Source organism: Diabrotica undecimpunctata, chromosome 2, assembly GCF_040954645.1.
Source record: "Diabrotica undecimpunctata isolate CICGRU chromosome 2, icDiaUnde3, whole genome shotgun sequence".
Classification (NCBI taxonomy): Eukaryota; Metazoa; Arthropoda; class Insecta; order Coleoptera; family Chrysomelidae; genus Diabrotica; species Diabrotica undecimpunctata.
The window spans coordinates 164,597,500-164,669,588 of record NC_092804.1 but is presented as its reverse complement, the minus strand read 5'-3'; the positions used below and the strand labels follow the sequence as shown (position 1 = coordinate 164,669,588).

The 72,089-nt window shown below is 33.4% G+C and overlaps 1 protein-coding gene across 1 annotated transcript; it reads left to right on the top strand.

Moving 5' to 3' along the window:
• Positions 1 to 29,386: 29,386 nt before the first annotated feature.
• Positions 29,387 to 58,488, top strand: Toll-6 (Toll-like receptor 6). The gene is made up of 2 exons (XM_072523914.1): positions 29,387 to 33,581; positions 58,348 to 58,488. The coding sequence occupies exon 1, from the start codon at positions 29,719 to 29,721 to the stop codon at positions 33,562 to 33,564; it is 3,846 nt and encodes a 1,281-aa protein (XP_072380015.1). The 5' UTR covers positions 29,387 to 29,718; the 3' UTR covers positions 33,565 to 33,581; positions 58,348 to 58,488.
• The last annotated feature ends 13,601 nt before the right edge of the window (positions 58,489 to 72,089 follow it).

Genomic DNA, 72,089 nt, shown 5'->3' with positions numbered 1-72,089 from the left:
TCAAAGGGCTGTAACTTTTTTTGTATACAGTTTTATACTAAGGTAAGTTGGATTCAATCAATTTACTTTTGTCCCCAAAATGCGTGATTTAATTTATGACATACCTTTTTGAAACACCCTGTATATATACATTTTACATATCACATTTAGTGATATTTACCGCGTTAACGGTAATATCTTTTACTCACTTAACATTGAACTACAAAAAATAATTACAAATGATGTGAAATTTGTTGACCTATTTCTTTGTATCTTCTTCTTAAGGTGCCTCCTCCATTACTGAAGGTTGGCTATAACTACAGCAAATTGCTCTCTATCTTGAGCTGTTCTTAGTATCGAATGTGTGTCCATGCCTGTCCAGTCTCTTACATTCTTCAACCAGGAGCATTTTCTTCTTCCTGGACCTCTTCTTCCTTCCACTTTCCCTTCCATTATAAGTCGTATTCTTTATATTATAGATTTTTATCAAAGTTTGATATTGATCCGTTTTTTATGGTACTTAGATCCAGAATAAAAACAATGATTTACATTGATTTCGCATTAACTATAAAAAATTATTACTAATAATCACCTTATTCAGTACGTGATAATATTTAGTATTTACAAGAGAAGATGCTCAAGATCTAGATCTTTTGTAATTAATAGAAAAAGTAAACGTAGTTATCACATAAATATTAAAAGAGTATCTAAACGTTACTGAATCCTCTAAATTTGGTATATCCTGAAAATTGCCAAATCTATCCTATCGAAACGGTAACGAACCGTATTCTCTATCGTCATGTAAATATCTCGATTATCTAATCCACATATCTAACGATCAAGAAGTCGCACAAACGTCAAGGCTAAACACTTTTAACTGCTACTACCAGCGCACTAATGGAAAATTGGCTGAAGCTAATACCCTGATGGTTTCGAAATAATGTTTATGGTTGACACTATAATGATTGTAATTTTACTTTACGACAATGATCCTCGTTGGGTTAATCCTCGTTTGCGGTATGTAGTGTCACTGTCAGTTAATCGACGTGAAAGCTTTTAATCTTTCCGAAAAGCCAGCGCGCGGGGGATGAATCCATATCGCTGGGGATGCCACTTGAACGGCTATATACAATAAAAAGGTTTAACGCATTTTTGCATCGGTGACATTTCACTACATTGGCAAAAGTAGTTAATTTATCGCTTATCAAATTATTTTATTTAGTATAGGGTAGATTTTTTGACTTAATGAGGATAGCTTTCTTAGTTCAACTTTTTATTTTTTATTTCTAGGTGATAGCGCTGGACTATCCATATCAATAATTTTGCAAAACTTTATCAGTACGACTTTTCAGATACCTCTAGTTTCTCCATCGAGGCTTGAGAAAGCGTATGAGCCTTTATTTCACAAAACGAAACTGATACAACACAAATGATGCAGCACGTGGCATTTAGAATCTCGACTTTTGTAGATGAACCACTTTTTAACTTTTGCGATTTTATTTATTTTAACTAAATTTATGGTGATCAGTAAAAAGAACATTCAACATATCGACCTGAATATTGAAGCCGAACGTATTGAAAGAGTACACCGATTTAAATATCTGGGATATACAGTAAATGATAAATAGGACTCAGACGTAGATATTAAGATCCGAATTGAAATAGCAAGATCCAAATTTATCAAAATAGGAAAGCTCTTAAGCAACCTAAGCGTTAACCTCCGATGGCGCGCCACGAAATGCTACGTACTCTCTACGCTACTTTACGGAGTTGAAGGGTGGACGTTAACAGCAGCAACTATAAAGAAGTTAGCGGCTCTAGAAATGTGGCTATATCGACGCATACTGAAAATACCTTGGACAGACAGAGTGACCAACACGTCCTTCCAAAGGAGGAAAGCGTCATACCTGGGCCATGTGTTCCGTAATGATAAGTACAGTCTGCTACAGCTTATCGCGGAAGGCAAGATTGAAGGTAGAAGAGGTTTGGGCAGAAAGAAGAAATCCTGGCTGAGAAACTTGAGAGAATGGTTTCAAATACCAGAAGCTGCGAACATAATACATGCGGTACAAAACAGAGAAACCTATCGTTTGATGGTCGCCAACCTTCGGTAGAAGACGGCACATAAAGAAAAAGAAGATTTTATTTATGTACCAGCTGACCCTGTAAACTTTTTACCACCTTAAAATTAATAAATATTTTGGTAAGTTATTATCTGAGTTTTACATATTTTTTATGTATTCTTCGTTCACAAATTGTTGAGAGCACGAAATATGCCTCAAACTCATAAAACGGTCGTAAATCATAGGCGTTCCTAAGGTGTTTATTCATTAAATAATAATATAATGTTTTAATACTGTTATATATAATATTGATAATATTTTAATACTAATATATTTAGCAAAAAAACAATTAAAACTTTCACGACTAATGTTGGTTATTATATTATATTAATAAAAATAAGAATTTAACCATTAACAATTTTGTAAATAAGAATACCTTATTTCTTTGGATATTTCAATACTAATCTTCGCGTTTAATCACTTTACTAGAAAACCTGGAATTCATATCCGAAGGTACTATTCGCGGCAAGATAATTAAGATGAAATTCGCCAGATTTTTAATAATATAATCATATTCGAAACTTAACTTGAAAGGGTGAAGTTATTACGAACGAAAACAATTTTTTTGTTTAGTACGTTTTTGATCGCATGTAATTTACGGCTCGTCGGTGTTTCCGCGTCTAAGGCAGTAATTAGCGTCTCGAATATTTCTTTTGCGAATTATATGCAGTGCGTGAGTGATTTTTTATTCCATATACCTACGAACATATACATACCTTTCGCTCGTGCTCGTTTTGTTGGATTGTTTGTGATGGCTTCATCATCAAGTTTTACACCGGTACTGTTGCGTACAGTCAGTAAGTCTGTCTATTCACCAAGAGAGAAGACTATTGTCCTGAATGTTCACGATGCTCTGGTTTCTCAGAATCCCACAAACACTGTTCGCAACATAGTCGAAAGTTGTGCCAACATGACTGGCGTAGGAGAGTCAACTTTATATAGGTTCCTATCAGAAAGAAAAAAACACGGTATAGCTAACCCAAAGACAAACGAACACTTAAAGAGAGAGAAAAAGCCTATTGAAATTGATGAATTTGCCAAAAATGGTATTCGAAGGAAAATTCATGGATTTTTTTTTCAAAAAAGAAATACCAAACCTAAACAAAATTTTACAAGAAGTTAGAGACGACCCGGATTTGCCTCATATCGGACGAACTAAATTGTGGCAAGTTTTAAAAGAATTAAATTTCCGGTGGGAGAAATCAGACCGAAACTCACTCTTGATTGACTGGGAGGAGAAGATGATGTTGGAGAAGAAATTACCTAAGATTCATACGAAAATTCCGGGCTGAAGAAAGACCCATCTTCTACCAGGATGAAACGTGGATAAACTCAGGTCATACTCTAAAAAAAAATTGGTCAGATAAAAATATATTAAGCTCCAGGCAAGCCTTTATGGAAGGCTGGTCTACTGGTATCTCCCCACCTTCTGGTAAAGGCAGTAGATTAATAATTTCTCACATTGGCAATGAAAAAGGATTTGTTAAGGATGGTTTGTTGGAATTTCATTCCAAAAGCACAAAAGACTATCACGAGGAGATGACAGCTGATGTTTTCGAAGAGTATTTTGAGCAAATGATTGAACATATACCACCAAATTCAATTATAGTATTAGATAATGCACCTTATCATTCACGACTAGTAGAAAGACTTCTAACGAATGCGTGGAAGAAACAGGATATTCTTGACTGGCTGCGGAATAAGTATCTGCCTTACGAAGATGGAATGGTAAAAGCAGAACTTTTAAAAATTGCCCGGCAACACAAATCTAAGTTCAAGACATACGTAGTTGACAAAATGGCGGAAAGGCGAAACATCACAGTCTTTAGACTTCCACTCTACCACTGCGAAATAAATCCAATTGAACTCATTTGAGCACAAATGAAAAGTTATGTGGCTAGAAAAAATACGTCATATAAAATAAAAGTTGTACGTGAATTGTTATACGAGTCTTTATAACATATTACAAAACAAAACTGGAAAGATGCAGTAAGACATGTAATAGAAGAAGAACAAAAAATGTGGGATCTTGATAACATAATTGATGCGACCGTAGATATTATTAACCTAATTATTAACCCTCAAGACGACTCGGATTCCGAAGCTGATCCTATTTATTTTGAATTTGAATAGTTTTCTAATCGTAATTATATAAGGTAAGTAATAGTAGTTGTAATCGTAAGGTATTAAAGGGGAAAGGCGCAAAATGTCGCCTGTCAAAATGTTCAATGTGTTTTAAATGTATCCGTTTTTTTTTCAAATCCTGAGAAAACTAAAAAGCATTTTTGAAAAATTTAAAAGCAGAATGAAATATTTTTTAGAATAAATAAAAAGTTTCTTTTCCATGCAATATTTTCAATTAAAAATTATACTATATTTTCTCTTTTATTTTCACCCCTGTTACATAACATACTAAAATAAACACTGTAGAAGTTTTCAGAGACTTTCTGCCCTGAGTAATAATGTAATCTTTCATTCTGCGTTTAAATTTTTCAAAAATATTTATTAGTTTTTTCCGGATTCGAAAATAATGGATACATTTAAAACACATTGGAAATTTTGCCAGGCGACATTTGGCGCCTTTTTCCTTAATTAAATAAATGTATCTTTTACAAATGGCAAGAAACTTTTTATTTTTGAATAAAATAAATAAGTTTTATTAAAAAATACAATTTACATAAGTACAATTTAAAAAATATATTTATTTAGTTCAAATAAATGTTTCAATCATATACTCTACGACACTGGTCGTTCATATCTAACCATTCAAAATACCCCCGTAATAGGATTATAAGGTATTGTATTCCTTCAGATATAAGGTGGGTTAGTGGAAAACGTCTTAAACCGTCAGTTTTAGGTTGGTTTTTACTATTATATCGTATTACTTATCCTCTCTGTATTTCAGTTTTCTAATTAGGGTTAAACTTGTAGTGAGCTATCAACAAATTGTGAACCGGGTATAGTTAGGATAGCTAAGATAAAATTAGTTGAGTTCAATATAATTTAAAAAGGAGCTAATTCACGTGGCAGCAAAGCAATTATCTGCTGACTCGATTATAGGTTATCTTCATTCAAGGACCTTGTGATATACTATATTTTTCGTTCTGTTGTCAGGTTCGTGAATGAACAAAGTAGATTTTTGCCTACTCATGTGAATATGCTAAGTACAATTATTGACCATGATAGACCATGGCCATGAGACAACAAATATTTTCTATGTTTTGTCCACAAATATTCAAGAATTAACCTTGTCATTTGTTTATCGACATACCAAATGAACGAATCGGATGTTAAATTCGTTTAAATTTGAATGCCATAGTGATTAATATCATCGGAATTCTCAGAATGAGAACTTCCTTAGCCTTAAATTCTTCTTTGAGTATCGTCACGTGTATTATATTTTTTATTGTCCAAGAGTTTGCTCATAACGAAATGTGTTTCGTCACATAGTTTTGGTTGGTTCAGATTTCTGAGTATGATGGCGACCGAGACAAACTTGAATTATACATTATGCAGAGGCAATCCAAGCAAATCAAATTGCAGTTTAAAAATTCAGTAGGGCAGTTAGTCTTTGTTTGTTATACAGTCGATAGATTTGAAGAAATGCAGTAGACAATCGATTTAATTTTAAATTATTAAGCTTAAGTTGTCAACATCCTTGGTTTTTGCTCTTAAAATTGCTCGTTCATTCAATCAATTGTGAATTTTATGATTTTCGATGATGTCCAGGAATTGTTCATCAATGAGTTTTTCCTTTCGTTGACACAAAATTGCAAAAATTTGGCGGAAACGAAATCAATTCGATCGATTCATCATCATCATCATCAATTAGCCCTAAGTTGTCCATTGTTGAACATAGGCCTCCTCTAGATTTTTCCATCTGCTTCTGTTCTGCGCCTCTGCTATCCAATTGGTCACGATTCTTTTGAGCTCGTCGGTCCATCGCGTTGGGGGTCTTCCTCGGCTTCACTTGTCAGCCTGTGGTCTCCACTCAAGCAATTTTTTTGTCCAACTGTCGTCTTTCATTCTTGCAACATGTCCTGCCCATCTCCATTTTTGCCTTGTAATATGTTCGATAATGTCTTCCACTCCGGTTCGTCTACGAACTTCCTCGTTTCTTATTCTATTTCTTAAGCTTATTCCAAGCATTGATCTCTCCATTTTTTCGGCTGATATTTTTGTGAGAGTTAAGGTTTCTGCTCCGGATGTGAGGACTGGTAGAACGCACTGGTTAAAAGCTTTTCTTTTTAAATGGATCGGTATATTTGTTTTAAATACGTCTCTCATTTTTCCGAATGCAGCCCAACCCAGACTTATTCTTCTGAGTAGCTCGCATGTTTGGTTATCTCGCGTTAACCTTATTTCGTGACCCAAATACACATATTTTTTCCACAAGTTCTATGGGCGACTTTTCGATTTCTATTACCTCATTGGGGACGAGATTGGTCATCATTTTTGTTTTTCCATAGTTTATTTTTAAACCGACTTTCTGGGTTACTTGCTGTAGTTGTTGTAGCATAACTCTGGCTTCTCCTAAGTTGTCTGTTATGAACAATATCATCGGCATATCTGATGATTGAATATCTTTCCATCGATGCTAATACCCTTTGATTCCCACTCTAGCCGTTTAAATGCGTACTCCATAACTGTTATAAATAGTTTTGGCGACAAGGTATCTCCCTGTCGCACACCTCTGCCAATTTTTATCTTCTCAGTCAGGCAATGGAGGTTAACGGTTATTGTCGCATTTTCGTATATATTTCGAATAATATTTGCATACCTGTGATCTATTCTGCATTCTTATAGTGCTTTTAAGATAGCAACTGTTTCGACTGTGTCAAATGCTTTGTGGAAGTCGACAAAGATAAGAGCAAGGGGTCTGTTATATTCGATAGACTTTTCAACTAGAGTTTTAAGGCATTGCAAATGGTCGTTTGTTCCCTGTCCCGCTCGAAATCCTGCCTGTTCTTTTGATTGATAGAAATCGAGTTTTGCTTCTAATCTGTTTGTCAGTATTCGAGTAAAGAGCTTGTATAGTTGGTTAAGCAAACTAATTGGCCTATAGTTTTCGAGATCTAATTTATCCCCTTTTTTGTGGAGGAGGATTGTAATTCTTCCATTTACTTGGAATGTTTTCACTATGCAGACATAGATTAAAAAGTGTTTGGATTTGGGACATCAAAAGTGGACCTCTTAGTTTAATTGTCTCAATGACTACACCATCTTCCCCCGGGGCCCGCAGCTCTATTATTTTTCATATTTTTGAGGGCATGTTTAATTTCCTCTCGTGATATATCTGGTATATCCTCCGATCCCACATTATGTACCTTTTGTATTGGTTGTTCGATGAGCTCTGGAATAACTTGACTTTTATATAATGTTTCATAGAAACTTTCCACTATATGTAATATCTGAGTAATATGGTCTATCTGAGATAATATTTCCATTTTTGTCTTTAAGTTGGAAGATTTCTTTTTTGCCATTTTCCATTTTTCTCCTCAATGCTTTTATGCTTTTGCAGTCTTCTATAGTTTTTATAATATTCTCGTTGTTGTATTTTCTAATATCCCGTCTGATGGCTTTAGAGATTTCGTTATTGATGCTGTTTATATCTTGTGAGTCAACATTTCCTTGACTGCTCAGCATTCTACAATCTTCCATTTTTTGTTTCGTACTACTACTACTAAGGATTTCCACAGTTTTCACTGTCTTCCTTCACTCAACCGTTTTCTCCAATTTTCCCTGTCATTCCAGTCTCCATCTCGCAGGGTTCTTTTCTCCATAGCCTCGTCGATTTCATCTCTGAATGACCTTCGGGGTCTTCCTCTCTTTCTTCTTCCAATCGGGCTCCATTCTGTGATTTTGTTTATCCAGCGTCCTCTGTCCGCTCTTCTGACGTGGCCGTACCAGGATAGTCTCTTCTCCTCTATATAGTCGATTATGTCTGATTGCACTCCCATTCTCCGCTTAATCTCTGCGTTTTCAATTCTGTCTCTTTTTGTAAGTCTACAGCTTCTCCTCAGGAACTCCATTTCTACTGCTCTTATTCTACCTCTATTTCTCTTGTTTATTGTCCAGTTTTCGGACCCATATGTCAGGATACTTCTTGTCAGGGTGTTATATATTCTCTTTTTTGTCTTTATCGTAATGTTCTTATCCCACAACACTGAGTTTAGTTGTCTTATACAGTTTCTTGTTTGTCTCAGTCTGTTGTTTATATCTTCTTCTGTTGTTCCCTGGTTCGATATTATGGTTCCTAAATACTTGAATTTATCTGTTCCATTTATTTGTCTTCCCTCGTCTATCTCTAGGTTTCTCATATCCTTGTTTTCTGTTGTTAGGTATTCGGTTTTCTCTAAGTTTATTTCCATTCCGTTGTTTTTATATTCTTCTTCTAGTTTTCTGAGCATAAAGCTGAGATCTTCTTCATCTTGTGCGATGACTACTTGATCGTCGGCAAAACTTAAGGTGTATAGGTATTCGTCTCTTACTGGTATGCCCATTCCTTCGCACTTTCTCCTCCATGGTTTGAGTGTCTTTTCCAAGAATATTTTAAACAGAGTAGGGGACGTAGCACAGCCTTGTAGAAGTCCTTTTGTCGTCTTAAATGGATTGTAGGCTTTATTTCCACATTTAATAGCTAATTTTGTAATGTTGTTTAATACCACATTTTGTTTCGTTTCTTTACTAATTTTTTTTTCTTTTCCATGGTTAAGACCAAATTTTTCCCTAAAAAAAAAAATTCGATCGATTAGTCGATAGGAATACGGTAAGTACCGATAGCTAGTCTTTTCCCGAACAGAACTAGTAACTGCTTGGGAAACTGTTCAACTGAAAGATCGTTTAATAATACAACTCGCGTGTTTCTCATTAGCTCAAGTTTTCTTACATGTCTCCTTATAGAGTCAATAGTTTACAGGAAGTGTTTATTTCATTCAGCAACGATCGATCTGGTTATTATTTGTACTGTTTGGCAGAAATCACAAAACACTACAATCATTGTGCCTTTAAAACATCTTTAGTTATTGCATAAATCTTTCATAGTTTAATTAAGTTCATCTAATGAGCATTTATGTGCCATTGTGAATTTATTCCAGATGCTGACTTTAGTTGCAACCAAAACTTTGAACATTGCTGAGTATTTTGAAATGTTGTGTGTCGGTTCTTTAGTTGCTTGAAGGTTTAGCGACAATTTTAACGCTAAGTGAGTCATTCGGTCTTCTTTCAGCAACGTGGTCGCTTTTAGAGAGAAAATTGCTACAGTGGCTTAACTATGGCCAAAATTAATAAAATGACAAAAAGTATTCTTAGTTCCACCATCACATGTAGAAAGAATAACCCACGATTTGTATCATAAATGCTAGATCCGAAAGCAACACAACTCTTACTGGGAAAATATACCCGTTTAAACACGTGGCACACTATATATTAGACGGACATAATATGCTAAGAGTGCTGAAGTACTGAGGAAAATATGCAGGAATCAGTTCCATGAATCATTTCATAGAATCTTGAGCTGTAGACTATGTAGCAGAGAACCTAATGCAGTAAACCATATTGGTTCCATTTACTTCTTGTTTACTTCTCTCCATTCAACATTGAGGGTTCAACATTGAGGGTTTATCATTGGTACATTCGTTCGAACTAATTGCTTCAATTCATCCAGATTATATTTACTTTCAAGTTCCAATTCTTGATTAAAAGCACAAATGAATTTACGATTTGTCGAAGGCATTCCTAACTTGACTAAAAAACTGCTGCACATAACACGTCTTTAATTAAAAGCAAAACCTGGTTATGTATCTCCTGATTCATCTCTGGATTGGGATAACTTGAAATACTCTCAATTCGTGAGAGTACTATGTTGGGGATATTGATTGCTGTTTACACTCAAATTACTATTTTACGTAGTTTCTACATCACACAACAGACTTTAATTCAAATAATATTATATCACCTAAATGCACATATAAACATAAAAAATTTAATTCCTAATTTTTATGTTCTTTTACACGAAATATTTTATTTACGTTTTTGTAGTGTGTTCCGCTTACTAATATTTCCCATTTTCTTCTTTTGGCATTTAAAATAATAATAAAGAATTCAGGATATACGTTTAACATTTGCCACCCAAAAATATAATTTCTATAACAGAAAGTACTTCTTGCCTAGATTATGTTCCCATTTAGCTGTCAAGGAATCGAATAAAGCCGTAAGGCGATTAACTTAACTATTTAAAATCCTCTTTAAATGTTTCATTGTCTTGTCAAAACGCTCAAATTTTTCAAATGGAATTAGCACCTGTTTACCTCTCACAAAGACGGCAATGGACAGTTTGAATAGGTTCCTCTATTTTAGCAAATAGTTTGTTATAAAAGTACCACCACGTGGGAGGGATAATCTTATCTCTTATAGTTCCTTTAGTACCGTAGTGTTAATTGCCTTGGCTGAAACCTCACCGGAACTTTATGAATGGAGCAATTGTGATTTTTTTTTTTTGGTTTTGTTGATTCTCGGAAAGATAGACTTAGATTATTTGTTAAAAGGATGTGTAAAGATTATGTATTTGATATGAGTTATTATATATATATATATATATATATATATATATATATATATATATATATATATATATATATATATATATATATATATATATATATATATATACACTGAGTACAGTGGGTGATCAAATTATTAGAGTAATCTAGTAAAATTCAATTAGGTGTACAATTATTAGCCTGTATAATATGTTAATGCATTTGTCTCCATTTAATTATCTTGCAACACTTTATGAAAATACATATTATTTTTTTATTCCTGGTGTTATAGTAAATAGTTTGCATTGCTTTCTAGTGATATTCTGACAGTCGTTTACTACTTGTTTGGGAATTTAGCAAACATTGCATGTTCGTTACACGCACATCAGAGTAGTACCAGAACATCATAAGAAAATTCAAAGACATCTCACGAAGAAAAATAACAGAAATAAAAACTTTATTATTGAACACTAATTACTTCAACAGAAAAATAACACCAATTTCTTAAGTTGCAAAGGCAACTGTGAACCGTATAAAGAAAAAACTTTGACCCCGTGATAAAAATGTTGTCGAAAAAAAAATTACAATACCACAAGATGTAAAAAAAATTTGAGATTTTATCTTGGCAAACATAAAACAACCTCAAAGGATTTTAACGAAAATGATGCAGGACATCTGGCAAGATCACAGCAGAACAACCCTCCTAGAAGAATCCTTATGTCACAACCTGTGGGAAGTAGAAGTAGGGGTAGGCCAAAACTCAGATGGAGGGATGGTGTAAATGAGGATGGTAGACAAATAATCGCAGCAGACTGGCAACAGTTGCCAATGGATAGAACTGACTGGCGTAATAGACTTAGGAAGGTCGAAGCTCTTTTATAGGGCTGTAGCACCAATGATGATGATGATGCAGGAGTCTGCCATCAATATTTCACCAATGATAGTTCATCGGCGAATAAAGGATCTGGGATCTTTAGGCAAAAAAGCCGCTAGTCACACCAGCCATACAGACAAAAGGCTTCAATAGGCTAAAGATGATAAAGCTTGGACCAATGATGATTGGAATCAGGTTATTAACGTTACTTAACATTGTTTTTCTTTATGTAGTTTTCAGTTGATCAATTTGTCCACGATTCTAAAATAATAATATTAAATATATGTTTTTCGGAAGAACCTACCATGCAGTTCCTCATAGATGGAGCTACATTTGTAAGGAGAAGACCTGAGGAAAATACAAAGCAGATTCTATTGTAAGGACGGTAAAGTACCCCCTGAGTATTATGGTGTGGTCTATTATAAGCAGTCAAGGAATTGTTAGACTCTACATTGTCAAAGGAAGAATGAGGCAAGACAGCATGAAAGTTGCCAGGCAGATGAAACAATCTAACACTAAAGGCTTGGAGCATTCGAAGTGTGGTGTTACCGACGTATTCTGAAATTATCATGGATGGATCGCAACACAAACGCACAAGTTCTCGAACAACTATAGGAAAACTAGTTTTAAACTCCATAAAAATCAGGAAGTTAGAATACTTGTTGTACATCATCAAAGGTGCAAATACGAATATAATACAGGGCAATAATAAAGGCAAAAGAAGCGTAGGAAGATGTAAAATCTCGTGGATACGCAATCTCCGTAAATGGTTTAGATGCAGTTGAATTGAACAAAATTATAATTGCTAGAATGATTTCCAATATCCGATAGGAGTGAAACTTGAAGAAGAAGAATGATCACCCAATATGAATACCTAATAAGTAAAATCAATTTTTTTAATAACTAGACGGGGAAGTAAAATAAATATTTGTTGTTAAGATAGTTTAACAAGGCAGGTATATGAACGGGTGTTGGTATAATTAAAGTGAGTATGGAACAATATAATAATTATAAAAGATTCCTTCTGATGGTAATAAAAACTAAAAGAATCACATTGATGTCTAATGCTCGAGTTTGTGTAGATCGGATTAAATGGACTCGAATGGTTTTGTTCATTTGCGTCTTCTTTTTATTTCCAGATGTGCCAACCAAGGAGCTAGATTGCCTCAATATTTAAATATCTGCTTGTCACTGGTTACCTTGTTAACCCTTAACTGGTCCGGCGTCGTCTGACAGACGATTCCATATTTTTATTTATATTTTATTGGAAATTGGCACCGCCCACAGGCAAGTCCTTCTATCTAATCCTTAAACTATTGGAGCTTGACAAGTGGGTATATTTGCGACAAGTTTCTCTAAGTTCCTAAAAAGTTATCGCAACAATTAGGTCGAGAGTAGTTCATCAGACGACGCCGGACTGTTGGTGTGACTTTTTTGTGTGTCGTGCATTTTTAGAAATTATGGCCGGGCCATCAAAACGAGTGCGTTTCAGCGATGACGATTATGAGACAACTCTTTTAAAGTGATACAATGAGGAATGTGATAGTGACAGTGATGTAGATGATATTTCGGAAGACCATAACATTGAATCTGAACACGATATATGATCGGAATTTTCTGATTCTGACGAGCCTGCAGATTGTGATGAATTAGCAGTAAATGATAGTGACAAAACCTATGTTTATAGTAAAAATTGACACAGGTGGTGTACGTCAGAAGTTATCCCCTCATCTCGAATACGTAAACACAACATTGTCATAAAAGTGCCAATTCTAAAAACAAAGGCAAAAATGCTCGGAGAGTCTGCGATACCCTTGTCTGTTTGGAATATGTTGTTTAGTGATAACATTCTACAACATATTGAGCAGAATACAAACATAAAATTACGATTAATGTGTGAGAAATATTCTGCTAGTTCTATCCATCATCTTAGAGAAATGGATGTTATTGAGTTAAGAGCATTTTTGGGACTCCTTGTTTACACTGCCATTTTCAACTCCAGTCACGAAAATATAGACCGTTTATTTGCAACATATGGAACTGAGAAATCTTCAAAGTAGTCATGAGCAAAAAAAAGATTTGCTGTTCTTTTACTTGCTATCCGATTCGACAATCCTGAAGACAGGGAGGGACGCAAAAAAGATGATCCAACTGCAGCTATTTCATTTATATTCAACACTTTCATAGAAAATTGTCAAAGTGTATACGGACTTGATCAATCTGCCACAATTAATGAAATGCTTGTAAGTTTTCGAGGTAAATGTCGGTTTAAAATGTACATGCCTAACAAACCGGCTAAATACGGACTCAAAATACAGTGCCTTACGGATGCACGTAATGGTTATTTGTATAATGCTTATATCTAAAGCGGAAAACACTCAGATGGATTTGGTATCAGTGACGAGTAAAAAAGATTCCTAAAGCCTACACAAGCTGCGTTGCGCTTAGGTGAACCGCTCTTTGGTAGCAACCGAAATATCACAGCTGATAATCGGTACTCTTCTATTCAATTAGTGGATATTTTACGAACGAAAAACTTGACTTATGTGGGCATACTAAAAAAAAATAAGGCTGAAATACCTCCATCTTTTCTGCCCAACAGAAACAGACCTGAAGGGTCAACAATTTATGGATTTAGGGAAGAATGTACCTTAATTTCTCATGTAGGAAAAGTGGGAAAGGCTACAGTACTTATATCTTCAATGCATAGTAGACGTTATAGCGATCCCCCTACTGAAAAACCAGAAATTATTTCTTATTATAATGAGAATAAGGGAGGTGTAGATTCCCTAGATGGGAAATGCTCCAAAAGCACCTCAAGCCGTCGAACCCGAAGATGGCCCTTAACAGTTTTTTTTCGCATATTGGACATTTCTATAGCAAATTCATATATTCTACATCAGTGTTACAAAAACAATCAAGTAATAAAAGAAAAAAGTGTTTTTGCTTTGGAGTTGGCTATGCTGTTAGTGCAAGATCACATGAAAAGACGAATGACAATGACGAACATTCCACGTCAATTACGTCTTACAATTAGCCAGATACTTGGAGGTCAAGAAGAACAAGAGGACAATCAGACGGATGTTCTTATTTTAGAAAAACGCAAGATTTGCAGTTTGTGTCCGAGTAGAAATCACAGGATGACAAAATACCTGTGCTTGCTTTGCAAAAAGCCTGTTTGTTTGGGATGTACAAAACCACTATGTAAAAATTGCATATAAAATTGGTAAAGTTTGACTGATGCTGGAAACAAACATTTTTGATCGATTTTTATTTTACTTAATTTTTGGTTTAGTGTGCATTTATCCTAGGAATACATTTATTTTTCATAGTGTTTTTTATATTTTTTTTTTTAATTACTTTACAAAACTGTGTACTTTTTCACAAACATTTGTATGGATGTCAATTTTATTTTAATATTTTTTTCTTAACCCAAATAATGCCAAATCTAATATGTTCACTTTTATATAAATATATCAGGGTATGTTTGTAACATTTTTTCTTAATAAAAAAATTATTTTTGAGCGTTGTTTTGATTTCTTGAAAACAGTAGTTGCGCAGACTACGCCGGACCAGTTACTCTACTGCTACAGTACCGGACCAGTTAACGGTTAAGTAAGAAGAATTATTTTTAATTTCATGTATTTTTACCAACATGTTTAATTTTGTAGATGTGATATGTTAATAAACAATGGAAATGAAAAAAAAATGGAAAATCCGTTAAATCGAAACGTCAAATATAGAACTTGTTTTACAATTTGAGGTTTATTCTCAAAATATTTCAAAAACTCTTTTGTAAATAATTTCTTAGCAACTTCTTTTAATTTGGTTGCAGAATTTTTGCTGTTTATTTTCATTACTTTAACATGCACAGTATAATAGTTTTACTAATAAGAGCTAACTGATATTTTATGAGAACTAATTCAGAAATAATGTTAGGTGTAAAGAAGCTCAACCTTATTTGTAAGTCAGAAAGTCCTCGAGAATACAATGACGAAAAAGGCAAGAAAAATATCAGGCCCTTAACAACAACAAAAGAAATAATAAATATCCTCATTTAGATCTTTTGTGCCAGTTTAACGACTGTCCTAGAAAACCTCTCGAGTCATTTAAAATTCTTTAATTTTCTCCAGTTCTATTCATTCCCGTTTAATGCTTTGTAAATTTTTCGAGATAAACCACTTGAATCGGTTCTAGAATTGGCACTCATTCAAAGACACAAAGCCGGTGGGATCTGCCTACCTAGCTGCTAATTGTGTAAAAATACATATTTTTGAATGCGGCCTTGACACTTTTGTGCCTTAGTAGGTCGTTATTTTAAGATGTATTGGTTTCGGCTTGTATTGGAAATAATGAAGAACAGCTGTTACTTTGGCATGTGTTTCTTTCGGAGTTCGTGTATATGTGTCCGTAATTTGTTTTTAAACGTAAAATTATTAACGGGAATGAATTTTCAAAACGATTGTTTAAAATTTATTTCACACAGTAACATCAAAGTGATATATTGAATCTATGAGAAACCAGATATTTACTAGAAAATTTGTGTCGACAATATGAATATCGGTTCATGCAAAAGAAATTTTTAATTTTTATTTAATATTATGAAAACAGTTTAATGGTGGAAACTTGTATTAGCAGATCCATAGCACATTGACTCTTATATAAAAAGCATTGGTCAGGTCAAAATTATATTATGCTTGTATTGTTTACGATTCAGCAAAACGATATTTGTTAAAACATATTCCTATAATAATATGTAAGTGGTGTTATCTCTGAACACACACATCTCTTCTTTCTTGCTTGTTGTTGCCTCGCTACCGTCACTGTTGAATTCCAAATTTCCTTAGGTCATTCTATAATCTCTCTATTCATCATCAAGTTGGTCATGATTGACTCCTTGTTCTCGGACCACTTAGGAACACTTAATTGATGGTTCTTTTCTTATCTGCTCACTTTACGTGACCAGCCCACCTTTTACGCCCTTTCTTTATGTCAGTTACGAGGTCTTTGTTTTTTTATATTTTATGAGGGAGTGTGGTCCAAATGTTCGAAACATACCTCGATATTAAATGGCGAGCAGAACCGCCTTCCAGCCTCGGTTATGCAGGATTCCTCCAACGTGGCCACGATGATATCCGAGACCGCGTGCAGGGGTTTGAATTGCCGGCCGGATCGCCCTGAATGGGACGCAACAATGACACGGCATTCACCCGACCCACCCATCTACGACTGAATTCTTCTCTTCCTCTGTTTCCCCCTGTTTATATTCAATCTCGCCAGTTCTCATTCTGCCTTATTTACTTACTTGGTCCTGGGCACCCTGCCTCCCTTCGGATCGTCTTTCTTCTTGTTCTTTTCTCTCCAACGTTGTCCTCATATATTTCCGAACTGTGAGAGACAGTATCCGATATTTCACAGTACAAGTTTTTTGTCATTTTTTGCCTTTACAAATCTGTAAAGGTATCTGTAAACGCCGGTGCCCGCAGTCCATCCATTTTTTCAGATTAGGAATCAGCGACTTCGTACACTGCACCACCCTTCTTTTCTTGTCCCATTACTCTTATCACCCCATTATGGACCTCTCCATTTCTTCTTTTTTAAACGTTCTGTTGCTATGTCTTTATTTCTTCTCTCTTATATTCTTCCCCTTTCCTTCCTTAGCACGTGCATCGGAATACACCCGTTGATAACTCCCAACGTCTCGGCAGAGACTGTTCTGTATGCACATGCCACCCTCAATAGACTCTTCCTATCTGCTCGGGTGAGCTGCTTTCTGTACGCTTTTGTTAAAACTGCAGTACTCCAGACAGGTGCAGCGTAGAGGATGATCGATTGCACAACAGAATAAAGGGCACTCCTCCTCTCAGTTTTGGGTCCACCGATGTTTGGCATGACGTTCTCCCCTCACTTTCCGTTTTGACTCACAGTCACCCCTAAATCCCTTACGCATTTCTTTGGAACCATTCTCTTTCCTGCACATTCAAATGTTATTCCGCCCTTTTCCTTGGTCCCTTGAGAAATATAGGCTCGGTCTTACCTGCAGCTTATTCTGGTTCATGCATTTTCATCCATTCCTCGACTTGGTCCAGTTACAAAGTTTGATTTTCCACACAACAGCTGCAGTTTTCCGTTTCTTTTTTATCTCCAGCTTTCACCCTATCTAACTGGCACATAAAATGTTCCCTTTTACCTTCTGTGCACTCCTTCATCCTTGCCGGGTAAAGTTTATGTCTCCCTTCCATATATCATTACCTGAAAGGTCACGCTTATTTAAGTATTTCTGAAGAAACTGTATTAGAAAAATGCGTAGTAGATTGTCACAGAAAATGGTTTCCGAAAAGACAAGAGGACATCTAAGCTTCTGTTAAGTCATTTTTGGATCAGAACCCCCGACCAAATCCATTTAAAAACAATCTTCCTGGGGATCATTGGTATCAATCGTTTTTAAGAAGACAGCCTAATTTAACAAATAGAATTCCTGAAGCTGTAAACAATGTCAGTGGAAACGTGTCAGAAAATAATATCAGAAAGTGGTTTAATAATATACAAGAATATTTAATGGAAAAGAACTATTTTAACATTCTTTCTGATACTAGCAGAGTTTACAACGAAGATGAAACTTATTGTATCCTTTGTCCTAAAGAAGATTGGGTTCTTGCACCAAAAGGTGCCAAAAATGTTTATCAGATAGAGCAAGGCCCAACGAAAACAAACATTACCGTCATGTTCACATTTTCTGCTGCAGAAGGTGTTCCAGATGGGCGGGGTATTGCTACTAGTGAAAAAGGTTGGATGCAAGCAGATGTTTTTCATGATCATATATCTAAGATATTATATCCTTATTTAGTAAAACAACACGTTACATTTCCAATGATAATGTTTATATACGGGCACAAAACACATTTAACATACCAACTAAGTCAAGTGTGTACAGAACTCGAAATAATCTCAGTGGCATTATATCCAAATGCTACTAGAATTCTTCAACCTGCCGACGTATCTAGTTTCAAGCCACTTAAAAATGCGTGGAAAAGAGCTGTGTTGAATTGGAAGAGACAAAATCCATTTAAACAACTAAGTAAGAGTAACTTTGGTCCAATTTTAAAATAAGAGGTAGATCATCGGCTATCTTAAGTGGTTTTAGAGTGTGTGGTATCTATCCTTGGAACGCTGATAGTATTGACTACAGCAGATGTCTAGGTAAAAAATATACCGTAGATAAATTTGGCGAAACCACAACAGAATCAATCATTTTGACCGATTTTTGCAGCATATGCGATGAAGATACTTTACAGCTCTTAAAAGAAGCCAAAAAAGATTAAAACTCTGATAATACTAGCAAATGTTTCCGGGTACTACTTAATCTATTTAACATTTTATATCAAAATCCAAATAATGAAGAAGGCGATAATTCACAAATTGTAATAGATGAAATGTTTTTGGAAGATATGTCTGTAGTAGAAGACAGAGCAACGATGATTTTAATTTACGATATAGAATCTGTAACTGTTGTTCTTTTGGAAAAAGTTCCTGAAGAAAATACAAAAGTCGCACAAAATTTAGAACTTTACTCAGAAAATACTCAAGAAATCACAGGATCCGATGCAATTTCAACATTTAATTCAGTTCCCTCTACTAGTCAAAACTCTATAAATAAGAGCAGTAACATGGAAGATTGTTTGCCTTTTGCCAAAACCCCCGAACATAAGGGAATACGTAATACCCAAAGATCTAATTTTGTAATTACTTCTTCAATTTATAAAAGAGAACTAGAGGAAAAGGAACGCGAAAAAAATGAAAAGGAGCGAACAAAGTTAGAAAATACAGCAAAACAATATCTGAAAAGTGCCTTTAATAGTGGTCTTAACTGCTTACTGAAAACTTTTGTACAAACTTTATATGATTTACTCAAAAAGAAACATTGAAACGTGGCAAAATTGTTCCTATGGAAAAAAAATCTTCAATAGAAAGAGGAAAGCGTCAATAAACTGATAAGTTTATATATTATTAAGTATATATATATATATATATATATATATATATATATATATATATATATATATATATATATATATATATATATATAGGTATATAAATAAAAACAAAATAAACATAAAGTTCTCAAATTTTACGTCATGAGGCCTCCCGTCGCGAAACTCGTATTAGACGGTTGAAGTACATTTATAGAATATTCCATCAAAAGCAATCTGTTGCGTGATATGCCCCTGATACAAACCGGGCCCCAACAGAAATGCAAAATAAGCTTGTTAGTGTCGGTGCTCAGGTGCAGAGATCCGGAAGAGTTTTTAAAAGGCTTTCAGTGGTCGGAACTATTTGTGATTAAAAGTTTGTCAATGCTGCTGGCTGAAGTTGGAAAACATAAGAGGTGTGTACACTGAAAAAAAATGCACTTTTAATACTAATCATAAATAAATAAGATGGCGTGCAGCATAGTAATCATATGGCATACAAAATGATAAAGAAAACATTTATTTCGCAAAAACTTCAATAAAATACAAAATACAATAAAGGGACTGAAATTCTTAAAGAGACTCAAGGCATATGACACGGTCTGAAAGAAGGCACTAATATACAAGATGGCCAAAGCTAGATTGCCCCATTATTTAGTTATTGTTTGTGACATTTTTTTTCTAGTACAAAAATCTAGTACATTTAAATCCTTAATCTAAAATAGACTGCATGCCCATAATAACAACTATAGAAATTATGCCGTTAATTCTTATCGGTACAGGTAAGTCATAGGAAGGATAAAAATACCACTCAAAGGGATGGGGACTTTTTGGCCAAACATATTTGTACAGCATTTATAACTTAGGTAGGTTATGCAAAGATAATGAGCTTCGACCTAATGCCGTACCAAAATATTGGTACCAGGAACAGGAAAAATTGTTTTCCCATTTTCGGCAATTTGACACAATACAGCATTCATACAGAAAGTTTTGGATCGGTATATTATAGATTAATTTTTTTGCTACGTCGTATATTTCGCCTGGAACAGGAGTGAGAAATCTAAGGTGAACCCTTAATTTGAACCCCCATGCTTTGAGTACCGATAAGATTTGGCGGCATAGTTTCTAAAGTTGTTACTAGATATTGTAGTATTAATTTATATGTGATTCATGTTCCATCAAATGACCTCCTAAAAATGTCCCATAGAGCTTGTAGTCTATAATTGATTCACGCCCAATTAAAATATATTATTCTATGAGAATTTTAAATTTTCCTTGGTGAGTTTTTTTAGTGTAGTAGTTTGTAGGTGCTGTTTTCCGAAGTTTGAGATGATCAGAAGGGTTTAGATAGAAAGTTTTGAGAGAACAGCTATTATAGAGAAAACAGGTTGAGTTTTATGACTGAAAATATGTATTGCTCGTTTTTTAAAAAACCAAAAACTTTCAATGGTCTCCAAAAGCAGAAATTGACTAAAAGTTTAGTAAGTTAGGATTTTCAATTTGTAGATATACTGTGGGCAATAAGTAATAAAGTTGACAAAGAACCCTTGAACAAGAGCCGCTGTTGTTGGGTATTTAAGTTAAAGTAGAATTTGGGGAAAGGTTGTAAAATAATATTTTAACGTGATAAAATATTTAAAAAAAAATGGTAAAATTGCTTACAAATTAGGTAATTATACTAAATTGGCATAAAACGTTAGAAGATTTTTAATTCTAGTTATTCTTCCAGTGATTGTTATCTAATACTTCTTTTTAGATGTGACTATTTGTTTTTCCATGTTTCGTTTTATAGAAGCGACATTATTCTCTTGAAGCCGTTTATGTTTAGCAGTTTTTTGGGTTGCTGTGTACGACAAAGAAATTTCATGAGGAACCTGCATCTTAAATTCGTGAATGCTTTCACTTTGAAAATTACGTCATCTTCACTATTTTTTGTAATGTTGTTATCGCTAGATTCTTCTTGAAGTTTTTCTTCTCGTTCCTTATGTTTCTTATTCTCCCATTTGTTTCTTACTCTTCCATGGTTTGATAGTTTCAGCTGCCGCCCCTTTTTTAAGGTATTTTTGTTGTCTTATAGGTGCGTCTCTCAGTGAATGTTTCCTCAATGTTTTGGCTTCTGATCCTAAAACACCAAGGAGGGTAATGAATTACATGAGATAAATAAAAAATCATTTTAAAAAGGAAAAAAACAATTAAAATAACAATTATGTTTTGTTACAAATACTTGGCGTAAGAAAGCAGTATAGGAGTATAGAGGTATATAAACATATGGGTTCAAATATCATACGGGAGATCTTTTAAGCCATATGGAAATTGATGCAGACATTGCATTTGGCGAAACCAACAGAAGAGCAGTGGAAATCAATTGCTTTCTCTGCAAATCTTTCTCTTTCTCTCAAGTCCTCTGCCAAACAGTCCTTCCATCTTTTCTTCAGTTTTTCTCTACCTCTTCTTTCACCAACTTCTAACAGCTCTATTCTTCGTTCCACATAGTTTTCATCTCGATGTCTGACATAACAAATCATTGCAGTCTTTGTTCTTGAATCTTTTTTGAGACTGTAGTCACCCCGGCTTTTTTCCTAATCAAGTCGTTTCTGATTCTGTAACTTCTATTCTTCTCCAACATCTACTGTCACATTTTCATATTATCTACCTCCATCTTCTTCTCCTGGATCACTTCTTTTCCTAAGACTAACGCAGGTCTCACCATACTCTTGTATATCTTTCCTTTTAGTCCTTCCCCGATTTTTCTATCACAAAATACCTCACTCATTCGGTTTCGGTTAAACCAACTAGCCTGTATCCTGTGGGAAATTTCTTTATCTATTGTCTCATATTTCATTATGAAGTTTTACTACTCGTTTTAACCTTTTTCCAAGCAGTTTTAAGTCCCCAGTCATTCCTTTTCCTCCTAATCACATATACTCCATTTTCGACTTGCTAACCTTTAGTCATTTCTCTTCAATAGCCCTTCTCCAACACTCCTACTACTCCTACATTTCCTTGTTCTCCTCTATTAACATAATATTATCAAAGCATTGGCCAAGGACCCCGCACCCTGATTTTCTCTGTCAGTACTTCCATAACAAGATTGGGGCCGTTTACAGTAAACATATAATATTAAAAAAACCAACAAAAAGTGGTTCCTCCTATTTTAATAATAAACATACTTTCCACTAAGAAAAATAATCAACACTGTTATCCTAAATGGATAAAGCCAATTGTAAGTCCATCTTTAATTCGCTTAATGGCCATTTTTATCTCTTAATTTTTTATTTCTGAGCCGTAGGGATTGTCTGTTTCAGTAGATTTTTTTGGTGTATCTTCTACTAATTCTTGCATGCATATTTTTCCATCTTCTTAATTATTTGTCTTCAATTGTAGTCAAAATCAGGCCTTCGATGTCTTTAACTCTACAGGTATTGCGTTATTTTTCGTTGTTATACTTTTTTGTCATTCCACTCGCCAATTGAAGCATTCTCATATCCGCCAGATGCATTCCTCATCCATCTTTCTTTTTTCACCAAACGGAAAGGAATAGTCTGGAAAACTACGGCCACTTATTAATTCCCACGGTGTCTTACAGAGGGACTTCGATCAGTCAGTTTTGTTGGTAAATCTAAAACAAACATGTATAAAATGGGCGAAAGTATACTGCCCTGAGGTGTCCCTTCTTGGATTTCTTGAACTCTGGACGTCTTTTGGCCCTTCTGAAACTTCAAATGTTCTATTAGTTAGATATGTATCACATATATTAACTAAATAATGAGACAATCTAGCTCTGCCCATCTTATAGATTTGTGCCTTCTTCCAGACCGTGTCATATGCCTTCTCGATGTCCAGGATGGCCAATCCTGGTAAATTTTCTCGTGGTCTATCATTTGTAGCATTTTACTGGCTGAGAGTTGAAAATGTTCCATATTTATATGTTTCTATATTGCATTTTCAGATTAGTCGACCAATAGGAAAAATCCAAGATGTTTTAGGCGAGGCGATACGCATTGGGGTGTGTATTAGTTCACGACTAAGGCCTCCGGTGACACTTTTAATTTGCTGTATATCATATGTAGATGGTCTTATGCCAGTTTTATAAATTTTCCTTTAAGTTTCTTTGCAATCTTTGAGTCGCATAACACTTCATCCACTTGCTTCCTTTTACTTCATCCATATCTCCCTAACTATCAATCATACATCTTCATATATTTCTCTAATACTCTATAGTACCAATTTTAGGTAGTACTATTTCTTCGTTACTACTTTTAGTTTGGTGTATTTTTCATTTCGGATTTTCTCTTTGACTCTTTTTATCTGGTCTTTCTAATAATGATTAATGTTTTTAATTATGTAAGTAAAATTAAATAAAGTATTATTAAATTAATTAAATTTAGCAAAAGAAGCGATGTAAATAAAAAATATACTGTAATATTTATGTAATTGTAAAAGCTTGCCAAGTACATCTCTTTGTCACAGTTTCTCTTCGCTGCAAAGTTTCCCACCATTCCCAATATAGAATTAAAATTAATACCTAGTTTTAATTTAGTTAACCAAGAAAAGAAATAATAAACCTCAGAAATCCAAACTTTTGTAAGTTGCGAAAGTTTTGTAGTTAGAGAAGTTGATACTTACTAAAGAAACTTTATTTCTTCGCCTTAAAGATGTAAGCTTGTTAATTTTTCGAAAATCAGAATTTCAAGTTGTGAAACTAAACGGTTTACTTTCGTTTAACTTGCCAGATCAAAAAGTAAGCCAGAGATAAAACAGTTTAAAAGTAAATAATTAAATCCTCGTTTGTTTTAATAAAAATTAAGTATAACTTTATAAATATACTTTATAAAAATACCTAAACTGATATGTACTTATGTATCCTGTTCATAAACTACTGTAGTTAGGTAGTCGACAGTAAACAACAAGTTAAGTGTTTGCAGAGTAGAGATTTTTGTTCCATAAATTGATTTCAATAACTCATCTAGGATAAATATATCAGACCAACCAAACCACTAATAAATCAACTTCTTAATATGCTTAGAAAATGCCTGGACACCTTCTGATGTGTCCTATTTCATAGAAAATAAAAATATCAATTTTCATGATGGGGCCCATTCCTAGACCGAGGGTAAAGTTTCTGGAAATTAAACTAGAGTGCCTTTTTACAGGACATTAAAAATTGAAAAGACTGATATGTTTTTTGTATACACTTATGAGAATAAAAGAATGGAAAAGAAAAGTATTTTTGAAGTTTGTAAACATTTTTTAATTCCTAACTGAGCGCTTTCTGCTTACAAAGTAGTTCTCAGAGCTATGGTCAATATTTAAAAAGCACAATTGTTTTTTTTTATTTATAAAAGTTAAAAAAACACTTCGTAAAAACACATAAAGACAGAACATTGGACTCCATAAAAAAACATATTAAACATTTTTTTATGGTACGGATGTAAAAACCCGACCAGTTGGTTGGAGTTGCAGCGACAGACACTGTTTCACCGTCACTATAGTGGTTGGTGTTGCCCAAAATCGTTTTTGGTCTTGCAGTGTTTATCTTGTTCTTGCGTGTTCGCAAGACCAAGACCAAGACCGCCTTATATTAGCAAGACCAAGACCAAGACTGACCGTGCAAGATATGAGCAAGAACAAGACCAAGCCTGCGAGATTCTTGCGTCTTGCAGTTAGGACTGAGTATTGTTTTAGGCAGTATAGTAGTTCGGGTATATGCTTGGAGACTATATACTGAGAAATCAAATCAAAATATTTATTAAATAAAAGAACATTTGACACATTTGAAACGTACTCAGAGGTCATAATTACAATGTAAAAATAAAATATCGACAATGCAACTGCCAATACCAAATGTATATATGAACTGAGCAAACAGCTGCCACACTTTGATTCAGACAATCAACATTTATGGTGCTTTGCTCACATTTTGAACCTTGGTGTTGAAACTACAAGTGCTATGGAAAAAAGTTAAATAGCAAAGTTGTAGGTAACAAAAAGATCTACAACTTTTGTATTTACACTTTTTCCACATAGCTTTAAAATTTTCGTGAAAAACTCAAAAAACTAAGTTCTTGATTTTTTATTTTTATCTTGTACAAAAAAAAATTTTTTTTTACGAAATTTAGTGAAAACTTGCCTTAGTATGTACCAAACACACTGTAATTTTTTGGAATTGAAAAATGAATTTTTTTACCTGATATTGATTTAATTTGGAAAAAGCACCCTAATTTTCAATCGAAAATTCACGCATCAAAATATCAGCTTTTTTAAAAAAGTCGGTGGGCTTTTTATTTGTTGAAATCTTTACTTTCCGAAAGTGTAAAAAAAATATACATTACTATGGGAAATGTTCTCAAAAAACGCAAAAAACGAAGAAAACTCGAATCGAAAAATCGAAAAAACAAAGTCTTGCCTCTAAAAACTGTTCAATCTTCCGTTAAAGTTAAAGGAGATATTATAGCAATCGATCCGTTATTGCTATTTCAACGAATATCTCTCACAAAGTAATTTGGCAGAAAAATGAAACGGTGGAGGAGATCATGAATGTATATTTACGCTATGTCGAAAAACATTATGCAGCAGGCAGCCATTTCGTTTTTGACGGCTATCCCGAAATTGAAAAATCAGTAACTGTGACACCAGCACTAGCAGCTCATTCAACTAAAAAAGGAGAACGTAGTCGTAGAAAAAACCTCAAACAATATTCCAGAGTTTTATTATCAAAATTATACTAAATTTTTCAGGAAAAATTTTTATCAAACGAGAAAAACAAAGACAAAATAATCAAAACGTTAATGGAAATATTAAAGTCACAAGGATTTTTCTGTAAACAAGCAGAAGAAGATGATAATGCTGATATAATTAAGACTTCGATAGAAGTTGCCAAAGATACAAATAAAACTGTCGTTGTTGTGGGTCAAGATATTGATCTTTTGCCCCTTTTGATTCAATTAAATGAAAATAATAATGACATTTATTTTCTTAAACCAGGTTCTGGAACTGTAAAAGATCAATTTTTCACGTCGAATAGTTTCAAATATGAATCTTGCAAAAATATCATTGCATTTCTGCATTGTTTTTCAGGTTGCGATACAACATCTGGATTTGCCAGGAAAGGAAAAAAACTATCGTAAATTCATTATTAGACGCTAAAAATTTGTCAAGTTTATCTAACATTTTTTATGAAAAATATGCATATAAACAAGATATCGCAAAAAATGGATTACAATTAATTAAATATATTCATAAGTGCAAAAATGATAAGCTAACGCTGAATCAATTACAATTTCAAAAATATCAATTGGCAAAAATCAAATCATCTTTCGTATTGGCAAATCTCCCACCCACAGAAGATGCAGCAGAATAACATTGTTACAGGGCATATTATCAGCTTCAAACATGGCTGGGCAACGAACTGACAGCAACAGATTGGGGCTGGAAACAACATCAACGAGGCAATATGCCCAAATTTACAGAAAAGGAATTGATCCCGGAAATACTGCTCAAAACTATTTGCTGCAGCTGTGAAACTGGATGAAACAATTTAAAATGTGGTTGCCGAAAACATGGTTTGAAATGCACAAATTTATGTTCAAATTGTCACGGCTCTAATGTAGAGGAAAAAGCCTCGAAAAAAATTACGAAGAAATTAATGATAATGATTCTGATGAAATTGTGGATGACGAAGTAACGCAGACAGGAAACAATATTGGAGATGAAGACGGTGATGGTCTTGAAGATTTCGAAGATCTTCTAGAATCCATCATAGCCATCAAAGAGGCAAAAATTAATGCCCTAAATAATATTATGATAAATATATACATCATAAAATATATATATATATATATATATATATATATATATATATATATATATATATATATATATATATATATATATATATATGTATATTGTAAGATTGCCCATGACAAAAATGTAATTAAACATTACTAAACCAGCTTTTTATTTTTAATTGTAAAAGAAATCGTATCGCAGTCACATTTTTTTGATGAAATTCCCTTTAAATCCCACCTTGAATATTTTTAACAGCTATTTTCACACGTCTTTTTGCAATCTTAATATTTTGTGGATTTATAATTTTTTGTTTGTCAATGTATAAATTTTTTCGATTTGAGTTTTTTTTGGTTTTTTGCGTTTTTTGAAAACATTTGCCATAGTAATGTATATTTTTTTACACTATCGGAAAGTAGAGATTTCAACAAACAAAAAGCCCATCGACTTTTTTAAAAAAGCTGATATTTTGACGCGTGAATTTTCGATTGAAAATTAAGGTGCTTTTTCGATATTAAATCAATATCAGGTGAAAAAATAAATTTTTCAATTCCAAAAAATTACAGCGTGTTTGGTACATACTAAGTCAAGTTCTCACCAAATTTCGTAAAAAAAACCAAAAACTTGGTTTTTTGAATTTTCCACAAAAATTTTGAGGTTATGTGAAAAAAGTGGAAATACAAATGTTGTAGATCTTTTTGTTACCTACAACTTTGCCATTTAACTTTTTTCCATAGCACTTGTAGTTTCGCCGAAAATCTCGATAAACCGATTTTTACCCTTAAAAACTCACCCCCTCCCACTTCCCGACCTCGGATGGAGTGGAATTTATTTTTCCTTCCATTTTTAGAATATTCTCTTCCTTTTCCCATAGGTTTCATTCTACTATAATTTTTTTTTTGGTTTCAAAAATTATCGACCCTGGTCTATATTCAAAGTATGGATTTTTGTATTCAAACATTAAAAGTTTTGTATTTTCCAATAATTATTATTATTGATTTAAAAAAGTTTATTATTTTAATTATCATTGTGTAATTTGTCTTAACCCACAATAGTTATGATGCTAACATGACCCATACAAAAATATTGCCACTTACTGCCGCCATTTATTAAAATAAGTAACAAAAATATCCACGTAATGAACAAACATAAGCCATTAAAAAAAAAAATGTTGTTAAAAAACCTAACTTCTATCGAATAGATACTTAAAAAATATACGTTTTTTTCACCTCCTGTAAAATTTTGGATTTGTGGGATACGTCCTATTAGAATATTGGTAACGATGTGTTCGATTTTTAATATTAATATTTAATACACGTATTTGATAATTTTATTTGTATGTTTTCAATAAATATAATTTGCTTCTAAAATTGTTTAATACCTTTTTCGCATATTTTTTATATGTATTTAATTGCGGCTCACGAAAAATTTCAATTTTTGAAAAATGGCTCGGACTATCAAGGAGCTTGGTCACCCCTATATTGGAAGATAAAAGAGACTCTGTGTGGGAACGATACTACATAATCAGCTGATCCGCAATTATTATATTTCGCAAATTCCGAAACAAGTAGCACAAAGAGTTCATACTCGAAAACAATCCGCAGTGTTTCTTCCAGTCAAGGCATTCGTCAAAATATAAACCGAAGAATTTTAAACAATTCTCAAACTACAATAATGTTACCAGATCATGTAAATGCAATAAAAGTAAAATATTCCTAAAGACAAGAGCAGTGATGATTTTTCAACATTTATATTCTTTAATATTTAAAAATCATTCCTGGTTATTTAATTTAAATATTATGATTATATAGAAATCAGAACCTCGCTATCTAATTTATTAAAATAGTAATTTTTCCTCATATTTAGTTCACACAAATTCCTAGTTGTACTTAATGTGTGCTTAATACGCATCGCTAAAATAATTGGATTACATTTTTTCTGTAACAAGTAAAGCCGCCAATTGTTCGCTAGATTAACCATCCTCAATGCCAGAGAAACAACGCAACGGTGGACTTTTACTGGTATAAATAAATTTTTGACGAGTGAAGTTCAGATAGAACCTACGGTTCGTTGAAGAGTGGCGCTTAGAAAATAAGGCGGGGCGCAACATGGTTTTCGGACCTCTTCGACTAGACTCGAGTGCTCTCGTAACGACGAAAGCTCGTGGAATCACAAACTCTTTTACCAGCATCCTGACAAGTTAGTCTATCGCCACCGTTCCGTTAAGGTGGATGTGTAAGTCGCAGCAACGACGACCGGTAACTCCGAGAAATACAGAAAATAAATGAAGTAAATTTTTAAATAAAACTTACGGTTTTTAAACGATAGTGTGCGTGTTATAAATAAGAAAAAATTGTACAAATGTGTATAAACCAATCAAACTGTGCGTTTTAATTCGGAGATAATAAATTTGTTAGGACTAATATGAAATTGTGACCACAACTACCATGGCTTCACACCTTCTTCTCATCCTTCCTTTTCTTTTCAAATCATCGCTGTCCAGTGAATACTTACCCACCGATTCTTCTTCCCAACCACTTCGCTACGAAGCTCCCGATGATTGTCAGTGGTGGATTAGAGAACCAGCATCTTCCGGGGGACAGGACGAAGTTGCACTGACGTGCAACTTAAGGACCATAAACAGCGAGTTCGACACGACAAACTTCAGCGTAATTCCATCAGAGCACACCACGTCCCTTAGGATCGAGTGCAACGGGGACATCATGTCGAGAAGTAGCTTGGACGATAAAAGCTTTATACATTTGACCAAGTTAAGAGCGTTGGAGCTGGAGCACTGCAAGTTGGGTCGATGGCCTTCGGGAACTCTTCTGGGACTCCGCGATTTGAGAAATCTGACTGTAAGGACTCACAACACTGACTGGCCTGCTATGAATTTGGACTTTGCGAGAGATAGTTTCTTGCCAGTAAGACAGTTAGAGAGACTCGATCTGAGTTGTAATAATATTTGGTCATTTCCCGAAAACATATTTTGCCCGTTGATAAACTTAGTGTATTTGAATGTGAGTGAGAATCGGTTACAAGATGTTAGTGACTTGGGATTTAGAGAAAAAGCGCCGGGACTACCGCAACCGTTAATTAGTGTCGCCGAAGATGATCACCAACAACACACAGAAACAGCGAGGACTTTGACAAATCCATGTAATTTGGACATTCAGGTACTTGATGCTAGTTACAATCATTTTGTTCTTATACCTGCTAGCGGGTTCAGTGTATTGAGAAGATTAAAAGAACTTTATATTCATAATAACGAAATTTCTATGGTCGCAGATAGGGCTTTAGCTGGACTTAAATCATTGCAAATTTTTAGTCTTTCTAATAACAAAGTAGTTGCATTACCCTCGGAATTATTCAAAGACAGTGTTGGATCTATCAGAGAAATATATCTACAGAATAACTCACTTAGCGTATTGGCCCCTGGATTATTTGCGAATTTAGAACAACTTTTAGCTCTAGATTTATCGAGAAATCTTCTCACATCTTCTTGGATAAACGCTGATACATTTTCAGGACTTATTCGACTAGTGTTGTTAAATTTATCTTACAACAGAATAAGCAAATTAGATCCCTCCTTCTTTCGCGATTTGTACACTCTACAAATTCTGAATCTCGAACATAATTCACTGGAAACTATCCCTGCAGACACGTTCGCTCCTATGAATAACTTACATACTCTAATCATTTCCTACAATAAAATCACGTACTTAGATGCTTACTCTCTGAATGGTCTTTATGTTTTATCACTGCTAGCCTTAGATAATAACCTACTCGAAGGCATTCATCCCGAAGCGTTCAGAAACTGTTCAAGTTTACAAGATTTGAATTTAAATGGAAACTTATTGAAAGCAGTGCCTTTAGCTCTGAAAGATATGAGACTAATGCGGACTGTAGATTTAGGAGAAAACGTCATAGACTCTTTAGAGGATCCAGGTTTTCGTGGAATGAGTAATTTATACGGTCTTAGAATCATAGGCAACAAGCTAACGAATATTAGTAAGAGAATTTTTTCTGATTTGCCAGCACTTCAAATTTTGAATTTGGCTAGAAATAAAATTGAAAAAGTGGAAAAAGGGGCTTTTTTGTATAGTCCTAATTTGCAGGCTATAAGATTAGATGCTAATAAACTTACCGATGTTAGTGGATTGTTTGCAGAAATTCCAAGTTTGCTTTGGCTTAACGTGTCCGATAATCAAATTGAGTGGTTCGATTATGCTTTAATTCCTCAAGGTTTACAATGGCTAGATATGCACAAGAACAACGTCAAAGACTTGGGCAATCGTTATAATATTGACTTTGAATTAAAACTACAAAGTTTAGATGCAAGTTTTAACAAAATAACAAGACTTAGTGCAGCTTCAGTGCCCAGCAATGTAGAATTACTATTTTTGAATGACAATTTAATCACAACTGTTGAAGCCCATACATTTTTAAAGAAAACGAATTTAACAAGAGTCGATTTATATGCTAATCAGATTGTCAGCATGGATTTAAACGCTTTAAGACTAACTCCTGTAGATCCTGAGAAACCGTTGCCGGAATTTTATATAGGTGGAAATCCTTTTCAGTGTGATTGTACAATGGAGTGGTTGCAAAGAATAAATAAACTAGATCACTTAAGACAGCACCCCAAAGTAATGGATTTGGAAAGTATTTATTGCAAATTGTTGTACAACCGTGAAACTAATTATCTGCCGTTAATTGAAGCCGAATCTTCTCAGTTTTTATGTACTTACAAAACACACTGTTTTGCATTATGCCATTGTTGCGATTTTGATGCTTGCGATTGTGAAATGACCTGCCCTACCAATTGTACTTGTTATCATGATCAGTCCTGGTCAGCGAATGTGGTCGAGTGTTCGGGAGTGGGTTACACGGAAATGCCCAGCAGAATTCCAATGGATGCAACCGAAGTGTACATAGATGGCAATAATTTCGGCGAATTATCCAGTCACGCATTTATAGGAAGAAAGAATTTAAAAGTTTTGTACGCAAATAATTCCAATATCGCTGCGGTATATAATTATACTTTCAGTGGATTAAAAAGATTAACGATCTTACATTTAGAAAATAATCATATAAAACAGTTGTTGGGATTCGAACTGGTGAGTTTAGAATTTTTAAAAGAGCTGTATCTACAAGGAAATCTAATCCATTTTATCGATAATAGAACTTTCTTACCTCTGAAACAACTCGAAGTTTTACGCCTTGACGGCAACCGTTTATATTCTTTCGAAGTATGGCAATTTACCCTGAATCCATATCTCGTCGAGATCGGTCTCGCCTTTAATCAATGGTCCTGCGACTGTACCTATGTATCAAAGTTCAAAACGTGGCTCCAGGTGAATTACGGCAAAGTCGTCGATGCCAATAAGATAATGTGTATGTACAACAACGTCACGAAAGCTCTAGGACCTAATTTGTCGGATTTTAACGGCACGTCTTGCGTTAACGTGTTCACAGGTAGCAATCGAGCTGTTGTTGAAACTCAAGTGATGAACGATTATTTGCCGTTACTATTAGTCACAATGTGCGTATTCATAGCGAGTGTGGTTATCGTGTGCGGGGCGTTTTACTATCGCAGAGAGCTCAGGGTGTGGGTTTATTCCCGCTGCGGGTTACGAATGTGTTACAAAACGACAGCTTTCGAGGAACAACAGGATAAAGACAGACTTTTCGATGCTTACGTCAGCTACAGCGTTAAAGACGAGGCGTTCGTCAGTCAGGTATTAGCGCCCGGATTAGAGTCGGGAGATCCGGGATACAGACTATGTTTACATTACAGAGACTTTAATGTTTCCGCGTACGTTGCTGATACCATAATTGAAGCCGTGGAGTCGTCGCGAAGAACAATTATAGTTTTATCCAAGAACTTTATTCATAACGAATGGTGTAGATTCGAATTTAAAAGTGCTTTACACGAAGTTTTAAAGGACCGCAGACGTAGACTAATATTCGTAGTGACTGGGGAGCTACCCCAACGGGACTTAGACCCGGATTTACGCTTGTACTTAAAAACTAATACTGTAATCGAATGGGGTGATCGTCAATTCTGGCAAAAGTTGCAGTTCTCAATGCCCGATATCCGAAGACCCTGTGTGCATCAAAGGAGTTCTGTTAATATTTACGCTACGGCAACTCCAAGCCATATGGACCGGGCCAGGAGTCCCGCTCTTCCTCCACCTCCGCCACCAGGGAAGCTGCCACCGTTCCTTCAACATTCTTCAAGTTTGCCCAGAGATTCGAGGACGAGCATGCCGCATCCTTTGTGGGCGTAGCGGATGTTTTTTAGCAGGTATGTTGAGTATTTTTCTATTTCGTATTTGTAACATTTTAAATATAACTAGAATATTTTTGAAATCCTTCAAAACTTTCTAACTATTAATTGGTTACCTTTCACGTTTAGCTCTTTTACCTTTTAACTAATCTAATTATTGATGATCCAAAAAATAAACCAAATAATTGTTGAAATACATGAAACGTTTCTTTTAAAATTTATGATGTCTCGCAAATTGTAGTATACCTGAAATGTATCTTTAACTCGTATCTTAAAACGAAGATTAAAATGCGTGGAAAAATATTGATCTTTTATAAACAAGAGTTGTCATTGTTAAAATGGTTAAATAGTATTAAATAATGTTATTGTTCATGAGCCCCTTTGGATAAATTTTTTTGCTTTGTTTTATCACCTAATTCATAAAATATTTTCCCATTCTTATAAGCATTTATAGAATGCCTATGCAGTATTTGTAATTTGTATTACCGTATTTGTAATATCGCCATTTTCGACCACGTTATTCTCAATCTTGACTTGATTATCCGTAGCAAGTTCTAAATAATCTAGAACTAAAGTTAGAGGTCAAGTAATTTAAATCAAATAAAGATTAATATTGTAAGCATTGTTCAAAGAAATTTATCCATATTTCATCAATTCTAAATACTGTGTGAAAAATATTATCATTAATTTTTATCAAAATGTTTAATTCTTTAGAGGTTTAAAAATCACTATTTTCATACAGTCTGTCCCAAACCCTTCTTTCAGTGTGTCACTAATTTTGACGTCATATAGAATTTTAAGAATGTCGAGAATTATTACATGACATTTTAGTTAAATCTGACAGTTGCAGGATCGTAATCTTTCTTTTTCTAATTGAAAATAATTTAATAATTTTAATATTAGTCTTTGTTCTTTCTCGATATATCTCGGCATATTTAAAATATTTTTATGACAATAAATAAAAAAAAAATTTTGGCTGTAAAATGTATGATAATACTAACCTGGAATGACAATTATCATTTTATCAGTTGACATTGTGAAAGTACTGTCACGACCGAGACAATCTGCGTCAAATTATATTTATGCGCATCATTGATTGGATATCTATTTAGCGTATTCTAAACTCCAACCAATTATACATCCGTAAGTAGAATTAGCTTTACGATAAATAATTTTCTAAGTTCTATGTATAATAATCACAGACTCACGTTTTTTTCTGTCACTTCTAGCTTAATGTGTTAGAGAGAATTCGATCAACTATTACGCACTGAAAGAAGGGTTTGGGACGAACTATATATAATTTATCATAAGAGAGAAAATTTTGCCTGCAATATTTTCGACTGGTATGAAAGTTTGTTGCCTGGCAATTTTCGCGAATTAAATTTTGACAATTAAATCACGAGACGTCAATCTTTCGAATGATATTCGAGAAGACTATTTCATGAGACAATTGCACCATATCAACGAAACATAATCTTTATTTATTTATTAACAATATTAAATGTACAATTAATATAAGCTATAGCAGTTTGCTCATTTTTTTCTACCAAAGCATGGATTTGTGTATTATTTATCTGTAGCATTTGGGAACTCGAAGGTCCAGCTTCATTTGTAGTTCTGAGATTTTTGTTCAACTTCTAGTTGTGACTGGAATCCAGCTGCAGATATGGTTTTAGAGAGCTTGCATTTGACCGACATGTTAATTTAATTAACTCCTGTTCAGAAACACCTTGCTTAAACAAGGCTGACACAGCTGAAGATAGATGAGAGTGGTTTGGTATTTTATGTTTTTTGTGTGTATTCCAATTTTTTCAGCTGACATTTTTGTCCACCTAGATATGGTATTGATTCCAAGTGGACAGTTTTTGAACCAAAATCCAGTTCTCCAGTTGGGGTGAACGGTAAGAAAGAGTCTGTCGGATAAAATCTTTGGTCCCCTTTTTTCCATTAATTTCAAAAATAATCTAACTGTGCATAAATTTTCGTTTGATCAATTTCTTATCAGCCATTTGCTGCTTGCCAAACTTTTCGAAACGCCTTGATTTGTTTTGGAGAAAATGCTGTTGTATTCGGCCCGTAAATTCTCCCATAACATCAAATTTCTTCTGGAAAAAGTGAATCTTGCAGTTCACGGCCTCATTTCCTCTCCCAGCAAGCTCAAAAGAGCAAAGTTGAAAAAACTTTTTTTGTACTCCATGGGGGTTTCCTCGTCGTAGGTTTGGATGATTTTTAAGAGCGTAGGCGCAAAATTTCGGGCCAATGCTTTTTAAATGCATTATTTTTTTTCGAAACCTGAGAAAACTAACAAATATTTTTGAAAAATTTAAACGCAGAATGAAAGATTACATTATTACCGAGGGCCGAAAGTCCTTTAGAATAAACAAAAAGTTTTTTTGAATAAGATATTTGAAATTAAAAATCACACTAAATTTTCTCATCTTTTTCACCCCTGTAACTTATTAAAATAAACAATATAGAAGTTTTCAGGGACTTTCGGCCCTCAGTAATAATGTATTCTTTCATTCTGCGTTTAAATTTTTCAAAAATACTTATTAGTTTTCTCAGGATTCGAAAAAAATGAATGCATTTAAAAAGCATTGGCCCGAAATTTTGCGTCTACGTTCAATAGTTCTTCGGTGAATAATGCTTTTGAACTGTGAAAGGGTCGAATTTTATGCCGTACTCCGTAAAATATTTTTCTTGTACCATTTTTCTGTAATATTCTATGTTGACTTTAAGACGACCCTTTATATTCTTCGCCATTGCCTTTTTTCTGTTAAAGGCATAATCTTCGAGAATTTTTGCTAGTTCCGTTAAGTACGTCTTTCAAGCGTAAAATTTCTTACCCGTAGGAACTCTAAAAATTGGGCCCAAATAGAGCTTCTGGACCTCTGCGTGTTCAGTGGGAGATTTTCCGAAACCAATGTTTTTATTTCTTCACCTTACTGGCATTCAAATCTTGATTTTTCGTCTGGATTCATTATTTGTCAGTCATTTTGTCAGTAGGAAAAGTGGCGTTGCTATGACGTTTTATCAGTTAAAAATAGTCTAGTGAAATAGTCGTCAGAATCAGATGGATTTTCCCCGTTTTGTAGTGCATGTTACGATCCACTATCGAATTAAGCATTATTTTATTATTATTTTTTTCATAATCGAAGTACAATTTTATCCATTGTAAAGTAAAAATTTACTTTTTTTTAAGCTAAGTTATCAAGATGTTAAAGTCACTTGCATTAATTGACATCCGAAAAAATCGCAAACTAAAGTAGGAAAAATGGGGATGGATTCACAGTAAATAAGTCAATTTTAAAAAATATTGACATGCACTGCTTGATTTTTCTGGACTCTCTCTCTTTCTCTCTCTCTCCCTCTCTCTCTCTCTATCTAACTATTGGCTGTGAGTTTCGCCGGTAGCGCTCTCTCGCGGTTTGAAACTTGTACTTTTCTTGTAAAACCGGTGTAAGTGAAATATGACAAAACGAGAAAAATAGATATTTATCTCAAAATACACAGATTATGAACTGAAATATTATTTTAAACTGATTACTGAACGAATACACAGAATGAATAATAAAAGTGATTACGCTTTTTTATTTTATTCATTATAATTATAATATGTAAGATATAAGTTCCTGCGACTGAATGACTACTTATGCAAGAGGCCATTGAGAAAAAGACGAAGTTTATGTGAAAATATTTAAAGGTTAAAGGTTACCTTACCTTACTTACTTTTGTGGAGTGTTTATGTTTACTATTTGAAATATATTTAAAATGGAACAAAGACCTAATTATTATATAAATGCAATACATAAAGTGTTGCTTTTGGGTCTTCAACACTATGTGAGGCAAAAACGACGAGAACGTAGCTCAATATAATATATATTATATTATCAAACAAAACAGCTAACATTTATTGACAGTTAATTGAAATAAATATTAATCCATCCAATAATCTGACACATGATACATATATTATGACATATATTATGTCAAAAAATGTCGGATACGACAATCAAATATATTCGTACAAAAAATTTCGTATTTCGTGTCATCGGATATCGGATCTGTGAAAATCCAGTTTACACCTCTTGTTTTCATTTTTCATTCTGTTTACTGTTTTTGCTCAGCGTTATTTTTTGTGTGCGTAGGCCTTAGTACTTAGATATCAATTTGTTTGAATTTTATCAAAATGGATATTAAACATTACACTGGATTTAAGTCTATATCACATGATATCCCATATCAACCAGTTACACCAAAAAAGGGGAAAGATTTAGTTGATGCTGGGCATGTACGCAATGTTTCGAAATATAATAGTTGCATCCAGGCCTCAGGTACATAACTAGGGCTCATTTCTGCATCAGATTTTCTTCCTCCAAGAAAGTGATCACTGCAAATTAAATGATGACTTTCTGGAGTCCATAATGATCCATCCTCGCTACAAAATCAATTATTTTTTTATTTTACACCATAGAAATATTATGTTGTTTGTATTATAGGTTATTTACTTACTTTTTCTTATTGATAGCAATAATCCACTTTTCTCTTTGAACTGTTTTATGCTTGGCAACAGGAAATGAATAAAATTTACAATCACTGTTATACCCAGTATTTTTACATGTATCAATACAACAGCAGCTGCTATATCTTTTTTTTTTTTTGAAAAATCCATATTCGCCATTAATTAAAAATTTACAAGTTAAATGCAGAAAACTGCCACTAACAGCGCTGGTGAAAACTGTCATATCCCCTCCACTCATCGGCTCACAGCGAATATACATATTTCTAAGTATATATAATACGTCATATATTTATATATTTGTCTTAAACATAACTACATTATTATTATTATTATTATCTATGCCTTGCTCAAAATGTATTTGTGATGTAAATAATTATTGATATACGTTTAAATATTGGCCCATAATCAAGGATATGTAATTTGTAATAATCTTACAATCCGTTTGTTCATCTTAGAAGATCATCCAAAAAACGCTCTTAGAGGAGAAGTACTATATCGAAAATTAAATAAAATAAATCACAATTTCAAATCTATGCACAAAAAAAAATGAAATTATTGAATTCTCAGTTATCACTTATTCAATAAGCCGAGTAGATCTTCAAAATCTTGACTTTTTAAGATAACAGTATGTTTTATAATAATTTTAATATGTATTAAAGTGTCAGTTCTAGATTCTGATATAGAAGATGCTTTGTATTCTTTGATTTAATTTTGAATATTTGGGTTCTAGCAACAGCGATATGTAAATCATTTATTGAGAGATTAGGATTGCGTCGTTTGCATAGTAGATTATTTTAAGCTGTTTTTCTCCCATAGAGAAAATCTCCTTGTCCCATCGCACTGACAGCCTCACTTCAGATCGTCTAGTTCTTCTGCTTTAACTTATATTGTGTTGTATATATTTTCGATCATATTGATTATTCCTAAAGATAGTCTCTTGCGTACCTCACAATAGGTGGATGAAGTGCTTTAATTTGATCCTGTGGAATGTCTGCTTCAGGTCCACAAAACAAAAATATGCCGGTTTGATGTATTATGGTGATTTCCCTTGTACTTGCCTCATTATAAATATTGCGTTGGTGTATGATCTTCCTGATCTAAAACCTGGCTGTTATTCCACTAGTGTTATAATTTTCATTCAGTTTATTAGTTATAACTATACGTTGTTAATTTTAGTGTTTAATAGGTTGATGGCTCTATAGTTCTATGGGTCCGATTTGTCCCTCTTTTTGGACAGAGTTATTAGGATGATTAGCAGCCCATTCTGATTCTTGTACTAATCTGTTTAGCAATTTAGGATATGAAGTAGTGTGTACATGTTTCCTTCTAAACGTGTCTCATTTTTATTAGTTTTTTTATATTTTTTCTTTGTCCTCTGATCATTCAAGTTTCTCTTTGTGCTCCGTAAATCGTTCCATCTTTGTCTCAGAAAATCTCTCAGTGTTTTTTTTTATTTTTCTGGTGGTTGTATGTCTATTGTGTTCTGTATTTTAAAAAGCTTGTTAATATGTTTCTATTCCTTACTTTGCTCTCACCATGCTCTTCTGTTTCTACGGTATTTCTGAGTCTTTTTTTAGGTTTCTACGGTATTTCTGAGTCTTTCCCTGCTTTCTTCGATGTTATCGTTTTCTAATGTTTCAATTCCAGCCATCTTCTCTAATATTCTTTTTCTGTAGAAGTGTTCCATAGATTCTTAGAGTAGTTAGTTCTTCGATTCCGAGTTTTGTTCGTGCTAGTGCCGATCTCTTGGTTGTGCTGTATTTCATGATGGTTCTTATTATACGTAATACTAAGCGATGGTCGTAATAGGTAGTAATACTACCTACAAGAAACTAATTGACTTTATATATTGATTCTATTTTGCATTTGCAAGTACTTACTCACTGGAGGATCAATAAGAGATATAAGATTTCTGTGTTCTCTAGCGATCAACGAAATCTCTAAGGTACGGCTGAAACAGTGGCTAAATATTATAATCTTAGGGATTATTTATATTGAAAATGTTTGGCATATTGATCTTTATTGATTCCAATTACTTTTCGTATTCATTTATTTTTTTTTTCATTGTGTGTATTATTTGTGCTTATTGTTATCTAACAATATATTTTCTGAGTAGAAATCGAAATATTTAGCCAGTTTTTTGACAAATAAGATTAAAAAACGTTTAAATGTCTTTCATCATAATTTCGTTAGGTTCATCATAACAATCATTTACTTTAAGTTATATTTCTATAACCCTAATTTGGCCCATAGCGTTTCGTAATGTTTGTATTCAGTTGTTCATAAAATATTTATTCACTCATCATATTATTCTCATGCATTGTAATCTATTCTGCACATGTTGTTAGCGGCACTCTATTGGGAATAGCATATTATTCTTGACACTCTGAATTTAATTATTGTCGAGTCACGCGATAACCGTGCTTTGATGCCAATGATACGTATTAAATGATTGTCTTTAATTGAGAGATAAAAACTGGTGCAACCTTAGTTCAAAAAAATGTTTACTTTCGATTTTTGTTCCAAATTAAGAATTGGGTTTGAATTTATAGTTGTGATTTTGAAAACGTACTTTTAATGAAAAGAAAAAGGATGAATTTTTGTATTCGTTCTATGACTGTCAGTTTAAAGACCTCATAAAGAACTGGAAGGAATATATGAAGAATCTTTTAACATAAAAGTAAAAGCAATAATTTAAGGCAAGCGATTTATCCATCATGAATTGCTTGAAATAGGTAACAGTAAAGTAATAGTAGAAATAACAAATTGAAGAAGCAAAGTTTACCTGTTAACAATTTCGCCAAAAACTGTTGAATGTACAGTGGCGTGGAGTTTTCAAGACTTTTCTTATATATGCAGGTACCATTATAATAAATATATATTTTTTAACTCCACGTTAATACATTTTCTTTAGGTACATTGGAAATACACCATTATATTTGCTATAAAAAATGTTATCTTTTTATTATGAAGGTTTCTTTCAAAATTGGCCAATAAGTAGGGAATGTTTTTAAGTTAGATCTCTGTATGTTTAAATTTTGATACACAAGACAGATTTAATATTAAAAATAACTTACATTAAGTAATATAATTATATCTATACAAATAAACATCATTGTCTACACATAAGATAACCTGCGGTTGACACAAAATATGGTGATTCCTTATTTCTGCCGGATATATACTTTTATAAATTCCTCTTTTATGTATGATAGAAAAATTTTAACCGATGACCTCATAAAGTATTTTCTAAGGATTTACATTCTCTATTAAATATAACGAAAAATTTAATAACACACAAGCTAAGCGTTAACTGTTCCTATGTTAAATATGTTCTTTGCATATAGCAGCAGTTCCTCTTCAAATTTTGGATCTCTTTTCATTATAGATTAATCAAAAAGAAGTAATCGTCTTGTTACACACTCGTAGCAACCCTATAAAAATGATTTAATTTTTAACTTATAACCCTGTTAATGCAGCAAGCAATAGATTCGAACCCAGCCTGTGAGACATGCACACTGCTTAGAAAATGACATGTAGGTGTTACATTTCATTGGGGTGAGTGGTATTGATCCGAGTAGATCAGGAACCCATCCACCTTGTCCCAATGCTTGAAGTTAACCTCCACCCTCCGATAGCACGCTGATGCGCTATAGAGGCTACTGATCGGCAAAATGCTTGTCACATGGTAATTCTGGGTACAAGAAATCTCATACGAAAGACTACTCCTCATTAGGCGGTATAATCGCCGATTAGACTCCTCAGGCGCTATAATCCTGCTATCATCTTAATTGACATACTATTATTGTGCTTTTACTTACCCGAGCGGAACAAACGTTTTTTTTTTAGATATAAAAGATAAGTACTGGGCACCACCCGAATTTTTAAAGGATCTATTGGAAAACATAATTCATAATACAAAAAAGTATATACACTACTACACAGCGAAGGAAATTTATTATTTTCCTTCCATAACAACAACAAAAAAAAAAGAATTAACAATTACTAAATATATAAGTATTTGAAAGAGGTGAGTTAAGATACTTCTTATCAGCAAAAGAAAAACGGACATATATCTTTATAGTACCTTAGCTAAATAATATAATATCTAATATTAACTTTTAATTCTTCTGCTTTTGGTGCATATTCGTTTCGAATATTGGCGATCATTCTGGGTATAATTATTTTATTAACTGATGCTTTAAATACATTCATTTCATTACTTCTCTTTCTTTCCCCATTCTTGGTAATACAGTCTCGTTGGTTATCTTGTCTGTCCATGATATCCTTAGCATTCTTCTGTATAGGCAAATCTCGAAGGCTTCAAGTTTTTTCTCCATCGCTTTAATGAGTGTCCAGAATTTAACTCCATAGTATAATATCGAGAAGATATAACATCGTAGGAGCCTTACTTTTAACTCCAGATTAAGGTTTTGGCTTCCTAGCCTTCTCTATTCTACATTTTACTACTTAGTAGTGATCCCATTGTTCGTTTACTATTGTTCCAAGATAGGTAAACTGTTTTACTCTGTCCACTGGTGTATTCTTGATAAGCAGTTGGATGTCTCTAATTTTATTTTTGCTGCTAACCTTTAATTAAAATATACTTATTAAATTTCTAAATTAGATAAAGTAGGATGGGCTCATCTTAATTTTTCCTGAAATATTACAATTCGACATATTTATAGTATTTAAAAAAGAATTAGATCTTACATTTACTACGCTTCACGTAGTCAAATAGAACTATATTTTAAAATGTACCATATTGAATTAAATAAGATAAACAAAAACTAAGCTTTTGTCCATAGTATTTTGTTATCTATATAAAAAGGAAACACTTCACTGCTTGGAAGGTAGAACGACGTAAACATTTGGAACCACACCCAAAAATAAAAACACAGGCCGCTGGAGAAGTCCACACGGCAATACATATTTGGGGCCATCGCCAAAAAATAAAACATTCGCCGCTGAAGAAATCTACACGGCAAGAAAACTTATTAAGGCTGTTTTATCGGTGCACCAAAACCTAGGGACAGTGTTTTCTCTGTTATTTACTGACAAAATGTCTCGAAATTTGGACACGTTATTCGAAATTATGTTGCCTTTAAACTGATGGTTTTCTTTTTTTATTTTTTTGAAACTTCTGTTGAAAAATTGGAATATACTGTTTAACGTTCTATTATAACCAAACTTTTTACGCCCATCACTCGAAAGAGTTTTTTTTTTCTGTAATCGTTGATTTTTGTTTCACCTTTCTGTGTCCAGTAATAGTCGAGAAAAGCGTGTTCCAATTTTAAAGAAAATTGCTAAGAAATACTGAAATCTAATAGTGAAACGTGTTACTCATCATTAGGCTTAGTTTCATCGTTATCGCCTTCGTGACGTCAAATCTCATGAACGTACGGTCAGTTAGTTCGTGTTAAAACTAATTTGAATGGAGAATAATGTATTTGTTGTCATTAAACTACCCGTCGGCCGGCGGCACTGAGTAAAGATGGTCTCGCGTAAGCAGTGTAGAAAAGTAAGTGATACGCCCATTTCAAATCGCAGTGTACTTGAACTGCTAAAACAGCCTTAATGGACACGCTTACTTTATATCCATAACAGACAAAAAATGCCACGCCAGCCAGCCACGTGGCGGCACTGCTTGGTGGCGGCACTTCCTAAGAATATAAACACTTTACTTATATTACCACTCGGATGCCTCATCCAGAAACTCGTGTCATGTGAAATGTGGATGTCGGTGTCTCGTGCGAACACCTAAAAATATTTCAGTTTTCAAGAACCATCCACAGCCGGCAATGATTTAAACAAAGACAATAAAATGGTTAAAGATATAGATAACAAAGATCATAAAATGATTTAAAATAAAAATAGGAATAAAATGATTTAAAAGAAATAAGAAATATGATAAAATGATTTAAAATAAAAAAAAAACGAAAGATGATGAAATGATATTACAACGATTTAAAAAATAAGAAAGATGATAAGATTATTTACGATAAATATGAGGAAGAGTTATTCAAAATGGTGGTACTTACAGAGTGTTTTCACAAGGCATGATAAAACAACAAGCTGCTTTCACCTCCTCAAAACGAGTGGCGAAGTTTGGATTTGCTACTAAGAAGCTTTTAGACATTCGTCTTTCAAGGATTGCTATAAATTGCGGCATTTAGAAAATTATGCGCCAAAGCGTATTCTGCCAATTGCATGCTTTGTTCTGGGCGCGGAAAAAAGAAAACTTTTTGCCGTGAAACGCAGTGGGTTCTGTATAGTTCATTACGAATCTGTTAAAGACAAACAATTCGATCTAAATTTATGTTATTCGATTAAATTCGATTCTCTGTTGGAACGTTACAGACGCACGGCGTTTACTAGAGACCATCGCCTAACACTATCTCAGGGTATGAGATCGTCACGTAAATTTTCAGGTTAAAGCTTTTTTTTTGAAAATAAGTAAATCATATTTGATTTTTTATAACTCATATTTCTTCATCAAATACGCTTAAATCTATATCTGAAACAACAACCTACGAAAAGAGATATACATTATAAATGTTTTTGTTATTAATATTTATTTCTAATAAATATAAATATAAATGTAGATATTAGTTTCTTGGAATTTTTATAAATATAATTTAGTGCAAAAAAGAAAGGATGTTTATTATACCACGAATACGTCATTATAAATAATATCGTAATCTTCTCAATGAATGTAATCATTTTAAATCAATTCCCCAGAACTATAAATATAAATAACATTGACCAAAAACCACAAACAAGCCGTTTTTTATCGCAAAAAGATAAAGGCGGGTGTCATCAAAGTTCACTATCCAATTAAGATTAATGGATTTCTAGTAATTAAAAAAAAGATAAGAACGTTTGAACAATCAGAAAAGTATAAGAAACTACAACATAGTGTCTCTATAAAACCATTCATTTACGACTACTGCCTTGAAATAACCTTGAATTATAACACCACTGTTTACATGCATTTACTGTAGTTTTTCGAACTTAACATTTCTTCTTTTTCTATCTTTTCTTGCCTTCTTACTAAGTATATTCGTATAAACGTCAATGTTTCACCCATATACAGGGTATAAAAATAAAGTTGTCGAATATATTAGAAACACCCGTGGAATATATTAGAAACAAACGATACATAATATTATTAATATTGCGAGAAAGCTTTGTCTTTTCTTAACATTTTCGTGAATAAATCATTACGTTATTTTATTGAATTGTAATAATCTTTAAGAAATTATAAGCTTTGGTATAAGGGTGTGAAAAATAAAAAAAAACAGGCAAAAAAAAACAAAAATAAAAAAATTGACATTTTTAGATTGACAATATTGTTTCAAATTCAATATATTGTTTTACTGCTTTGTAGATTAAATATTATGTTTTTTATGGGATTACCCCCCAATTATTGGTTGTGAGTGTGATTAAAATCACATTTTTGTTAACTTATATTTGAAGTTTCGGATAGAATAACAAAATATTTGGTTGTACACAGTCTTTACACACATAATTTGTACAAAAAAACCTTTTTTGAGAACGATATCCGCAGTGGAATTGCTAGGTCCACAGAATCTCTGATCGAAGCATTTCGATCAATAAGGGCGTCTGCACTTAGAATGGGATTAAAAATAAACGCACAGAAAACCAAGTATATGTATTGTACTAGATCAGGCAACCATATACCTAGACTATTATTTGATGATCTGGAACTGGAAGGTGTGGATACCTTCGTGTACCTGGGCTCGCTGCTGACCAAAGACAACAATGTCAGCGAAGAAATTAAAAGAAGAATAGTGCTTGCCAATAAGTGCTATTATGGCTTGAGGAAACATATGGCCCCAAAACTACCCAGAAAAATTAAAGTTACCATAATATAAAACACTAATAAGGTCAGTGTTAACATACGGGTCTGAAATGTGGTCACTTACACAGAACGACCAAGAATTGCTTAAACGTTTCGAGAGAAAAATTCTAAGGAAAATATATGGAGGAATCCAAGAACAGGGTTTGTGGCGTAGGCGCTACAACTTTGAGTTATATAGAAGTTTTTGGGGAACCTGACATTGTAAAATGTATTAAATTAGAAAGCCTTCGATGAATAGGACATTAGGTAATTTGGCGAGATAAAGATGCAACGATCAGAAAAATTTTTGACCGAAAAGGACCAGTGGGAAGACGAGCCAGAGGAAGACCAAAACTTAGGTATCAAGATAACATAGAGGATGATCTAAAATCCATCGGAGTTAAAGCATGGAGAAGAGTTGCCAGAGACAGGGGCGAATGGAAGATTGTTCTGAAGAAGGCTTTGGCTCATAACGAGCTGTAATGCCACTGATGATGATGATGATCCGGAGTGGAAATCGAAACGTCAATCATTAGTTAATTAAAAATCTAATTTTCATCCCAATAACCACCAATAAATATGGCTTAATCCCATAAAAACATAATATTTAACTTAACTATCCCACAAGAAAGTAGTTTCAGATCCTTGCTTTGTAGATATGTTCGTTAGTTGACATGGACCGTACTTAAAGAAATCTGAGCCACGATGAATGTGGGCAAGCAATTACTTTAGCTGATGTAGGATTACATTCTCGTAAAATGGGCTGGAGGTTAAGAGTATTTCATACTACAATATCCCGAATCGATCGATCAAAACCTGTAATTTTTCATTTCTTGGACTACATCCTTCTCTGTAGGCTTCCTTTCAACTATATCATCTTCTTCAACTGCCCAGTTGACAGTTGCTTCGCGCTCTACCTTATCATTCAATAACTCTTCGAAGTATTTTTTCCGCTACCTCAATATTTCTACCGGATCAATAATTAAATGAGAGAAATAAATTAAATAAGAAAATAAGAGATCGAAGACCTTCAAAATAAATATGATCTGTTTAACCTACACAAGAAAGTTAAAAAACTGGCAGGACTAAAAATCCAACTCATGTAATTCTGGATAGACACGGGACTACTATAACACATACGGACGAGAAAATACAAAGATGGGCAGAATATATCCACGAATTGTTCGATGATGAAAGAGGAGATCTGGAGCACATAGAACTTACGTCAGAAGAAATAGGTCCATATATTACAAAAGAAGAAATATTACACGCATTAAAAACAATGAAGAGTGGGAAAAGCCCTGGACCTGACATGCTTCCTATAGAAATCCTAAAAATTCTAGATAAGAAGCACATTGATGTTTTAGTGACACTCTTAAGTAATACGCCTGAACCAAATTTATAGTTCAGGTGTATTACCCAAAGAGTGGTTAATGTCGATTTTTATTTGTCTCCCCAAAAAGAAAAACGCAAGAGAATGCAGCGATTACCGCACCATTAGCTTGATGTCTCATGTGCTAAAGTTACTACTAAAAGTCATCCATAACCGAATATATCACAAACTGGACATAGACGTTAATGATACACAATTTAGTTTTCGCAAAGGCCTAGGAACGCGTGAAGCTCTTTTTTCACTTAATATACTGATACAAAGATGCCTAGACGTCAATCAAGATATATACGTATGTTTTATTGACTATAATAAAGCATTCGATAAAGTATGACATAAACAATTAATGAATGTCCTGAATTAAAGAAAATTGACTACAACGACCTCAGGATCATATCAAATTTATACTACAAACAGCGAGCAAAAGTACGTGTTAACGAACAGCTGTCAGAAGAAATTGAAATAAGATGTGGAGTGATACAGGGATGCGTATTGTCGCCAATTCTTTTTAATGCCTACTCCGAAGAGATTCTGAAAAACGCTCTTGAGGGTGAAACAGCTGGAATAAAGGTAAATGGAGTTCCCATTAACAACATTAGATATGCGGACGACCCTGTGATCTTAGCCGAAAATATTGAAGATCTTCAGAGACTGGTGACCAGAATAGCGGAGTATGGAAAAGCGTATGGTCTAACAATGAATGTCAAGAAGACGAAATTTATGAGAATATCTAAAACTCAAAGAAATAACGAGAATCTTCTAATAAACGGAACCAAGTCGAACAAGTGGACAAATATGCATATCTGGGAATAATGATTAACTCCACAAATGATTATACTCAGGAGATCAAAATCAGAATAGAAAAGGCTAGAGCAAATTTCAACAAAATGAGAAGAGTGCTATGTACAAGGGAGTTAAAATTGGAACTAAGAGTTAGGTTGGCGAGGTGCTATGTTTTTTCGACTTTATTTTATGGAATAGAATCTTGGACCTTGAATGCGACATCAATGAAAAAACTGGAATCATTTTAGCTGTGGGTGTATAGAAGAATTCTGAAAATATCGTGGACAGAACACATCACAAACAAAGAGGTTCTGAAAAGGATGAATAAAGAAATAGAAGTTTTAAATATAATTAGAACAAGAAAATTGGAATATCTCGGACACATTACACGTGGAGAGAAATACACCTTGCTCCAACTGATTATGCAGGGAAAGATCCAAGGAAAGAGAAGCATTATAACTACGATGACTTTGGTAACCTTTTCCCATCACTTCAACTTCTTGATAGAACGACTTCTCTTTGTTTTTGAACTTTTCTTCTATCGCTTTTAATTTTGACTCACTACGATATCCTTTTTCTTTCTAAACAGAGCTTCAAGTTTCCCTCGTTGTTTTTTATGCTTGTTTTATACAGTCTCTATTATTTCTTAGTAATTGTTGTCTGGCTTTCTTCTTTTTCTTTGCTCTATCACCTGACAGACACTCTTCGTCAAACCAATCTTGGTTTTTAATTCGCTTTTAGTTACCTTTAACTATTTTCTCGCTGACTGCACCTATGGCAGATTAAATTTGTCGTTTAATTTGATTTAATCAATAAAATATTTAATAATTTGTATGATTGTTTACATTTTTCATTATCCAAATCGTTCAATTATTAATTCTAAATGTAACACTTTAATATTGAATATCATCGGTAAAGCTGCAGCTTATTGCATTTACCAAAACCATTTTGCGCCAAATTTCGGCAAATAATGTTTGTTGTACTAATTGCGAAAATACCGGGTAGTATTTATGCAACGCGTTTTATCGAATTCAGTTAAATTAAATTAAATTTTTCACCTAGCCCCTATAATCAGATTACGTAGCAATAACAACGCTCTTCATTCTGCATAGCAGTATTCTCTTTTTTAATATTATACTGGTATTTTTATGAGCACCTTTATAAAAATGAAAAAAATATTTTGTAATCGTTATATTAGTTGATGAAAAAGACAGTAAAGATTCCATTTCACGTACAAATCGTCTATGTATCTGTTTATACGTATTTCGCTTTAATAAAGCTCATCAGAACAGTTATTCATAGGCGTTCTCAACGTGAAAAATAGATCTTTTCTGTCTTTGGGAAGCAACGGTAAAATGGCTTCGAAACGGACGCAATAGCGACATCTGATATTAAATCCGTAAAATAGTTTCGAAACACAATTCAGATAACTGCTTTAATCTGAGCCTTCTATAAATTGCAAGGCATAGCCAGACGTTGATAAAGATGTTAATAGAGATATGGGGAATCTAAAATTTGCATTCCACGACATGTCTCCTCAACTAAGCAGAAATCGTTAGCGAATTGGTTTCTTGTACTCATACAGAGTAGATCCGAATAAAATGAAAAAGACAGTAAAGATTCCATTTCACGTACAAATCGTCTATGTATCTGTTTATACGTATTTTGCTTTAATAAAGCTCATCAGAACAGTTATATTAGTATTCAGCTACGAACAAGAATGTTAAAATGCTATGTATTCAGTACTTTGCTTTACGGTGTTGAGGCATGGACTCTTGAACAGAAGAATGTTAAAATTCTTGAAAGAATTGAGATGTGGTGCTACCGCCGTATAATAAAAATAAGTAAGTTGGGTGGATAAAATTACAAATGAAGAGGTAATACGCAGAATAAATAACGATCCAGAAGTTATACTGAATATAAAAAAGAGAAAACTTGAATACTTTGGCCACCTGATTAGAGGACAAAAGTACACATTCCTACAAAATATAATACAAGGAAAAATCCAAGGCCGCAGAAATCCAGGCCGTAGAAGAATATTCTGGATGAGAATTTTAAGAGAGTGGTTTGGCTGTACGACTAACGAATTATTCAAAACAGCAGCAAATAAAATTAGAATCGCCCTAATGATATCCAATCTCCGATAGAAGAGGCACTCAAAGAAGAAGAAGAATGAGAAGTACATCTAAAAATATAGGGCTTCAAATGAATTATGGTAAAACAAATATACTGTGGCTATAAAGACAGTGGATGATGCAAAGACGAGAACCGTTGATGCATCACAATGGCCAGATCGGCAACAACCAAACTCACAAAAATCTGGAAGAACACTGACATCGCAAAAAAACACAAAATTACGCCTTGTTCGAGCATTGACATTTCCTATCGCCACCTATGCTTCAGAAACTTGGACAATAAAAAAAGCCGATTCAAAGCGTATAATGGCATTTGAAATGTGGGTCTACCGTAGAATGTTGCGGTTGCGCATACCATGGACCGCCCATCGCACAGATAACTTAATTCTAGCAGAACTTAACATAAAAACTAGTCTCATCACAACTATCAACCAAAATATACTAAGATCTTTTGGACATATAACTAGAAGAAGAGAAGACATGGAGCGAATGATAGTTGAAGGTAACATAGCGGGTAAAAGATCCAGAGGAAGACCTCCAGTACGATGGTCTGGTTACTCACTCTCCTAAGCAAAACAACACGCACACTACACAGATAATTGGACAGAAATAGTAAAACAAATTACATGACGCCACTACATCCTAACGAAGGAGAAAAGATAGAGGAGGAGAGAGGAAAAATATATAATAAGAATTGTTATAAAATCAAATATAAGGCAAGAGTTTGGGTGATTGGTCAAAAATCAGCTATCCACTGAGTTTTTTTGTAGTTCCATTATGGAATTATTTAAAAGATAAAAACATACATTGAAAAAGTTTGCATTTCTCATTGTTTAAAGATTATATCTTTCCCTATGTAAAGCCAAATGGAATTTACCAAATTGTACCATTAACATAACACGTGAAGTGGTATACAAATATAGCCGATAATAAATTCCGCATCGGAGATTTGCTGTTGATTTTGATGAAAAAAAAAATCACTAACAAAATTTAATTTGCCATAAATTCTAAATTGTAGCCTGGCTTGTACAGCTAAATAGATTGATCGGCTGAATAATAAATTTTATTACACATTGCGGAACTGATGAACTATTGCCTATAGCTTTTTTAATCAATTATTTAAACCTGTGTGCCAATTGTGACCGTTTTGCGAGCGATGTACCCGCATTGGTGAATTGTTGATAAAATTATAATGGGCTCCCCGGATTACTATAATGACAAATAAACAATTAAAGTTATAATGTGTTTTGCATAATACATACTGTTTAATACAGAGTTATTTGTTATAATTATTATTGGAAAAAATTTTGGAACCGAGATCTATTAAGATGACTTTTCCACCTCCATTGAAATATCAATACAGTAATCAATCAATCAATAATGCCTTTTTATTTCTCATTAAAAAAATACAATATTCTCTCTTAAAATTAAATTAATAATATAAGTAATAAATAATAAACTAAATAAATATTCATATAAATGTTATAGTAATAAACTAAATGTGTATATCCTACTGAGTAAGAATTCGCACTAGACTAAACAATAATAACAATTTTTGAATAACAGTAAGGTATAGCATGCATTTAAAATGAGTGTAGTTAATAAACTAAAGAGACAAACAACACTAATTGATGAGGCGATAACCAAGATACCCAACAACAATAATCTTCGTGTTAAACAAAACGAAGAGATCGCCAAGTACTGGGATCTGGAAATTCAAATACGAAGACAGTGGAGAATGGAAAGTTCCCAGACAATACCGAAGAACCTCCTAGAAAACGTAAGAAAGCTAGGTCTGAATGAACATCTCTACAAGACTATGCAGAAAGCTGTACTACTCTCAACGTCCAGATGTATACGAAAATTTTTGGGAGATACTCCAGCATACCAAGTCACCTAGGGCTCGATAACACGGAAAGAGTCCCACCAGAGCTCAATCCTTTTGATACCGTCGGTATTTGGAATGAGTGAATTTTCCTCTTAGAGGGAGTGTGAACCGTATGGCTAAATCTGAGACAAGATTGTCAATAGATATATTATGAATAGATAATAACAATAAGACAGATAAAAAGATAATATTGAACGTGATACCTATACGGCCATGCCCTCCTACAATAACCTGCTAAGTCAGTCCCTGTTTAATCATAGTAACTACTTCCACTCTACTAAGTTCATTTCTTCCCAACCACTTTAACCTAACCTGTCTTAACACCAAACATTTTCCCAAAAAATCTATCACATCTTTCCTTTCCTTCGTATTACACATTGAGCAAAACCTTTTTTCATCTACCAGGTCGATCATTCAAATATAGAACTCCACATCTTAATTTGGACAGTCATCGAATGTCCCCAAAATTTTCCATTTCCAGTAGATAATGTATGTATGTTTATTCCTTCTTCCCGCAGTTCTTTGTAGTGTCCACAAAAATTTGATTCAAGCGTCCTATTCCCAGTTTGACATTGTATCTCCTCCTTCTTTTTTTCTATCGTACTCTTAATCATACTAGGCCAGCTATCTGTCCATTCCCATTCACACCTTACCTCAATACCAAATTTTTCTCCCATCCAATCTTTTCACCAGCCACACCTTCAAAAGAAATTTTGACCACCTATCATAAAGTTAGGACAAAGTTACAAAACATCTTGGAAAAAAAACATTTTTTTATGTAAATGTAAATATCAATATAGTAATGGTAATATGACAAAAGAAAGAAGTTAGACACAAGCAAAATTAAAAATTATAAGAGATTATTATTGTTTAATCTCTGCTCAGCAAGTTGTCTTAAAATCTAAAGTTAATCTAGTTGGCCGATGGATAAGTAGTATGGTGAAAGATAGTATTTCGCAACTCGCTGATGAATCGATCGTTCATTGAAGTTTACCGGAAGATATTAAAATACTAGAAAACTGTAAAACGCATAATAGTGCCAACATGCGTGAATAATTATCTATTTTTAAAAGTATCTGTAGTTTTAGCATTTATTTATTTTATCAACAGCGAGAATGTACCTAATCTACAAGACTAATCAATATTTTTTCTTTAACTTAAAATTCGTGTAAGGCAGTTTGTAATCAAGATCTTATTCTTATCATCATTGGCGTTACAACTATTCGTGAGTCTTTGCCGTGTTTACTATTATCTCCCATTCTTATTGGTTCTGTGCTAGTATCCACCCTCTTCTCATTTTTTTTTAGATCTTTCCTGACTGCATTTTTTCAACTTTTCTAGACCGTCCTACAGCTCTTATTCTATCTGGTCTTCTTACTTACTCCGTGGTGTTACAACCCTTTGCGAGTTTTAACTTAACAACATGCCTCCATTTGTCTTTGTCTTGAGTAATCTGCAACCAATTCTCCATGCCCATAATTTTAAGGTCTCCTTCTATATTATTTCTCCACCAAAGTCGAGGTCATCCACGTGGTTTTCTTCCAGTTGGGGCTTCTTCTCATACCATCCTTACTATTCTTTTGTCAGAATGTCTTTTGAGGTGTCCTGCCCACTGAAGTCTTGGAGTCACTGGATTTTTTTTATTATGTTAGCATCTGGATATAGTTTTTTGAGCTCTTTGTTAGTTCTCATCCTATATTGTCCTGCTGCTGCTTTAAACACAGAATCACAGATCTTTCTTAGGATTTTTCTTTTCCAAACAAGTAGTCGCTCTTCGTTTGCCCTTGTAACGAAATCCACATTTCGTTACCATATATCACTACGTGTCGTATGACTTTTATATAGTTGTATTTTGTATGTCTTGTTATTAGTTTTGATTTTATAAGCTTTGAAGGGCATAAAGACATCTGTTGCCGGCTGGTATCCTATTTTACTTCTTGTGGTCAGTTATTGTCTTCATTTATTGTTGTTCAAATAGTCTTAAATTCTCTGACATACTGAAAGATAAAGTCATCGATGGTGATGTTTTGTCCGATTCTATGTGTATATCTAAGTGTTTATTGCGGATCATATGCATATATTTAGTTGCGCTTTCATTGATTAGGGGCCCCACCTTCCCTGCTACTTTCTTGAACCTTATGGAAGTCTCCTTCATCCTTAATTTGGTGTTTCCTGTTAGATCAATATCGTCTGCAAATGCCAACAGTAAGTTTGTTTCTTTTTGGTGGAATACTGTGATCGGTTTTTTGATTTTTGACCTGATTATTTGTTCCAGAGCTAAGTTGTGGTGAAAATGCATGCCTCTTTTTTGGTCCAATCTTTATTTCAAATGTCTCCGAGTATTGTTATCCAATTCTCACCTTACAACGTAATCCCTCCATGCAGATCAGTAACAAGTTGACTAGTTTTTTTGGAAAGCCAAGTTTTTGTATCGCTGTCCACAGTTTAAAATCTATGAACATCTAATAAAGCTCTCACGATCAAACTCCCAGCATTTTTCCATTATCTATTTTATTGTGAATATCTGGTCAATAGTAGAACGGCCCCGTCTAAATCTCCACTGATGATCCCCAACGATTTCTACTTCCCTACTCGGTATAACATATCCTGCGCATCTTAGTATATTGGATATTAGATATCTGTGTGAAGATGTAGGTGTGTTTGCTCTTACACCTCGCCTTTGTTTCGAGCACTAGTCATAGATCGCTGGTTTTTTCCTTGGGGAACGAGTTTTCGTTCCCAAGGAGAGGAAAAAGTTTTCCTGGGGGAGAAGGACCACCCAGAAAATCTGGGACAATACAAAATTTTGCAGTGAACGTTTTAACAAATCTATTTAAACAATTACAACTACATATTATGGACGCCGATAACTTACCTACGACAGCTGATTAATGAAATTTAGTCGTCTTGAATGTATGTGCAAAAAAAAAAACTAGAAAACGGTGATGTGATTGACACAAGTTGAGTAAAATTATTAGTATTACGACTAAGCTAGACTTTCTGAAGTGCGGCTAGCGCAAACAGGAGATTCGAGTTCACCCAATGCTCGCGTTTATGGTCGATGGGAAAGGCTATTACCAGCACAAAAGAATTTTCCAAATCTAAACCTTCAAACTAATATACAGTGGGATATAATAATAAAATACAAAATGAATTAAAAATATTAAATGTTAATATATTTAATACAATATTCTTTGTTAAGTAATTATAATATAATTGGTTCGGTAGTTGGTCAGAGAGCCCAGCAGACCATTCGGACAAATCACATTCATTTCACTGTGAATAATCTAGTGATGGATGGTTCAGACCGTGGCTAGAAAACAAAAAAGCTAACGTAGCAGTTTAAAATTCTAAATGGATCTGCTACTTAGACTAGAATACGCTAGTGTATCAGATCGGACCTATGGATGAGTAGTACGGTAAAAGTTGAGAATTTGCGTCTCGGTGTTACTCACTCCAGAGATCCCTACAGGATGAGCGTGTAAACGCTTAAAAACCAGAATATGGATAGGTTATAACATGCCCACGTTAAATATTATCCACAGTAAGGACAACAGCGTCTATTGAAAGGGATTCTTGTAGCCCATATTTGCAGAGATTCAAAATTGTATGAATCATAGAGCCAATCAGATTTTATACCGGTAGTAACGGCAAATATCGACCGAAGGTATTATTATTTTCAACTCGAAAGGCTCATATATGAGCAGCATTCAAGAAGGGATCGAAACACTGCAATATTTGCTGTTTTGAACAGTGCTGTACACACCAGTTTATCTTTTGCCATAAAAACTTTGTGAATCGTGCAGTTCCAAATCGAGAATAAACCATGTAATTTCAAAAATGAATTTACATAACTTTAATAATAATAAAATTACCAGCAGTTATAACCTGCATGCCTACAATAATTAAATTATTAAAATACTAACGATGAAATTTCTCATTTTTCAATAGTATACTCGTAATGTATTTCAATATAAATGTTAGGGATTTGAATTGTATGTTTAATTTTACCGTTATCAGTGTAATGAATTTAGTAAAATAGAGGGCATATACACACTGTTATAAATACATAAATATAAACATAATAATTAAAATCTGGGCTTAGTTTTCTATCGTTCTATCTTTTAAAGTGAGTCAAGAGTAATTTTTTTTAAAAAGACACGAACAAACATTCAATATACGGCATGACTAGTAATAAACACGAATATAGAAATAAATGTCATTTCTTAATATCCACAAGAAAACTTCCTAGTATAGCTTGCTGTATACCATGTATCACCAAAAATTATTTAAAAATTCCTTTATAAAAGGTATAATATTAAAAACCTTATCGGGCTACATCACAGAACGTTTTCGGAATTAATATTCCATCATCAGTGCTATCTGGACATGTTAGAAGCCACTAAATACATGGGTAAAAACTCTTTAAATGTTGTTAAATTAACTTTGAATTACATAATTTAACTTTATAAATTATGATGGTTTATAAAACTATAATATGGGACAGCGACCCATATTACTAGTACCAACAACTACAAACAAATAGTCCCTATTATTTATACAATTATTTTTTTTCTGTATTTTTATTTTATTATTATCCAGATTTAGCCATACGGCTCACACTCCCTCTAAGGGGAAAATTCACTAATCCCAGATACCTACGGTATCAAAAGGATTATGCTCTGGTGGGACTCTTTCCGTGTTATCGAGCCCTAGGTGACTTGGTATGTTGAAGTATCCCCCAAAAATTTTCTTACACATCTGGACGTCGCTAGGAGTACAGATTTCTGCATGGTCTTATAGAGATGAATAACACCAGTAGTAGATAAAATAATAGGTACTGTCTGGGTACTTTCCATTCTCCATTGTCTCCTGATTTGTATTTCTAAATCTCTGTACTTGGCGGTCTTTTCGTTGTATTTAACACGTAAATTATTGGTGTTGGGTATCGCCAAATCAATAAGTGTTGTTTGCCTAGTAATTTTATTAACTACTAGTATGAGATCCGGTCTATTATGCGCCACTGGTTGGTCTGTAAGCCTAGTGCGGTCCCAGTATAGCTTGTAGTTGTCATTTTCAAGCATTTTGTCAGGGACGTATTGATAATAAGGAAGATGGTCGGTTTGGAGTAGTCCCCGTTTATCAGCTAGTTCTTGGTGGATAATATTTTCTACTGAGTCATGGCGTTCTTTATAATCAGTACCGAAAAATGCCTGGCAGCCACCGGTAAGATGTTGGATGGTTTCTTGAGCTTGGCATACATATCGGCATTTGTCATTTTTTACTTGAGGATTTTTAACAATATATTTCACTTAATTTTTAGTTGGTATAACCTGATCCTGAATGGCAAGTAGAAAACCTTTAGTCTCGGGAAAGATCTTCCTGATATCAACCAATAGTTCGACGGTGTATTGTCGACATATTCTTGGCTGATCTCATTGAGATGTCGCCCATGCAGAGGTTTACTCATCCAGGTGGGCATTTTTTCTTGCTGAGTCAGGTGGTTTATGCGCATTTCTTGTTCCCTTAGTTTAAGCAGCGTTGTATCATCTACTGCGCAAATTACTCGATGTAAAGTAGATGTCTCAGCCTGTACCTGAAAATAAGTTCTCAAATTAGCAATTTGTTTATCCAATTGCTCATTATTATTATTTATTATCACTATTATTATTATTTTTATTCTAATTATTTCTATTTGAATGACAAACACTTGGTTTGTGTTGTCCTTTTATTACCCGCCCTTGGTTCTTCTCTATAAGATGATTCTTATTAAATTAGATCTTAATACTGCATAATTAATAATTAGCAAGAGATAATAATCTTCATATTGCAAATTATAAATAATCTCCTCAGATTACAAAGTAAGAGTAGACTTATTGTGGCAAGAAGATTTAGTTAAAAGTATTAGACTCCTTGTTATTGGGTTGCTTCTATTGCAGATCATTTGTGTTTTAGTCAAACTGTTCTCTAATTGACAATGATGTATTTTTGATCTCTCTTAACACATTACTCAATAGGATCACAACCTTTAGCCGCTAGAAAAACTAGAAAAATTACTTTATGGAGTTATTATATTCTAATTATTGATAATCGTATTATAACATTAAAAAATTTTGTTTATTTTTCATTTATTTTATCATATTTTTAATTTTGACAGTAGATTTTACATTTTATTTATTTTGGTTTTTTCTTTTTCTTTAAGGTATGTCGAGGACGAGTGACATCCATCCGGAGGGGCTCCTGCAAGACTTTTACTAATGGCTGTGTTTGTACATACTACTTTCTGTTATATAATTTTTACATAATTTATAATTTATCGATTTAATACATAGTAATTTTTCTACAATAAGCCGTTGTCGTTATTTTTCCCTTTAACTAATCTCCAAAAGGATTATTTAGATGGTGAGCATTTAGTTAAAAATTGATGTTATTTTTTCCTTAAACAAATCTCCAAAAAAATTATTTAGATGGTAAGCATTTAGTTTAAAATGGATATGGGCTGTGAGTAACCTACAAACTACTAGAGAAGCCATAAGAAGAAGTTAAGTTGACCAGCCAATCACTCATTAACTCACTTACTGCAGGTCACTCATTATCTTCATCGATAAGCTCAGCGCTAATTTTTGATCTTCCGATTGCTTACAATACTGTGTGGAGAAAAGGAGTAACATACAAAATTCTCCATTTAATTCCCTGCAAATTAATAGCACGACTGATACACTAAACCACGTACAATAAACCTGGATGGATAAAAAGTTAGCCCAGAATTTGAGTACTGTTTTGGGTAACGTAAAAATGAACTCAAGTGGATATACTGTCTTTGTCTGTTCTACATACGAAGGATGCCACCCTATCTCTTAACAAGAAAAACTTGAAGATCCTAGATAACGAAGGGTTTGTAAAAAGTAAGAAAAATATAAAAAAATAACAAATAGGTTATGTTAATATATTATAGGCAAAGCAAAAAGAAACAATCACACTTGCCTTTTAATGATCTTTAGTTACAACAATTAGAAAGATTTATTTATTGTGCAAGAGATGGGGAGATTGTTAGAGAAATAAAAGTATTAAAGCCAAATTTGGTATTATGGGCTACCATTTTGCTTTTCATAAATACATTATGAATAAATCTTTCTGAAAATGGAAACAATTAAACTTTCTGATGTAAATAAGTGTAACACAACAAATTTAGTTTAATAAAAAATTTTAATATAGAAATTTTTTTTTTTCAAAATGACACAAGTTGAAGTGGTTAAATGGGCTACCAGTTAAAATGTCATAAAAATCATACTACTAATGATCTAAACAGTATTTTAAGTCTATTTCTTACTTAAAAATGTAAATCTCTTAAAAATAGTCCACACACGGATTTTATTTACAGAAATCACAAATATAATGTTCGATTTCGCAGCCAGCACACTCATACCCATAGTTCTCCCTTCCTATCATTTGAATTGAACTCATCACAGAAAATATAGGGAGTATCTTTACTTGTGGGGATTTGAACTCCAATTGGTAACTCTAAAATTGATTCTCCACAGTCTTGATCCTTCCTTCGAGGTAACTTAATATCCTAAGTTGAGCTTTGGCTTAACCTTCCGTGTTTTAGATCCTTGTTTCATCTTTGCATGATCACCTTGCTCTTGTTTTATAACTTTTTTTTCTCCCTAAAACTGTATTACTTTCTTTTATTTTCCTCTTTTTATCTGCTTCTTTTTCTCCACAGATTTTCACCTTCCTTCACTTATCAGCTTCCTTTTCCTTACTTTTTCTCTTAGCTTCTTTCAAATTTAATTTAGGTGGTGACGATGTTATAACTGCTGCTTTTGCTGGTTTGGGTCCTTTATTTGTCAATCTTCTCCTATTTTTTATAACAGGTAAAATGTATCTTAGTGAAACGATTGTCTTTTCATTGACATAGATGACATGCCCAAAGGATCAACTTCTGCCAAGTCTTTAGCACATGGTGTTGCTCTGGACTGCGCTAGTTTTCTGAAGCCGTTGTGTGCTCCCAGTTGCTTGGGGTGAGTACTAGGATGTGGTCCCTGTTCATCGATAGTGCCCTATTGAGGCACAAGACATGGAGTGTGTGGATTTCTTCCTGCCCTTATGAGCCCGAAGAGTGTATATGTCTCCATATAACTCTTTCATATTAGAAGAACCAAGGTCCATATCTGATAATATATTTTCACAAATTTCGAAACCATGGCCTATTTGACCACTTTGGCACCTTAGATAGGCTTTTCCAAACAGCCCAATTAGTGTTCATTAGTGTCCAATATCCGTAACGGATAGGCACCCTAATAAGAAGAAACAGCTCAGCTAACTTATACGGTCCAAGCGGTATATTATTATGGAGAATCCATTACATAACATTTTCACTATAATAATGTTTGAGACATGAATGATTTGTCTAGTAGCTGCATTTTGTGAGGCATATGGAGTGGTAAGCCAAAAAATGCCGAGAGGTGTTTTAGATGTAGACGACTTTATATTTAATGTACTGCTGAGAAAACCAACGGGCCCTTTGCGACCAGTGCAGTGCTACATAAACGTGTGTGTGATGCACTCTGTATTAATGAAACAAAACTAAAGTCGGTTTTGCAAATAGCAAAAAAAAGTGGCCAAAGTGAACAAAATGTCGCACAATATAAATCTCACCGACAACCAAAGGCTACAGATCTTCCCGAAGGTTGCAAACTTGAAATCCGTTAGACAATATATAAAATGCGCGAAAAGAAAGAACATGTTTCTTTAGATTCAGTGCTACGAAAATTAAAAGACAGAAATATAGTTGAAATCTTCAGAACAAGTCTCTGGAGAGTTTTAAGACAGATTGGCTTGAAGTTTAAAAATGAAGACAATAGAAAGGCTCTGGTGAAAGAGCTAGTGTCGTTCACAAAATAATAGAATTTTTAAGAAATTATAAAAAATTTAAAAAAGAATGTTCTTCCTTCGTGTATTTAGACGAAACATAGATTTTTGCTAAAGGCGGTATCAATCAAATTTAGCAGAACGAGAGTATAAAATCCATAAAACACATCGATAACGAGAGAAAGAGATATACCTATTATCGTGCATGCAGGTGGAAAACATGGTTTTATTGAGGGAGCAGATCTTGTGTTTTCATCAAAACCAAAATCAGCCGATTATCATAACAATATGAATACGGAGATCTTTGTAAAATGGTTGAAAGAAAAACTGTTGCCAAGTTTACATGAACCATCCGTTATGGTACTGGATAATGCTACGTACCATTTGGAAATTTTAAATAAGGAACCAACAAACACTTGGACCGTAGATAAAATAAAAGAATAGTTAACGAATAAAAATATTACATTTCCTCAATACTGTTTTAAGCCTCAATTAATAACTTTAGCTAAAAATCATGCACAACCAAATGTATATATCTTCTTGATATGCCTATCCGTTACGAATGGCAATCTTTATCTTATCTGCAGCAGCGCGGAAAAGCTGTATTAATTTATATAAAAAACGTATATATAGTAGACGAAATTATACATAGCTTTGGACATCGTGTGTTAAGACTACCTCCCTATCATTGCCAATTCAATCCAATTGAATATATTTGGGGGAAATGTAAAACATATTATGATAACCATATTAGATACAAGGGTTACAGTGACGAGGCAGTCTTGGAAACATGGTAACAAGCATTGGATATTGCCACTCCTGAAATTTGGGAAAAAATTATTAAAAAATGTGAAGACAAAATTGAAGAATGTTGGATCCGTGAAGGTTGCATCGAAGCAGTTAACCCTGTTATAATTTACCATCCGATAGCGACGACAGTGATTATGGCTGTGAATCTAATGCTTGATAATAATTTTCGGAGATTAGGAGAATAAAAGAATAAGTAAGTTTTTTTGTTTTTTTTTTAATGCTAATTGAATATTCGACTAAATAAATTACACTATTTAATCACTTAAGTATTGTTACACTTTGTTTAAATTACCCTTGGTTGGTTCAAAAACCAACTTGTTTACAATACTATAACTCAATGATAGTAATTATATACTTCAAAATCTGAATTAGTTTCAAAATCTGAATTATAAACCCAATGATAGTAATTATATACTTCAAAATCTGAATTAGTTTATATCTGTCATAACAGTATTTTAAAAATGGGGAAATTTTACTATTGTACAATTCAGCACATTGGAGCATTTAAATATAGATACTTTAAATCGAATTTAAAACAGTCGTATATTCGTGGAATGGAGTATACCTACTTGTTTTATAATAAAAATTTTTTGTAATAAAGTCAATTTTAAAAAAATGATGTCCTTAGACATAATTTGAATCAAAATGTTTTCGAAGAAATGATTTAGTGAGTTGACACGTTATCCTTCAAAATTAATATTCAAATTCAGATTTAGCCTTTCCCAAGCCCAATAAAAATAAATAAAAAAATCGACAACTCTAAAACAACCTTTCCCAAACAATAAACAACCCAGCCCCAGCTACTCAATTTATTCAGTCCTCTCATATCTTCGGCTAGTCGCCCTCCTTCTTATTTTTCTTTCCCGGCGAGAGGGTCGGCCCCGAAGGCATCCAACAGTTTTATGACCGTTTCTCAATTTAGATTCCATAATAAACTGCCTATAAATTATAATCCATATCTACTTCTTACAAAAATCAATAGCCGATAATTCAAGACGGGGAGTTTTGTCAAGACGAACAAAGTCCAAAACAGGGAAGTTGTTAAATTAGTTAATGGCTGTTTCGGGGCCTAATGGTCTTAAGACGTATATTAACAGGTTTTCAGCCCACACTGGGAAAACTGGGTTACTAGCGGCTGAAAGATTTCTTTTTTATTGATCTTCCAACATTGTTAGCGTTTAAAACTAGACATAAACGTTTTATTTATTTTTTTAATGAATACCATCCCTATCAATAAACTGGATAATTGTTTTTAAGAAGATTGTTTAAAGAGTATCTAACCACTACAAAATTGGATGTCTTTATACTGATAGATTATGTGATTCTATCTGTCAAAAAATATATCGCACTAATAATACAATAGTGTCGCAACTCAAAATGTTTCAAAATTGACATAACACTATATTCACAAGTAAAATTCAATTCCCTGTAAGTCAATAAAACTGTCGTTTTAATAGTACAATAAATGAATAAGAGATAGCGCCATAAGACGGTATTCATGACTGACCGACTGTCGTCACCCTCCTCACAATATCGCGTCTTCACAGATAGTCAGGCAGCGCTTAAGGCACTCAATTCTGTAGAGGTCAATTCTAAGCTAGTATGGGATTGCGTGTGTGCCCTAAATAAACTAGGAGACCGTAGCAAGGTTACTGTAGCCTGGGTACCGGGGCACGAGGGTCATAAGGGCAATGAAAAAGCAGCTAACCTATCTAAAACTTATCGAAACAGCTAAAAAAATATACTATCAAAATCGATTGGGAAGCTCTAAATATATTGCGAAAGAAACTTGGTCCATAATAAATTATCTTTCTAAATAAAACTAATACAGCTAAAACATTTTCTCTTCCAAACCCCAAAAATCTAAATTAATACTTCGTTAATGTGAATAAATTTATAACGTCAACTATTTTGCCACAACAGGATCCTAATCTAATAATAATAAAAGCAAATCTTCCTGTGGTACTGATGGACTTTCCATAAAAATTTTCTTAAATCTCCCAAAAAATATGTTGAAAGTCCTGGTCTTACTAATTAATGATTCCTTTGAAAAAGATATACTTCCAGAGTGCCTAAAGACAGCTATTATCATTCCTCTTTATAAGAGTGGTGAAAAATCGAATGTCTGCAACTATAGACCTATTGCCTTACTACCGGTCCTATTTAAAATTATTGAGAGACTTATAAAAGCCCGGCTTATGTCCTTTCTCGTTGAAAACAACATTTTATCACAAAGTCAGTTTGGCTTTTTATCTAATAAATGTATCAGTGATGCTATGTTTTCTGTACTATATGGGGTCTATCAAGCATTAAATAATAATATTTACACTGCTACTGATTCTTGTGACTACGCTAAAGCTTTTGGGGCATATAAAATTAAATTGGTTCCAATCTTACTTACGAAATAGAAAACAACTAGTTGGAGCAAATTATACTGACTCTTGTCACAACAGTAGTATATATGGAGTACCACAAGGTTCAGTATTGGGTCCTCTACTCTTCCTTATCTTTATTAATGACATCTTCTTCAGCCTTAAATAATCCAACTTTGTACATAGGCCTCCCACAAATTAATCCAGTGTTTTCTATTTTGCGCCACTTGCTTCCAGTTGTGTCCTTCGATCTTCTTAATGTCATTTGTGGTCTTCCTCTGCTTCTCTTTCCTAACCATGGTCTACATTGTTGTATTTCGTGGTTCCATATTTTATCCTTTAGTCGAGCATTGTGTCGTGCGAAGCTCCAATTTAATTTGGCAGCATGTTATCCTGCGTCTTTTACTTTGATTTTGCTTCTAATCTATTTGTTTCTTTTTTGGTCTATGTCTCACCCCGAGCATTGATCTTTCCATCGCTCTTTGTGCTTTTACTATTTTATCCATATTAGACTTGGTGAGTGTCCATATCTGTGAACCATAGGGAGGATACACTGATCGTAAATTCTGGTTTTCAAATACTATGATATGATACTGATTTGAAAACCAGAATAAATGACATCACTAACCTAAAAATCGATGGAAACATTTTTCTTTTTGCTGATGATAATGCAACTATAACTTCCAATCTACTTAAAATAAAAACTTGGTCCGATTCTAATTTATTCTCTTTTAACATGGATAAGACGTTATGGACGTGGCATTATCCTATAAAGGAGCTCTTAAACCCTTACTTCTTAATAACAACCGGATCAGTATCGTTGATTCTATAAAATTTCTTGGTACTTTTATAGAAAGTAATCTTAAACCCTTTATATCGATTTGTTAAGTAAGAAACTAGCCTCAGCCTGTTATGCAATAAGATCTGTTTTAATTTAGCATCTTCCAAAATAACATATTTTTCTTTGTTCGAGTCTCATCTTCGATATGGTCTTTCTTTCTGGGGTTTTAGTACAGCTGCTCAATCTGATATTATTTTTAAATTACAAAAAAGAACAATAGAGCATCTTTTTGGCCTAAGTTGAATAACACCTTGCAGAAGCTTCTTCAAAAATTACGGCATTTTAACTCTTCCCTCTTTACCTATATATTTTAGAAACTGTAACGCTTACATGTTTTTCCAGCAAGACCTAATCCTGACTACTATATCAGAAATTGAACCTTTGATGTGTATTTACCTATCCCGTCCACTGAGTTAGTAAAGAAGTCTATATTATATTCGGCAACAACTTATACAACCATCTCCCTTTGCAACTTAAATCTGCAACTTCTTTCCTTAAGTTCCATAAATTGATAAAAGCCTATCTATCTGAAAGACCATAATTATTCAGTATAGGAGTTTCTTCCATCCATCCATACGTGAGGGGTTTTAGGAGAAAGCCCGGGTGTAGAAGTGGCAAATTTTTTTGAAACTTTTTTAGGGTCCCAAAATTGGCATTCAGAGCAAAATTAAATTGGTTCTTATGATTTTTAGTGGTGCAGTGATATTTTTGTCTCTGATCTCTCAACTAATAGTCCAGTTACTGTGGCATTTTCCCTTTAAATTTTTTATAACTGCACCGATTTATCTGAAATTTTTACAGTGGGTAGTAAATAACTCAAAAAACATAAGTTATATGGTGCCGATGTGTGCTTCTACTCCTGGGGTGGTTGGCACCCCATCTAGGGGGTTGAACTTTCCACACTTAAAATAACCCCGGGAATTGATAGAGAATTGAATTTTAAACAAAAAATTTTATATAAATTTTTTTCGCTAAATCAATACTTTTTGAGTTATACGCACTTGAAAAAGTAAACTTTTCGCAAAAATAAAACATGTTTTCCAATGATTTTGTACGAATAACTCAAAAACAAAGCGTTTTATTGAAAAATCTATAATAAACAAAAATAAAGCTTATAAAAAAACAAAGAGATTGTTTTTTTATTAAGTTTTATAAGTACAATAATAAGCGATTTATTATTGTTTGAAGATGACTTTTTATTTTTGGGATACTATACTCGATGCATTTAACATCAAATATCGGAAAATGGACATCTTTTTTGATAAAAACCCATACAACACTTTTTAAAGAGCTAGAAAAAACCTTTAAAATGAGCTATGTTAAAAGCCATTTCGATTAAAATAAAGCGAAATACGAAGGAAAGAATTTGAATTACTCTAGCGTTAAAAAAAAAACGAGCAGTATAAGTAACACTATTTCGATCAGAATAGAAATTAAACGTATATCTTCTACAATTCATTTTTTTTAGTGTTATTTATAAGTTTTAAAAGTTTAGCCTGTTTAAAATGCGTATTTTTTGAAAAAATCATGTTTAAATTAAAAAATCTTTTTTTTAATTATCTAAAAATTTACATTCTTTCAAAATAAATCTAAAATTATAAGAGATACTTGAAAAATGGTTCTATACCAAAATGTAGTTTATTTCTTAACAAAAATTTTGATTTTTTTATTTTTGTTGTAGCTCAAAAAATAATAGAGATATAGCCAATTGAAGTTTGAGATACAGCGGCTGACACACCTGTAATCAGCACTTTGGCCCTTTACTATTTAAAAAGAAAGAATTCTAACATATTTTAATCTACTTAGTCTTGTAGCTTTTGAAATTACCTTTAAAATATTTTTTTAATGGACACTGTAGCTTAAAAATTAACGGAGTTATTCTAAAAAAAATTTGGAGCATGTTATTTATATTTTGGAGCATCAACTTATTTTCTGTATATATAAATGCTTTATTCAAGTATATTCGAAAAACTGGTAACAGACACACTAACACTCACACAAATATGTATAATATAATACATACATACATATATATATATATATATATATATATATATATATATATATATATATATATATATATATATATATATATATATATGTTATGTATATATTATAAGCAACTCTAAACTGAACATCTGCTTCAGAGAACTAACGAACACAGAGAAGCGACACTTCTTTGAAGTTGCGTGGGCAAGCCGCCAATGAGTGCCAATGACAGGAGTACTTCAGATCTCGAAGACATTTTAGAAGCTGGGAGATACTGTACAATTTTGCTGTATGGCCTTGCCAAAGACACCCACATGAACAAAATGAATAAGGTCGAAGATTATTCATCATTACTTGAACAAATGCGATACGAATCCTTTATTAAAGCCACAACTAAAAATGGTGCAGTTAAATTATCATCTCTTGTACCAACTGTAAGTGCCCTGAATGATCATATCAAAGGAGTTTATTTACAAACTCAGATATGCCTTGAAAACAAAGAGATTGATATAACGGATTGGGGATGGTTCAAGAGTGATGATATTTTACAACCAATAAAAATGAAAAGTTCACCTGCACCAGAAGAACTATTGAAAATGATTTTTTGCAGTTGCAAAAAGGGTTGCGGCTCAGCGTATGGCTGTCGTAGACTAAGTCTATTTTGCAATGCTGCGTGTGGAACATGCTCTGGCGACAATTGTCAAAACTGTCCTGCAATAGACGAAGAGGTGGAGTTAGAACACGACGAGATTGACGTTTCAGACAATGAATAATTTGATATATTGTAAATAATTTTTATTAAATATATTTTGTATGCTTTCCAATGTAAAGTATTTTCATGCATAATTTTTTACAACAAAAACATCATGAGTATACTTAATTTTTTTATTTAGACATTTACCAAAGGGGAATTTGTTTCGTGAGCATAGAGATGATTTTTAAGGGTTGAAAATAAGCAACCAATCAAAAAATATTTTATTGATAAGACAGGAATTTTTGAATATAAATGTACATTAAAAACTTTTGAAGTTGTTTAAAAAGATTTTTTTATATATTTTGACATAGAGGGTAGTTTTTAAGGGTTGAAGTGTTGCAATCAACCAAAATTATTGTATATAAGCAGAGAATTACATTGTAGATTATATAAATGCACTACAATAGCGTTTGAACCTGTTAAACGATTTTTTACAATTATTTTTTTTTAAAAGGGGTGGTTTTTAAGATTATTTAAGGGTTGAGAATGTACACAATATCCATTATTATAATTGACAATATTTCAATTACCCAATTTAACACGATTTAAATCCATAAAATGCTTTAATATAATTTTTTTCATTATTTTCAATAAGTGGTGATTTCACCCCTTAAATATAAAAAGCATCCAGCGCATATATAACTTATGAAGAGGGATGTAAGATAAGCCTAATTCCAAATTTTTAGCAAAATCGATTCAGTTATAAAAAATTTAGAGGTATTGACCTCTTTTCCTCCACAGTGACAGGAGTATAAATAGGTAGGTACTAAAATAATTATAAATGATAATAAATTTTAGATAGTTTTTTGTTTTCGCAAAATAAAGTTAATTACTTTACAATGTTTCTGCAAAAAGTGGTTTAATTATTGTTTTCACTACTTTTTGTAATCCCGATCCGCCGTATGCGTATTTTGCATAAATTCAAAGTGAAAATTCTAAATATAAGAATTTATTATAATTCAGTTATCTGTTGTATTAAAGTAATTGCTATCGGGATTTCAAAAACCATTAAAATCATAAAACAAAAACAAATGTGAAAGGATATATCCTCCTCGTTTATTAAAATGCCCTGAATTCCAAAGCGACCCAGTTAGATCGTTAAAATGTTTCAACTTGAACAAATACAAGCTGTTCGAAAATAATATCCACTGATAATATTTCAGCTTAAACATAAACACACTTCCATTTAATATAAACAGGTCATATGATCGCAATAAAAACGTAAATGGACTCTTTACAATCTTGGGCGTCTTGACTGTAAGTGAATCGTGTAACACACATTTTGATAGTGATTTAAGACTTGTTTATTTTACTGGAAACGTTCTTTATTAATATGTTAGCGAACATGCTGTAGCTTGTTTAAGGGGCTTCCTGAATGATATTATTATATTGATGTTATGATTCAATGAGTTTACTGATCTATAGATAATTTATGAGTATAACAGGAAGGCAATGCATATTGTACATGTTACAGTAAACTATGCAAAGTACTTGTGTATATATAGATAGGTATATAGACAGTTTTCAGATAATTTATGCATATAGTATATCTGTGATCACACTTTGATTTTCTTTGTCCATTATGTTTCTTTTCCACTGCGTAATTTTTCTATCGTTTACAATGTTTACATCACGCAAAACATCTTTCCCTTGTTTGTATCCTTTTTATTTTGTCCGCTGATTTTTTATGATGTTTTTAATCATTATTTTAAGACTAAGATTATATATATACATGTATAAACAGTATCTACAATATATCGTCGGTATACTGCGAAAACCAGGTAAATGACAAATTTTAAAATATTGAGTTAAGTATACCAAAATTCTCAGCTTTTTCCGCTCTACATACAGGTAAAACCCAATAAATGATACGACTTACCATTCAGCAGATAATTTGTGTAATAAACAAATAAGTTACACCTAATCAACTTTTCATTTTCAAATAAAACAATATATCGCTACTTACTTCCATAAAATTAAAGTTTTGTTATATATATTATTATGCCGGACATATATTATTATGCCGGACAACAATATATTTCTACTCCTGCATACCATATTCAGTAAAAAGATGATAAGTGTCTTTAATGCATTTTACGTGTATGATTTATTAAAATTTCTCTTTCATATCGACTAGTAAAAACCTTTAAGTACACTTACTTCATTTTACCTGAAAACGGGTTGAGTTAAAATTTACAAATGGTTATTAAGCTAAACCCATAAATGATCTTATAACACAAACACAGATAGAATAACTGAAGACAGCAGTTCAATTCTTGATGATTCTGACAACAATATAGTCTCAATAATGGAATCCATTTTTGATAGTGACTTTTCAGATGTAGACCCCACATATCAGCCAAGTGAAGAGGGATCGCTCTTTCTAGGGATGAAGAGGGAAGTCTATATGATTTACACACAGCTGTCTTTGATAGCCTAAATGATGAGAAAAAAAACACTGAAATAGGTGCACCCACGAACAATTTAGTGTCAACTGAAATAGCTAGTTGGATATTAAATCTACTTCTTGACAAAGTATGAAAAGACCTACGTCCACTAAAACGTTGGAGAAAAGCTAACCCCAAAGATTGGGTAATAAATGTCGCAAAAAGGAGGCGTGCTGAGGGTTTGCCTTATGAAATAAAAAAGAGAACATCGACCAGCAAAATTGACAAAACCAGTTAATTGTTTAGAGTGCTTTTACATATGTGCCAGTTATTTCAGCGAAGATTACAGACAAAGACTATGTCGTGATTATTGAAAGTTAGAACATATAGGCCAGAAACATTTTCTTATTGCAAGTATTAAAACGGAGCCACCAAAGAGAGTCTTTGCAGTTCGTCGAAGTTTAAAAAACCACGTGCATTTTCCAAAAAGTGTTACTTTTCTTTGAATGATCAAGACATACAGGTATGTGAGAAATTTGTTTGTAAGACACTTTGTATATCAGCGTCGTTAATACAAGATGTAAGAAAAACTGATATTCTAGACTGTTATGCAGATACGAATAAAAGAGACAAGCATACACCGCCAAATAAAACAAGCAGTAAAACCCGAAAAATCGTGAAGGCTCATATTGAGTCTTTTCCAACCATGAGCCCACATTATATTCGCCAAAGTTCAAAGCATAGATATTTGGGCAAAAATTTAAGTATAAGAAAAATGTACTTTTTATAAATGACTGAATATTTTCTAACGACTATAATTTAAGCTTTTTGGTTGCTAGAAAAGATCAATGTTTAGTTTGTAATAAATATGATAGGGCTAATCCAACTGACAAATCGGATTTAGAAGACAGTTATAGAGAACATCGGAAAAGAAAAGAAGTACGTAATCTTAAAAAACAAAATGATAGGAAAAGATCTAATGAACAATGTGATTTTGTTTCAATTACTTTCGATCTACAGGCCGTACTACAGATTCCAAGTGGATTGACTGGACAACTATATTATTCTCGAAAATTATATGTCTACAATTTGTGTGTATATGAAGCCGCATTACCAAATGCAGCTTACTGTTTTGCCTGGTCAGAAATTAACGGTAGACGAGAAAGTTCTGAAATAGGAAACATTATACTCCACTACTTATCAAAATGTGTTCCAGAATATGTAAGTAAGTGAAATAAGTTTATTTTCTGATACCTGCGAGGGAGAGAATCGTAATTAGAATATTGCAGCCTTGCTATTAAGGGCTGTTCAAAACATAGACCATTTAAATATTATTGAACACAAATTTTTAGAGTCTGGACATTCCTATATGGAAGTTGACTCTATCCATAGTAGTATCGAAATCGCTAAAAAACACAGATCTATCTGTGGGATGCCAGATTACTTGTCTGTTTTTCAAAATGCAAGAGGAACTAAAAATATCAAGGTTGATGATAAAAAGTGTGTATAGAACCATACAAATGTAAAGAATTTGAATACTATGACATTTACGATTTAAAAAATTTGTCACACACTTTAATTAAAAACCGGACAAAAGACCAAAACGGCGAAAAAATAATGTGGTTGAAGATAAAAAGAATGAGATTCATGAAAGGAGAGACAAAGAGAATCTATTTTAATTATGACATGTCAACAAGCTTCAATTATTTCCTTACTGATACTGCACGGCAGTCAACAAGAAAAAAGCACGCCAAGTTATCAACTAATACAAGCAATCTTGAAGAACTTAAGCGACTTTATGATGCACATTTGCCAATTAGCATAGCAAAAAAGAGAGATTTGGTACAGCTATGTGATACCGGAGGAATATCACGGGTGGTATCGTAATTTGAAAACGGGAAATGATGTAACAGACAT

Bases quoted from the DNA above. Each gene is read 5' to 3' on its own strand.
- Toll-6 (XM_072523914.1), top strand. From the start codon at position 29,719: ATGGCTTCACACCTTCTTCTCATCCTTCCTTTTCTTTTCAAATCATCG.